General features: G+C 36.8%; 2 protein-coding genes across 3 annotated transcripts; one reads left to right on the forward strand and one right to left on the reverse strand.

The window, feature by feature from the left end:
* The first annotated feature begins 27,071 nt into the window (after positions 1-27,071).
* LOC145093780 (ARM repeat superfamily protein) lies at positions 27,072-34,669 on the forward strand. Of its 2 annotated transcripts, none has more exons than XM_079032024.1 (21): positions 27,072-27,244; positions 27,356-27,423; positions 27,598-27,749; positions 28,114-28,188; positions 28,540-28,655; positions 28,742-28,856; positions 29,069-29,197; positions 29,415-29,462; positions 29,698-29,822; positions 29,923-30,119; positions 30,439-30,731; positions 31,491-31,640; positions 31,870-32,097; positions 32,379-32,528; positions 32,627-32,702; positions 32,808-32,935; positions 33,062-33,262; positions 33,466-33,606; positions 33,678-33,806; positions 33,887-34,096; positions 34,190-34,669. In XM_079032024.1, the coding sequence occupies exons 3-21, from the start codon at positions 27,615-27,617 to the stop codon at positions 34,340-34,342; spliced, it is 2,799 nt and encodes a 932-aa protein (XP_078888150.1). In that variant the 5' UTR covers positions 27,072-27,244; positions 27,356-27,423; positions 27,598-27,614; the 3' UTR covers positions 34,343-34,669. The 2 variants fall into 2 exon arrangements, with proteins under 2 accessions (XP_078888150.1, XP_078888151.1); XM_079032025.1 differs by having other exon boundaries at positions 27,603-27,749.
* A 1,195-nt stretch (positions 34,670-35,864) lies between these two features.
* On the reverse strand, positions 35,865-37,529 carry LOC145093781 (transcription termination factor MTERF8, chloroplastic-like). The gene is made up of 2 exons (XM_079032026.1): positions 37,419-37,529; positions 35,865-37,299 (listed from the first exon to the last, which is right to left on the reverse strand). Exon 2 carries the CDS (start codon positions 37,273-37,275, stop codon positions 36,199-36,201), a length of 1,077 nt encoding a protein of 358 aa, XP_078888152.1. The 5' UTR covers positions 37,276-37,299; positions 37,419-37,529; the 3' UTR covers positions 35,865-36,198.
* Between the last annotated feature and the right edge of the window lie 34,560 nt (positions 37,530-72,089).

A 72,089-nucleotide genomic window follows, 5' to 3' on the forward strand; every position in this document is an offset into this window, starting at 1 on the left:
TTGATAGATCGTGAAGTAGACTTTGAGTTAAAGATAAATCTAGACTAATAATTAGTCGCAATAAATATTAGACTAAAAATTAGTGATAATAATACTAGGTTACGTCAAAGGAAAAGACAATTTCTAGAAGCGAAGCTGTCCGAATTTCGAGTCACCACTTTAAAAAATGAGTGCATAGTTACTTTCATCTTACACATAGATATGAATTATTTAATATAAATTACATGCTACATGTGCATATTATCTGTGTTTCTTGATATCTATGTTGGATGAACAATTTATACATGTTTTACTTGATTTAGACTATGTATGTATTTTATACCTATAAATATGTTTGGTAAAGATGGATAGATGATATAGATGATGAAAGATGAAATAAATGATGAGAGGCCTCGATTTTAAAGCTGATCTAGTCATCTAGTGGAGTATAGATGACGACCACAGACTATTCTAGACAATCCAGTGGAACGATGACAGGCTCGCAACCTGTAGGTGTTTTTGAACTAAGTGTTCACCAGGTGTACTCCATCCCCCTCATGGTTGCCTTAATAAGATATAATATTGAGGAATTCCCTAAGCAGTATTGTCTATCCCAATGATAATTCTTAGGATAGGTCCCTTAAATTAGATACTTTAGGTACATAAAGTGAGGATAGCGGGAATGAGTTGATGAAAATAAAGAATATAATTATTGTGAATTGAAAACCCTACGTGCTCACCAGACTCCCAAGCCTGACCCACTCAGTTTCTTGTAATACAGGTAGCAACACAAGAGCACATGTTTGATGATCAGATGAGAGATCTATGGATTATAGGCCGTTAGAATAATAGATGTTTGTAAGGCATGTACTATTTCTGTTTATGCTTATGTTTTGTATTAACGACGACATCCCAACGTTTTTAGTATAATTAAAATACATTTCTTCGGAAACGCTTTGATAATGTCTTTATCATATTTTTAGGAACAAATTCTGCAATATTATTCTTCAAAAAGATACTCAAATTTTAAAAAAAAAAGCATAAAAAAATTGGTCTTTTATGGCCTACAAATTGGGGATGTCACAACATGCCACAACGAGGAAGAGAAGGGGAACCTTTAAATGTAAAACAACCATCTTTATAAACTAAAATATCACATTTTTCATTATCAAATGAAAATTGAAATCCTTTTTTATATAATGCATGAAATGAAATAATATTCATAGACATCTCCGAAGAGTAACAATAACTAACTAAACTAATCAAAATTCCACTCCTAAGCTTCAGATCAACTCTCCAACCATCGAGACAAACAACGTGCATCTATTCCCCATGATTAGATTCATTTCTCCATGCTTAAGCTTCCTTCTTGTCTTTAGTACCATCATATAAGTACCTGAACTAGATTATGAACCCGTGAGTTAAAAGTAGTAGTATTATGAAGTTCGATCATATAAGTGTTGGATTAGGTGTCTAAGCCCATAACTATAATTGTTATGTACTTGATTTGATTGGAGCATGGTCCTTTTGAGTTGCCTTCACTCATGCAACTTGACAGTATGGCTAGTGTGGAGAGAGAGTAGAATTTATTATTTGAAACAATAAATTGGTACTCAAAATGATTTTATTAATATATTACAAGATTAATATATTATTTGGAAATCATATTATTAATTGGTATTCAATTAGAAATTAATTTGATATTAATTTTGGGATTAAAAAGAATTGATTAATAATGGAGGGGTTGTTTTGCAAATCATTGATAGTTGTGAAACTAGGCTTAGGACTTCATGGAGAGGAGTGGACAAAATTTATGGGTAACTCCATAAGATTTCATCCAAGGGCTCGTTAAGGAGGTCCATGGGTTGCTTTGGGTTAAGGTAAGAATTAGGGTTTCCTTATTCAAGTCCAACTTCAAGACTAAGCAACCTAGCCATATATAAGCCCTCTAAACCCTAGGAATTTCGGCTCTACGCATATGATCTTAACCCTGGCCGAAATTTCCTTGTCTCTCCTTCATCCTTTGTATTGAGTGTTTTATGACTCCATTATAGGTGCAACACTTGGGGCACTAAGCTTTCAAGAGTCAAGGATCTTCAAGGATTGTCTTATTATTACAATATAACAAGTGAGGTAATATTCTAACCCTATTTTCTTTGTGAATTTCAAAAATTGAATGCTAGATCTAGGGTTATTGCTTTGGTGTTCTATTTGCATGTTCAATTAGTGAAAAAATTAGATCCAAAGCAATTAGGGTTGCATTATCACATAGGAATGTAGATATGCTCATAACCCAACAGTGGTATCAGAGCCTAAGATGTTTTTCAATTGAATTGATGCAATTGTGAACTGTACAAAGAACAAGAAAATTGATTTTTTGTTGTCTGGAGGCTGAACTCGACGAGTTCAGTGCCCAACTCGACGAGTTGATTCGTTTGTTGCCTAATTTTTTGATTTTCAGATCAGATTTTGATTAGGATATTTTCCAGAATTCGTTTTTTAAATCCTAAAATTGAATTTTCTGAAAGATAACATGATATCCTTATCAAAATTAGAAGATTTGATTACATTTATGGATTATGATAAGATTACCTTCCTGATTTAAATTTAACCTAGTATTTTGAAAAGTTTTAAAATACACCCTTTTGGTTTTGTAATTTATATTTGAAATTAAAAAGTTTATTTTTTAAAATTTAAATGGGAAGACCTAGAAGATATCTTTATGGACTCCATTAATAATTTAACTAAAAGATTAATTAAAAGACAATTAATAAATCCATAAAATGGTTTAAATTTAAATGAATTAAAAGTTTGATTTATTAAAAGATTAAACCTTAGTGTTTTGAAAGTTTCAAATACACCCTTATACTATATAAAATTAAAAGTCTAATATATTATATATATGTATAAGGTAAGTCAGTCTTATCGTTAGTAGGCCTCATTCACGAAGCTGGTCTATAAGGGGTGTTTAAGGAAGCGGCCTATAAAATGACCACAATTGGGTATCCATTTTTACCCACCGCACTCTTGACTAGTGGGGGGTCGTTAGCCGAACGGGTAGGATAGGACATTAAACTCTCATTAAAAGTATAATGAATATACAAAGTAACTAAACCTTCTATAAATTCCCAATCTTAGCTACTTTAGGAAAATGTGAATTTGATGCTAACCCATGAAATTGCACATTGCACCTTATTGGTCGTTAGTGGAGCATGTGTGGTTAACCAGCACACTAATATGGGACTAATGAAGTATGGTAATGGGTAGATCGTAAATTATTGTTGATCAATGGAGCGTGTGTGGTTAACCAGCACATTGATTAGATGATAAATGACATCGAGAGTACCAAGCTAATTTGCATGGTTATTCACACCTTGTTTGTGATCCTTGGTATCCCAGTCACAAACTTGAAGAACATAACCAAGATTAAACATGCTATTGAAAAGTTCAATGAATCTCAAAAGATCTAGGGATTTAATCTAAAACCTAATTCGTTAAAATTTCGTTTTTCGTGGTGAAATTCGTAAATCATCATTTACCTACCTTCAAATAATTTGCAACTGGATTATGACATCCCTCTTCGAAATTATGAATTATTGTGTTGGGTCCTAGCCTTAATATTTCATTTGGTTGTTATATTAAGGATTTAAATCAACTAACTTGAATTTTCTTCCTTTTACAGATGTCTAGTTTTGACAACTATGGTCTTCCTTAATCCTTTGGAAAAGGCTTTCCTTTTGAAGATGATTTTCCACGTACTATCAAGGTGAAAGATCATTCCCATCTTCGAGCATTGGTGGAACTGGAAATCATACTTCTCTTCCTCCACCTCCTCTAGTGATTCTCCCTGACCCACAATTTCGTCGACTTGAAAATTTCAAGGTCACTTAGGCCCTATTGGCATGAAAACACCAAGATGAAAATTCTATGTGTGCACACATCCTCAAGATGAAGTCACACATTGACAGATTGGGATTGTTGGGTATCGTTTTCCTAAGGGAGCTAGCTATTGACTTGGTTTTTCAATCGCTTCCCGAATCATATAGTGAATTTTTTAAGGACTACTATATGATAGACCACGACGTGACCCTTATAGATCTAACATATTTGATAATTGCTGCTGAAGCAGCAATGCTTTGGTGCACTGGTCAAGCAAATTCATTTGGAAGATCTACCTCCCGAAGTTCCATGGACGTTGATGATGGTAACGATGATAGTCTAGAAATGGTTTCGACTCCTATGGAAGGGAAACCAGCCAAGGTCGAAAATTTTGACCGTAAGAGAAAGGCCAATTCTAAGAAAGTTTCACGTGTCACTCCTGGAGAGTCCATCTGTCTGTATTGCCGATTAAAGGGGTATTGGAAGCGAAACTGCCTAGACTACCTGAGAGATCTTAGATATGGTAAAGTCAAATTGTATGACTCTACTTTAGGTACATCCACTATCTAACTCTATTAAGTTCCTATTTATAGATTCTTATTACATGATGTGTTAATCGCATTTTGATGTTTTTTAGGATCGAAGAAAATGAAGGAAGCTTAAAAGAAGAGTAAGTTGAGTCTGATCGTGAGAAATGGATTTCCATCGCATGGTTCGATGATCAGATTTTTGAGCTGCTGCTAAGGAGTTATGATAGGTTGCTTCGGAATATTTATAAACATAGTCTTCATTTGTATCTGCGTTGTAAGGACAAGTTTTTCCGCATTTTATCAATAAAATAAATTTTTGATGTTATCTTATTTTACATTTCCTTGCAATGGCATTTATGAATATTGGTGTTTATATTTCTATTGTTAGCAATGTTGAAAAATAGATTTGATTCTTATTTATATCGCTTGTGGTAATGTTATAATTTACCAAATGAGGAATGATTCTCATCACCCAAGTTTCAATTGGACAGAAACTTGGAATCCTGCAATTTGAATTATGTGATGTATGAGAATCTTGATCCTTGGAAAATTAGGACTAATTCCTTATTCACATATGTATGTGAGTCAAGTGAAGGATTAAAGGATCTGGTACACATTGATGTGAACTGGTTAGATCCACCATAAAGGACGATAAGTCTATTCATCATGATTTACTGTTGGTTCAGTAAATATGGTTATACTTACAAGATTAAGTGTAATTCTGATACCTTGAAAAGTTTCAGTGTGACAACCGTCAATTTCCGGTCAAGTCAAAGTCAACTAAAGTCAACAAGTCGAACCGGTCAACTCAACTAACCCTTGTGTACTAGGGCTTACGTTATGTAATTACTAAACAACTCGCTATTGTAATAAGGGATCATAAATCGAAAAGTACGTACATCTAGATCTCCTTAACCTAAAACTTTGGTGAGTGACGAGCCAAACCGATAATACAATGTTGCATACTCATCGGGAGTGTGTAAGATCCTTAAGCAAGGCTTAACGGGGTTTACAGACCTTGCATTGCGAAGCCGAACACTCAAAAAGGTCACAAATGAAACCTCTCTCAATCGTTTCCACTCTATCCCTTCTTATCGAAAATCTCTCCCAAATCTCTCTAAGTATGTGATATCTCTCCCAAATATCTCTTTGTATGAGAAATCTCTCCAAGCATGTCAAATCTCTCCTAAATCTCTCCAAGAATGTATAATCTCTCCCAAATATCTCTTTGTATGTGAAATATCTCCAAGAATGTCAAATCTCTCCCAAATCTCTCCAAGAATGTGAAATTTCTCCCAAATATCTCTTTGTATGTGAAATATCTCCAAGAATGTCAAATCTCTCCCAAATCTCTCCAAGAATGTGAAATCTCTCCCAAATATCTCTTTGTATGTGAAATCTCTCCAAGAATGTCAAATCTCTCCCAAATCTCTCCAAGAATGTGAAATCTCTCCTAAATATCTCTTTGTATGTGAAATCTCTCCAAGAATGTCAAATCTCTCCCAAATCTCTCTAAGTATGTGGAATCTCTCTCAAATCTCTCTCAAAATCTCTCTCAACTTTCTATAATCACTCGGGGCATCACGACCCTCGAATTTGGCGAAAACAGCCCAAAAATGGAAGTCTACGCGAAAAACGGACTTAAGGACCCGAAACCCCTCTTAGGACCCGAAAGTCCTCTTAGGAACCGAAACCCTCTTAAGGACCCGAAAGTCCTCTTAAGGGACCGAACCCTTCTGAGCCGAAGGCTGCTGAACCGAACCCGAAAGGTCCCCTCGGGCCCGAACCTCGCATGCCACACCCGAACCCGAACCTTCGGTCCATTTCGGATCATGGTGCCCTCGGTCTAGTTCGCTTCTGACTGCTTCGGACCGAGCCCCTCGCCTTCGCTTCTCGCTTCTGGTTCGCCCCATCTCGCTCCGACTCGGCATCATTAGGGACCAAACCTCGGCCTAGGACCGAGAGGTCTCGCTGGGAAGCCTCTTTTCTCCCGGTTTTCGTCTAAATTTGCGTTTTAGGCCCGTTTTTAATTGTTTTAACACGGGATTTTCACCCAAAACTTTATTTTAACATATAAGGACCCTTAATTATTAATTAATCATGTTTTTAAGGATAAAACCTTATCCAAGAAGAGTGGGTGAAGTACAAGAGGTGGAGTGTTGACTTTCCTCTATTCTATGACACAAGCAACCACTCCCATACCCACTCCATGTCATTATTCCCCATCAGCCCATCCCTAGTCACTTCATAAGTCCTTTCTCATTATTTTCAGCCATTTCCCACGTTCTTAGAGCTGGAACATCCACCCTCTCTCCTCACACTTCATTCATTCTCTCATTTTTCCACCAAGAACCACACTCCAAACTCTCTCATTTTTCTCTCTCAAATTCGAGAACTTCAAGGCATACTCCAAGACTTTTCTCCTTCATTTAGTAAGTATCATCATCTTTCTTATGATTATTACACATCCCCTTACTCAAAATCATAGATTGCTTACACAAACATCATCACATTCTTGTTAGATCTTCGAACCGTCAAGTGATTCTTCAAGTGTTCTTGAGTTGAACACTTCTTCTCTCCATCACCCATCTTCTGAAATCACTCAAGGTGAGTTTATACCCCTACATTTTTATGTTTTCTCAAGATTTTAGGGGGGGGGGGGGGGATACAAGTTAAAACACCAAGAACATAACTAAACTTTTCTAACAGCCTTCATCAGAAAAGTTCAACTCCATTCACGGACTGTTTTGGACAATTTAAACATTTTAGTTTTCAAAACTGTTTTAGTTGCAAGTAGTTCCACTTCTTAGCTTTAAAATGACTACTTGCACATCTCCATACGATTTTTCTACAATTTATGGTGATTTTTACAAAACTGTCTGTCATTTCAAACATCAATCCGGACCAGTTTGTGATTATGGACTTTTTCACACAAGTAAGAGGTCATTAAAAATTATAATAAAAATTATGAACAAACTATACTCATTTTCCAAACTCTCAGAAGTTACAGAACTTGATTTGGACATTTTATGATTTTTCTACAAATTTTCCAATAACAGTTACAGAAAATGTTATTAACAGAAAAACACTATAAATTTCATTTCACCTTGTAACATGTTGAGCAAGGTATACATCATTATGTGATTATGTGTTGTTGCAATATATGACATTTTTGTATTCTTATATAGACATACATCAGAAAACAAATGGATTCTTACCTCCACAAGTATGGTAAATATATAAATGATATTACAAGGCTATATCCATTAAAATACAAACATTGGTAAACTATGACAAGTAAGGCTTATGCTCACTACCCACACAAATATTTATTAAACTATAATAGGTATAGTTTAGGGTTATCTTACATAACAAACACATTATTAAAGCTGTTACAGATACAAAAGAGTTATTACCACTATGAATAATTATGATAAACTATAATAAGTATAGTTAAGCCATTATATCCCCACAAACGAACACGCTAGTTATAATCGGTATAGTTATGGCATATATATATATATATATATATATATATATATATTACAAACAAAGTGATAAACTATAATAGGTATGGTTTATGTTTCATCTACACTAAGAACTTAATTACAAGAAAGGAATTCACCATCACCACCACTTTTGATAAGCTATAATGTGCATAGTTCATGTTCACTACCACTATCACTATTTGATGAACTATGATATGTATAGGTTACATTCACCATCACCACCACTTTTGGTAAACTATAATATGCATAGTTCATGTTCACTAGTCACTATCACTATCCGATGAACTATGATATGTATAGTTTATGTTCACAGTCACTATTACTATTTCGTACACTACACTAGGGTTTGGTTCCGGTTTTTGGATTTAAGTCCACATTCAATTTTCGCATTGTTAGACTTCAACTATAATCGTTGAGCGTATATGCTTGAGTCATATAAGAATTTAGTCTTGATTGGCTTAGAATTGGTGGTGCTCGCCTCATCTCCTGTTCCTCGTTGGGTTGTGGACCTAGGACAGACCCACTATATTCAACGTTTTATCTAACCTAAACCTTATATAACTTATATACGCTGGACGATTATAGGGGAAATCTACGGGTTATTCTAGGGTTCATTAACGCATCATATAGAAATATTCTGTTCATACTTAACTAAGAAAATATTGGATTTTCTGGAAATCAAACTCTATCGATTTTACAAGGAAAATGGTTTCTACTTCAAACAAAACTCTTATGAACTCACCAACTTAATTGTTGACACTTTTTCAAAACTACTTGTATTCTCAGGAAATCAGTGAAACAGGAAAACTTCAGCGCTTTGAGGATGGGACGTTAAACCGTCAACAATTTATTTTGTCATCATAATGTAATTGATTTTGAAACATGTAAACATATACTTTGGTGTAACTTTTTCAATTATATTTATGATGGTTGTATCTACTTTGAGCACTATTATACACGTTGTTGTGATACTGTACATGAAGTCCTCCACCCCCGGACGTTTCCGCCATCCTTGGTTTGGGGGTGTGACATTCAAGGTATAGCAGAATGAATAAGAAGAATCAATTAGGCAGAAAGATAAAAGTTTCTCCAATCTGAAAGGAAAGGAGAGTACTTTAGTATCATGTTTTATGATCATCTTAATGATTTAGGAACCGTGTCACAATTGATCCTCTAAGGAAACCTTAGTGCATTTATATGACTAAGAAGAGGAATCGGAAATTGTTGAAATGGTTAAATCAAGAAGATGAGTCATACTTTGTTTCAAAATTGAGTTTTAGAGTTATACTCTAGTTACTCTAAGTTGTACATTTAGTAACATGTTCTAAGTAGGTTTATAACACCTCATCAAATGTGGAGTAGAGATTTTTTCTTACTTTTGCACATTTGAAATTGGTAGTTGTGATGTTTTGGTTAAAACAAAGACCAACTAAGACCAATTATATGAAGTGTTTTCTTGATAAGAACTCATACTAACTCTTAAATATTTGTTTTTCAAGAAATGTTCCTTGACAAAGAATCATATATGTCAAGAGGTCAATGGGAGTCTTGTCAATCTTGAAAAGTTTCAGGATGACAATCGAGAATAAGCGTATTAGTAATCACTAGCACACGACCTTAGGTTGATAACCTATCGTGTTGACATAATCTTGTTTCTGTGCCCATTCCAGTTAAGTTGTCCATGTATGTGAGTTCTATGAGTTCTCATTTGATCGCATAAGGAAAAGTACTTTGATTAGTGACAGTTCATTGATCTGTATGGGTGATCTACTCAATAACTTGGAAGCACTGGTAGGCCCTTGTGCTGCCAGATGGCAAGAAATTAAGTTAAGCATGTTCGGTCCATGTGAGTTTGAATTTGAATAACCTTATCTTATGATAGTGGTTGGAAATGACAAATTCACATAGATAGGGACACATACACCATAAAATCTTAGTTATAAGAGGTTTCTCTCTACTTCATGAAAATGAGTGTGAGGAAACGCTTCACTAGTAGATTTTACAGGATTGATTAATATCATTAGAGTTAGCAGCTGTGATAATTGTGTTCTCAAATTCGACTATGATTACGGTATCCCTTTTCATAGTTCGAATTGTGAGAAATGGCAAAGAGTTTGAACATTCGAGACTTATTTCTATAAATTTTGAAAGGGTTTAGACACACACATGAGCTATCTAATGAAAGGTGTGTGAGCTTGAAAATTCTAGATGAAGACTTATCAAAGCACCACGTATTAGAAATCTGAACTTTTGTAAGAAAGTCAATAGGTATTAATTTCTAGAAGTCCAACTGATTTCTGAGTACATGTCAAAGCTAATGGGAGCATAGTTGCTATGCTAGCAAGAGTATAGTTGTTATGCTAGTGGGAGCATAATTGTTATGCTAATTGTTGCAAGTCGGAAATGCTGGTTGTAGGAAACAAAAGTTACAAATTTGCAAATTTGCATAGTTTGGAAATTGTTTCGCTATAGTAAGGCTTAAAGAAGAGGACATTAATACTTCATTTTGAATCTAAAAGCTTAGATTGAAATTTTAATGGAACTTAGTGATGAACGTATATGAATGTCATGTTGAAATGTTTCAACATAGGAAATTATATATATGGAAATGTTAAGAGTCTGTTCAAGTATCATGTCTTTATGTAAGACATTATGAATCGTATCCCATATGCTTCGGGTATAGGATCGATTGCATATATTCTCTTGTTCTGATTTTTCCAAATGCCTAGTGCATTAAGAGGGAAAAAGGACTAGAACTGGATATGAATAGAGTTGTTAAACAGCTGTCAAGGACAATATGAGGTTTACCAAAGATTGACATGTTCTGAATAGAGGTAAATCTTGTTCAAAATTGATAGTTATATGGAAATATGGAAATGTTTCCATTATGGGAGTTGGATATTGAGATATATGTGCGAGCTACAAACTTTAATGCAAGAAGGATGTTCAAGGAATGATCTTTGAATGTGAGACTTCATTTCTATGGAGTTGTTTTGTAATCAATCTCCAATGGAATGTTTTGTAATATCATTGGCCAAGTCTCTGTGAATTTGGTGCCTTGACATTATAAAAGGATCATTGCATGTAAGTTTAGACTCTAACAGGATTCTATTAAGAATTTGGTATTCTTACACTTGTATTAAGGACCTGGAGTTGTGAAATGAGCATCATTGAAAATGTGTTCAATTGATCTGTTTCACAAAGAAAGGACCATAGATAAACATAGTGTGCGTGTTTTGTACATGGCATGGCTAATGTTCTAATTCAAGTATTAAGTTGATTGATCGAAACATTATACAATGAATAAAGTCTAATTAATATGGTGATTAAATAATAAGTGTTTTATTTATATTCAAGATTTTTGAGACCATATTGAATTAGGTTATTCTTGTGTTTCACTTCGCATGTTTTACTTCCCGAATAACTAGGTTATTCGAACATCCACAGTCGATCATACTTTTGGAAGTAAGTAGTGAATTAAGACTATCATGAATTTGACTGTAGATTGTCTAAGAGCTTAGACATAGCAAATGTTTGATGTAGTGTTCATGAATACTCCTAAAATAAGAATTTGCGTATTGGATAAACCCACGCTCAAGAATTACTTCATTGATTTTATCACGAGTAATTTTGAGACGATAATATCTTATATTCTTGAAGCGGAGACATATGAGTTGTTGTTTATAAGTCGGTTGTGCATTGATAATACGTAAACGGAGGCTCTAACAAGATTCTATTAAGAATTTGGTATTCTTACACTTGTATTAAGGATTTGGAGTAGTGAAATGAGCATCATTGAAAATGTGTTCAATTGATCTGTTTCACAAAGAAAGGACCATAGATAAACATAGCGTGCATGCTTTGTGCATGGCATGGCTAATGTTCTAATTCAAGTATTAAGTTAATTGATCGAAACATTATACAATGAATAAAGTCTAATTAATATGTTGATTAAATAATAAGTGTTTTATTTATATTCAAGATTTTTGAGACCACATTGAATTAGGTTATTCCTGTGTTTCACTTCACATGTTTTACTTCCCAAATAACTAGGTTATTCGAACATCCACAGTCGATCATACTTTTGGAAGTAAGTAGTGAATTAAGACTGTCATGAATTTGACTGTAGATTGTCTAAGAGCTTAGACATAGCAAATGTTTGTTGCAATGTTCATGAATACTCCTGAAATAAGAATTTGCGTATTGGATAAACCCACGCTCAAGAATTACTTCATGGATTTTATCACGAGTAATTTTGAGACGATAATATCTTATATTCTTGAGACGGAGACATATGAGTTGTTGTTTATAAGTCGGTTGTGCATTGATAATACGTAAACGCATCAGTAACTTGATGTTATAAAACGTATTTTTGTGTGTGATTTGATGAGTAAATAATACAAACATATGAGTCGAAGTATTCGTTCGTTTTACCCTAAATAGGATAAAAGCGATATATGTGGACCCCTCAATGATTTAGTGATGACCCCCTAAGTGCTTGGTCAAGTCTGGACTAATTTGATTTGTTCAATTAGTCATTCGTCATGATTTGGAAATCAAGAAACAAACCTTGGACAAAGAGAATGATTATAATCCATGTCTCATGTCCATACGATATCTTTTAGAACGGTGGGATATTTGATCACTTATCTAAAGGACGCGTCATTGATTAGATCAGAGTTCGAAAACGGCTTTTAAAAACTACAATTGCTGATCAGATTTTGAAGTCATAATTGCAATCATAGTTATTAGACTTATCCAAGTGGGAGACTGTTGGATTAGGTGTCTAAGCCCATAACTATAATTGGTATGTACTTGATTTGATTGGAGCATGGTCCTTTTGGGTTGCTTTCATTCATGCAACTTGACATTTGAAATAATAAATTGGTACTCAAAATGATTTTATTAATATATTACAAGATTAATATATTATTTGGAAATCATATTATTAATTGGTATTCAATCAGAAATTAATTTTGGGATTAACATGAACTGGTTAATAATGGAGGGGCTATTTTGCAAATCATTGATAGTTGTGAAACTAGGCTTAGGACATCATGGAGTGGAGTGGACGAAATTTATGAGTAACTCCATAAGATTTCGTCCAAGGGCTCATTAAGGAGGTCCATGGGTTGCTTTGGACTTAAGGTGAGAATTAGGGTTTCCTTATTCAAGTCCAACTTCAAGACTAAGCAACCTATCCATATATAAACCCTCTAAACCCTAGGAATTTCGGCTCTATGCATATGATCTTAACCCTGGCCGAAATTTCCTTGTCTCTCCTTCATCCTTTGCATTAAGTGTTTGTGACTCCATTAGAGGTGCAACACTTGGGGCACTAAGCTTTCAAGATTCAAGGATATTCAAGGATTGTCTTGTTATTACAATATAACAAGTGAGGTAATATTCTAACCCTATTTTCTTTGTGAATTTCGAAAATTGAATGCTAGATCTAGGGTTATTGCTTTGGTGTTCTATTTGCATGTTCAATTAGTGAAAAACTTAGACCCAAAGAAATTATGGTTGCATTATCACATAGGAATGTATATATGCTCATAACCCAACAATAAGTACCTGAACTGGATCCGGTCTCTTGAAACTTTTCGTTTTTCAAATCCTTCTAGTAGGGGCAGCTTCGTTTCCAATGCCCCTTATTGCCAAGGTAGAAACATATTTTTTTCTTTGGATCACTCACCAATGGAAGTGTTGTATCTCCTTTCCTTTTATTTCCATTTTGGGAAATAGAAGCAACAACTTTTCCTTTTCACTTCGGATTACAACGCTTTCTCTTCTTTTCACCACCATTTTGAATAGTAAGTATTTTAGTTTGAGGTGCAACATGTACTTTCTTTACACCTATTGTAGTTGTGTAGATGAGATTGTAGAGCTCTATCAATCTCTTTTCCATACTATTCAAATGATAACTCATGATGAAATTACCATAAGAACTTGGGAGAGAACCAAGCACAAGATCCACTGCTAGGTTTTATCAAAGACAACATCCATGTTCTTGATTCGATCTATGTAACTCTTCATAAATTGAACATGAGCACATACCAATTAGGGATGAAAGTGGTTCCAAACCCGGACCGGATGGACCCGGACCCGAAAACCCGGAACCGTTTAACGAGATTTCTTAGAACCGGAAACCGGACCAGATTATAGGAACCGGTTCCGGGTACGGTACGGGTAAAGTGGGTCTAGAACCGAAAAACCCGGAAATAGAAAAGTGGGTAAGGTGGAACCGGGTAAATTGGGTTTAGAACCGGAAAACCCGGATTTTTTTTTTTTTGTAATTACCTCAATCGCATAATATTTTAACCGCTATAAAAAAATTAATAAACAAAAAATCACATTTATGTTATTGACCACATTGATTTTTTTAAATAAAAGTAACGTGAATTAATTGTAATATCACAGTTGGTTATATCAATTTGAGACTTGAGACTCTCAAATAAAGCGACCGTTCTTTAACTCACCCAAGCTAGTTTCTTTAATTGTAATATCAAAGTTGGTTATATCAACGTGAATTAATTCCTAATGGTCATTCATCTTTACTTTCTCATAATTGTCTTCAACTTGAGAGTATGTAGTATGTAGTATGTACAGTACGTCAACTCCCTTCTCCAATTTAATTTATGTATTTGACTATTGGATAATTATTTTAAACACCTCCAATCTAATTTATTTTGGGTTGTGTGTTTTCATTTAAGATGTGTGGAAATTCTAAATTGTTAATTATTTATTTATTGGCAAGCACACTAAATTGTCTTTTTGCATCTTTGACTTTCAAGGTTTCAACTTTGAAAATATGAACATAAAAGCAAGAGACAATTTTTTTTTGACATTAGCACTCTTTTAATTTTCATGTTTTGTCAACATCTCACAACTTCTCATTATAAATAGGATTTTCCATCTCTACATTTTCACTTAACTTATTATGCTCTAAGTTGAAGGTTTGAAGTTGTTTTTTCTTTTCAAGAGCATTCATGGAAGCTAACCGCCCAATTCAAGTATGTTTCTTTTTAATTTTATGCAAATATGCATTTGAAGTAATTGACTAATTTACATCTTTATACTTCAATTAGGTTCCGTTTTGAATCTATTAGTTTTATGTCTTTGATACTTCATTTCTTTTACATGCTTTAAATCTACCTTGATTTTTTTACTTAATTTGTTTAGCATTTGAATTTGAAGGAGAGGTCCACATGTTGGCTACATTTTGATATGTTGTGGGTAGTAGAAGATGATGGGGTTGAACGAAGGCAAGCAAAATGTAAGTATTGTTTCGCTACACTTAAAGTCGATCCATCGAGACACGGTACAAGTAGTCTTAATAGACATTGCCGTACGTGTGCCAAAAATCCGAATTATATAGCTAGGTAATAAGTTTTGTGCTTTTAAGTTATTTTGTAACATTTCTTTAATACTAAATATGTTTATTTTTGTTTTGTGTATAGAGATTGAAGATGCGTTAACTCGACAAGATGGTCAAGGAATAAATGTTGTTTTGTTCTTAATTGTTTAAGAATTTTGATTTGAATTGTTTTGAACATCCGTCATTGATTAAAATAAAAGTAATAAAAAAATATATGTTATTCAAATACCAAATTATATAAATTTTGTCACGTGAGGTAAAGACGAAAGATTTTCAATGTGGAATGTGGATGTGCACTGCATTGATTAAAATATCATTCATTTGAGTGTAAAATATGATAAAATGACACCCACATGCACAATACCAAACAAACAAATTTTGATTCAAGTTCAAAAACATTAATTTGAAAGTGAGCATATCAACCAAAACAAACACTTACAAACCAATAATCATTTATCAACAAAAAAAAAACAAAAAGGATATAACTACTCGTTAATATCTATCAGCATTTTTCGATTTCCAATTTGAGTGCATATGGCGTCTTCCAACTCTAATACATACTAGAAAAAAATTAATGTGAAAGTGAGCATATAACCAATGTTTTGTTATTAGATAATAAAATGAATTTGTTTGCTACCTTTAGCTATGTCATCATCTTTAAGAATGTCTTAGATGTTGTCAACAATCGGCTTCTTTGATTTCCTCACCCAATCTTGGGTGCAAACCAAAGCCTCTATTATATGTGCAGACAAGTTTGCTCGGTAGCTATCAATTATGCAACCGCTTGTACTAAAAGCGGACTCGGATGCCACGGTAGATATTTGAATGCCCAAAAGATCTAATAACATAAACATATAATGCTAAATTATACTACATTATAATAAAAAATATAAGCAATTAAAATTATACCTTTTGCCATCCGCGAGACAATTGGGTAACGAGATGTGTTATTTTTCCACCAAACCAGTATATCAAAGTCTTTAACGCCTTGGGTTTGTCCTTCGTTCAAGTATCGTGTTAATTCCGTTTCCTTGGAAGTCGATGATTTCACCGATTGAGCAAAATAATCACCCACAAAGTCGTCATCATCATCAATATGCACGGCATCTTGACTACCACCGGTTTCAAATGGTACATTAGAGTTGGTATTGTAACAATTCAAAGAGTTCTCAAATCTTGTTTCAATATCCTTGATTAAAGACTTATCCTTCCCAGTAATATCTAATTCGGAAAGGGGTTTATTTTCCGGCATCTTGTACTTGATCAATGTTTAAAAAGCATGTCTAAGAAATTTTGTCTTCATTCACGGATCCAAGATAGTCGCAAAGTACATGTAGTCATTCAAAATTTCAAAATCTCCCCAATACTTCTCATATTTATCTATCATATCCTTCCCAATTGCAGAAAATCATTTGTTTTTCGGCCAAACCCGTATATGCTTGTAAATGCAACATACTTCTCCAAAAAACCGATTTGCCAATGGTTTTGAATTCGTCGACACCAATTCTGTTTTGACCTTGAACTTCTCAAGAAAGGAGACCATTGCTCGACAAGTTACAAAATCTTCACTCACGGGGGTTACCACATCTCGTGCAAAGGAACGATCTATCAAAAAAATGTTACAAAAAAAGATTTAATATATCATTTTTGGGGGGCTGTAAATGACTCCGTACATATGCAAATAAGGTGTTTCCAAAGTCTATAACTATTGCCAAACAGTGAACTACAATTTAAAAAAAATCAGCCCAAACGGATTCATAACGAAGTAGATATGACAGTTTAAAGTTAACAAAAAATTCTAAAATAATGTTGTAATAGATTCAAAACAGCTTTGATATATCATTTTTGGAGGGCTGTAAGTGACTCAATACACATGCAAATTAGGTGTTTCCAGAGTCTATAACTATTGCCAAACAGTGAACTAAAATATCAGTCCAAACGGACTCATAACGAAGTAGATATGACGGTTTAAAGTTAACAAAAAATTCTAAAATAATGTTGTAACAGATTCAAAACAGCTTTGATATATCATTTTTGGAGGGCTGTAAGTGACTCAGTACACATGCAAATTAGGTGGTTCTGGAGTCTATAACTATTGCCAAACAGTAAACTACACTTAAAAAAAATCAGCCCAAACGGACTCCGAATGAAGCAAATATGACAGTTTAAATAGGCTAAAAATTCAGCAAGAATGCAGAAAAAAAAATTACCTTCCCTAATGTGAAAGTGTTTTCCTTCATTGTGCAAGTTTGGTAATTTGTTTTTTAGAAACTCTATTGCTTTGCCATTAGAACTTGCATTATCAACCGTACAAGTCATGACACTCTTAATACCCCACCATTAAATACATTTCAACACTTCTTTTCCGATATCTTCCCCCTCTTGACTATCTAATTCTTTAAAGTTGATTATCCGTTTGTGCATCTCCCAATTATCATCAATAAAGTGTGCGGTAATGACAATATAATGCACCCTTTTACTCGGACTTGTCCAACAATCGGTGGTCAAATGAACCGTGTTAAGGGGATTACATAAGAATGTTACCAACTTATTTCTTTCTTGATAATAAAGTGACACTTTTTTTGAAATTGTTGTTTGACAAGGTACAACCACCTTCCCGTTTAGTGTGTTTGTGTATTCAATAAAGGCCTCATTTTCTACAAATTTAAAAGGTAGACCACCCACTACAAACAAATTCAGCATAGCCTTTTTAATTCGTTTGTCGTCATGTTTCCAAGTGCTAACACTACCCTCCCCGGTTGGTTCTTTTTTAAATTGTAATGTTTGTTGGTTTTTCAATTTCTCGGGGTTTTGCTTACAATTCTTTGCATGCTTATTTAAGCTAGACATACCGGTATTATTCTCGTCGGCTTTGAGAGCCCTCTCGCACCATTTGCACTTTCCATGCCGAACTCCATCAATAAAAATCTTCTCAAATGATTTCCAACAATCGGACCTTGTTTTCCCTACTCTTTTTCTCTTTTGTGTTGGTTCCTCATTGATTTCTTGTTGATTGTTGTCAACAAACACCTCATCATCATCAAACTACAATAGATAACAATAAAAACACAATTAAAATACAATAACACGACTTAATAACAAAATAGTTGTTCTTATGCATATATATATATATATATATATATATATATATATATATATATATATAACATAATAGTTGTTCTTATGCTAATATGTTTGTTTCAAAATTGATATTCATATAGCAAATGGAATACATGTCTTGTTTATATATAACTTCATATCTTAATCAAATGGAATACAAAAACAGCAAGTATCCTAATATGCTAATATGTTTGTTTCAAAATTGTTCTTATGCTAATATGTTTGTTTCAAAATTGATATTCATATAGCAAATGGAATACATGTCTTGTTTATATATAACTTCATATCCTAATCAAATGGAATACAAACATTAGACATTACATACTTGATAGAAGTTTTTATTGAAAAGTAATTAAAATAACACAAAAAGTAACAGTTAACACATAACATTCAACATACAATTGACAATACTTTAGAAGAGAAAAGGGCAATAATACACTACTAGTCTTGGAGAAAAAAGAAATAACTAAAAAATAGTTTAGGCACTACAATAACAGGCTAGCAACACATTTGACGGAAGAAATCCTCAAATTATATTAAATAACAAATTAAAGCTATAGGCTAGCAACACATTTGACTGAAGCAAGCCCTGGTTTTTATACTCAATTATCGACTCCAGTTCAAACTTCAAACTACATGGCTTAAGCTTAAGAGTGAAAGTAATAGGCTAATAGCAAACTGATAGTAAAAAACACAAACTTCATAACACATGAAATCAAAATTCTTGACAACTTACTTGTGTAGCTTCATTGCTATCTACCCAGTTATCCACCATTGGTCTTTAATTGATTGTAGGAGATTGATTTGAAGTTCAATTGGGAATAAATGGAAGTTGATGTTTTGATGATTGTCGACTTGAATTTCAATTGAGATGGATTTGAAGCACAAGATGGGAATGTTTTTGTTGATTTCCCTCAATTGTCGTCGATCGTCCACAGAGAAAGCTAAAAAAAACGAGTCACCGATCACAGAGAAGTAGATCGTCGATTCGTCGTCGCCCAAGTACAACACGGGAAAAGAAACCAGTCGTATTCCAGTTCTACAATAAACACGTTTCCTATACCCGGTTCCACATTAAACCTAAACCGGTTCTTTGTCCCACTAAACCCGAAACCAGTCCATTAAACCCGGTTCCGGTTTTTTAAACAAAACCAGTTCAAAAACCCGGATTAACCGGACCCATTGGACCCATACCCGAAATAACCAGAACCCGGATAAGAGTAATTTTGAAACCCAATACCCGGACCATTTAATTATTTTCCGGTTATATCGGTTCCGGTTCCGGTCCGGTTCCAGTTCCGGTTCGGTTTTCCGGTTTTATAACTCATCCCTAATACCAATCCTCCTTCTACGAGTTTGCATGACGTTAGGGTTTTAAAACTTCAAATCGTTAATGCATTGCTCTTTATTGAAACATTTCAACTAATTGCAAGTTCATTTCATACACCCAAATGTTCTCAAAGGTTTTTTTGCTTATCTGAGTACATGGCGACAATCATAATGCAAGACACCTTATTCAAATCATCCACATGTTTAGCATGAGCAACTGTTTCTTCATTAGTAGAATTTTCATCAATTTCGGGAATTAGATCATCGAGCACGTATTCACGATTGTCATACCTGAATGTGATCCTTATATTTCTCATCCAATCGAGATAATTAGCCCCACTGGTGAGCTTCTCTCAATGGAAAATAAAAAAGCAAGAGAAGCTTGAATAAGTGGGAGGAGGATATGGGAAAGGAAGACCATTTATGCCCGACATCTAAAATGAGAGATAAATAGTTTAGTTAGTTAAATAAATCCTTAATTAATTACCCAATCTATATTAAGTCTTCGATCTATATTTTCAATTCGATTTATGAAGAGAGATATTGTAATCATATCACAAATTTATTTTAGGTAGGCAATGCACTTTACCAATTTCAATTTCTATGAAATTTCCTATATGTTTTAGATTCATTGAAACTATTCAATGACATGTTACTATTAGATCTACATATCCTATATTTGTGCATGGGATACCGAAGTCTTACAAATAAGATGTTGAATCAACCATGTAATAACCTGACACTCGATTATGTCATGGGTCTCTAACTAACGTGCCGGTTAACCACACATGCTCCATAAATTGATTATAAGCAATAATGTATATTATTCATGGATTAACAACTATCCACATTTTCCTGAAATAACTAAGAATGTGAATTTTGTTTTTACTACTTTTATATGTTATACTTTTGATAAGACATCGTTCTATGGATCCCTTTCGACAAGCGAAAATCCACCACGCAAAGAAACAGTGAGTGAAAATGACACCCATCCAATGGTCATTTTATAATTCGTTACATTTTACCATTCTTATAGCATGACTCATGAATAGGGCTTAGTCTTGATTCGACTAACGATCATGTATTAAACATGAGATGACACATTTCATTTAATCATATTATACATAATATATATTCTATTATCTATCTATCTATCTATCTATCTATCTATCTATCTATATATATATATATATATATATATATATATATAATGATGTATTTTAAACAATTTAAAATATTTATGATTTAATCACAGTATCTTTAATTAATTTTTAATTAATGAATTTTTTAAATCGATAATTACTAATATAAAAAAAATTAGACTTATTTATCTTCCTAGTTCAGTTATCCAGTTTTAAACAGATTAATACTATAAATTAAACTATAGTAAACCCCAAATTCAAAAAAATAGCTAAAAACTCGAGTCCTAAAAAATTAGGCGGGGCGTGTCGCGCCTACCAGAAGCGCGTCGTGTCAATGCGATTAAACAAGTTTCGACAATTTTTTCAGTTTTAATTTTAGTGCTTATAACTAAAACCTAATTTCTCTGATATCATGCAACAATCCGTTAGATTTAGGCAACATAAGTATTCAATTATATCCCTAAGTGTACATACACCGTGAGATCTAGGTTTTACTATAATGGTAATGTACTTTCAAAACTATGAAAGTAAACTAACAAAAGTGTATAATAACAACCTTGCAAGTATAATAGTATATACTTGAGTCCACTTGAAGATCACGAACACCTGTGTTGCTTCTTGGAAGTTCTGGCGCCCAAAATAGAAATGTCTCTAATGACTCGCACACAGAAGACTAAAGCTAGAAACATTTAGAAAAAATAGAGAAGATAGGTGAAAATCAAATTCCTCGGCCTTTCAGTAGGTTGTATATGGGACGAAAATATAAAAACCTAGAAGGGTCTCTATATAGTTGTGGTGGTAAAAAGATAATGTAACGACCGAAAATACAACCAATTTTAAATTTTTCAAAAACATCTCGATTCCATTAATTCATTACAAAAAGGGTTTTCAATACAAAACATTTAACGTGTTCCCAGAATCACACACTACAAAATCATGAGGAGCGGTACGATCACGCCTTCGCCTTGCCACGATCTCCTGAAGAACCTGAAAAACATGAAACCACAACTGTAAGCCCGAAAGCTTAGTGAGATATCCCCAAAATATCAACCACAAATACCATACACGCATAACATGCCATAACATATCCGATCACAGAACAACCATGAACTTTGGGTCTACTGTGTGACTGGTCTGCCGCACCGGCCTACAGTCCAACTGGTCCACCCTCTGAGTCTATCCACATACATCGAGTCTACAGTGTGATTGGTCCGCCCGCTCCCGGGCCTTCAATCCACCTGGTCCACTCTCTGAGTCTACAGTATGACTGGTCCGCCCGCACCGGGCCTTCAGTCTATCTGGTCCACTCTCCGAGTCTATCCACATACATCGAGTCTACAGTGTGATTGGTCCGCCCGCTCCCGGGCCTTCAATCCACCTGGTCCACTCTCTGAGTCTACAGTATGACTGGTCCGCCCGCACCGGGCCTTCAGTCTATCTGGTCCACTCTCCGAGCCTTCGGCACGTCTGGTCCGCCCTTTCGGGGCCTACAGCCTATCCGGACCGCTCGCTGGGCCTTCGGGACAACCGGTCCGCCCTGGGTATCTTGGCCTACAGCACGCAGCAGGACCTGCCTCAACCCAACTCCAGTCCAAACAACCATGTGCACATATACATACAATCATATAGCAATTCACAGGCAACAAGCAGATCAACAGATCACATAGCATATCATCATCCTAACCAGGATACCGACCTAACAGGTCACTAGCATAGCATCACCCTATCTCTCAGGATACCGACCTCAAACAGGTCTCTATATACCATCCTAGCTCTCAGGATGCCAACATAACATAGCAACAACATAGCAACAACTACCCGGATCTCAATCCGATAAGGGCCGGCCTTGGTGCCTTAGACCCTGTTGATATAGTGAGGATAACTCACCTCGAAACTGCCGACTGAACAGACAACCCGAACTGCCCCGATCACTGATTCGATCTCCACCATTGGACAACCGCCAATGCACTGAACTCAAAACAACAATCAACAATTACCAAAATGCCCCTGGAAACCACCGGTCAACCCTTGGTCAAAGACAAGGTCAAAGTTAACTCCTGACTGACCCTACTCGCCGAGTCAACCCTATGACCCGCCGAGTTCCCATAATCAGAACTTCACTCAATCCGCGACCTAACTCGCCGAGTCACCCCGAGACTCGTCGAGTTCAACAACTCTGAGTCCACTCGCTTACAACTCACCGAGTCATCCCTTGACTCGCCGATTCTCGACTCGACCAGAAAATATTGGGACTCTTCGACAAGACTCGCCGAGTCTAAGGCTATCATCAACCTACTCGCCGAGTTGTTCATACAACTCGCCGAGTTCCAGGCTATCTTCATCCGACTCGCCGAGTTGTTCTTCCAACTCGTCGAGTCCCAGCTCATCTTCAAGCAAATCGTCGAGTTCACCTATGTGACTCGCCGATTACCACAGATCTGAATCCACTCAGAAGCATTCCAGGCCATGCAATTGATCCAAAACATAGATCTAGCCTCATACAACTCATCCATCACGTAAAGTGGCAAACTTTACGTGAATCCAAAGAGATCTAGGCCTTATTCACTTATAACTAGGGTTTGGGACATGCAAGCTTCACTAAACACTCCAACATAGGGACTTTCATGCTCTCTGATTCTTCTCCATTCCAGATCTGAGGTAGCAACCTCAGATCTAACCTCTAGACTTCCAATTACATCCATAGACAAGATCCCACAAACCTCAAAATGAAGAAACAACATACAATCAGTCCAAGAACGAGATATTACCTCTAATGGACGCCCCAACTGCTATAAAATTCGATTCCAAGCAAAGCCCCTTGCCCCAAGCCTTCAATCTCACAAAATTCCTTTAACAAACTCCTCAAATGCTCCAAATACACTCCAATCTTCTTCAATCGCACTTCCTAGGGTTTCTAGACTTCAAAGGGGAATAAAGAGGCTGGGGGAAGGGTATAATGTTCTTTAAATAGGGCTCAACCCCGAGGATTAGGGTTTTCTCCACTCAGCGCCTACTCGCCGAGTCCATCTCACTGACTCGCCGAGTCGGCTACTTAACACGCGACCCAGTCGCGACTCTACTCGCCGAGTCCATCCATAGACTCGCCGAGTCACTCCTTCCCAAATAACACTTTTAGCCCTTCAACTCTACTCTTGCTATTCCGGGATGTTACAGATAACCTTAATTTTAATCAATTAAATATTAAGATTTAATCTTGATTCAAATCATTGTCTTATCTGTTATTTTGATTGATTCTGGAAGCCTCGTAAGATTCCTTTAAAACTGGTCACCCCATAAGGGTTTCACAATGTTCTCATTACTAAACCATTGAACAATTAACATTCAGTCCTTGTACCTCCTGACTAATTCTAATTAATCTCAAATTAATTATTATTAATTTTGATTAGTTTGTAATTAACTTCTAATTAGTTTCTAATTAATTTATTACTTGTAATAAATCAAATAACTAGTTATCTCACTCTATTATTTATTTTCTAACTGTTTTAGCTTTTGAGGGCAACCCAAAAATGACTTTGTTATTATTTTCAAAGTTATATCAATTAGTTATGACATTGGACACCTATTTCCAACAGTATTATGTTCATTAGTGTACAATTTTTAGTGTTTTTATGATTTTTTGTCATCAATAAAAACTAAAGTAAATTACACGAAAGTTCATGTGGTTTAGGGTAATTTGGGACTAACAATAAAAGTAATTTTTTATATCTTCTGGTATAAAAAGCGCTTGATAACCTGAATATTTCAATCAAAAGCGAACTTCATCGGTTTTGCACATGAATCATTTGACTTCGCTTTTAAAGAACACTTGATGAAGACCGTATGTGTTGTAGCAAATGACTTGAATGTGCTTTGAAAAGATCGAGACATCGTAACCAATGTCACTTATTAGGCTGGAGGGTATGAAGCGAGAAAGGGGAGTGGGAAGGCTTCCCTCTCACTGGAACACCATACCGTGGGTGAGGGGAGCAACCCACGGGAAAGAGGTGGGGGAGGGGGTGCCGCACTCTCTCTCCTCATTCTATTGACAGTTTTTTTTTTTTTTTTTTTTTTTTTTTTTTTTTTTTTAATCTTTTTTAATATTTATAAAATTATATACCTCCTAAAAAATATATCAAACTTCATGGTTTTTAATTCCCTACAAAATAAGTATAATATATGTATGAAATATATTTAAAAAAAATAGTGAGAGGAGCTTCAGACCCATTCCTTGGGTTTTAGGTAGAGGTGGGCAAAAGAACCAGTCCAAACCGATCCAAAAAAATGCATATGGACTGAACCAGTCCTGGACCGATCAGTCTTTTTAACAGTCCGGACCACAGTCTTTAATCGATCCTTAAAATTGATATACTTGGCAGTCCAGGCCGGTCCTAAGCCAGTCCACAATTGAGTCGTTCCAAAAATAAACTAGTCCATATTTTGGACAGTTGCCAATCCAAACCGGTCCAACCAGTCCAGAAAATGAAAAACCAAATATTCATGGTAGGTCAATTAAATATCAGGCCTCCAAAATTATTGTTTTATTTCAATTTTTTCATGCGAATAGAGTTCCTTATTTCCCATCTTTTGTAAGAGAAGCGATGTGGGACAAAGTGACAAACACAAACTCCATTCGTCCATGACTACATTCCTTTGTTTTTTTCTTTTTTACTCTAATAACTAATTAAAAAAAAATACTCAACGGCTACAAAGTATAAATGCGATTGCATACTTTTGGCCGATTTGCTTTTTCAAGAACTAATACATTACAAGTTTACAACAGTTAGAATTAAAGCCAACGGCTATAAATGTTTTTTGCTGATTTTTTTTACACTATAAATACTTATTCATATCCAACTATTTTTCTCACCTCAAATTCTATCCCTTACTCAAAATGTCTCTAAATTTACACTACAAAGCTTGAAGTTTCCACATCCGGATAATGTCGGGTACCGAAGAAAGTAGTTCCCGTCCCGTTGGTCGCTCCAGTTTTGATCCGAACCAACCATTTGATGAAATTAGCAAAGAAAATCGTACCGCATTAACACCGATGTTGATGAAGATATTGTCGACACTCAAGAAGCACGAAATGCAAATTTTACAAGTACATTATCTAACATCACTCCCGGCCAAGATTACTCCAACCCCTACCAAGAAGTTCCGTATTCCGACGACAACTACAACTTTTGGAATTTTCCTCCGGATATGACATTCTGATGATATATTTATGTTTTAGAAATTATCACTAATGTTATGAACTTATTTATATTTACTAAGTCTTTTATGCAATGTTATGAACCCAATTTCTCTATGTTTTCTATGTAATATTATGAACTTAATTTTTAAGTTTATATGTTAATGATATGTCGAAGTTATGAAATCTTGGAATTATTACATATGTATTTGATGGATGATGATTTATAATGTTATGAAATGTATCATAAGACAATCGAAGTGAAACAAAAAACTAGAAAAACCGAAACCTGAAAAAATACGAAACCGAATCCGAAAAAAAATCTGAAACTGAACCGAAAAAAAAAGATCGGTATCAGACTAGTTTATAGCAAAACCGATCCATAAAAAGACCGATCCAAGAAAAGGACGGGACTGAAAAAGGACCGACCGATGACCGATCGGAACCGGTCTAAAAAAGACCGCTCCAAAAAAAGACCGATCCAAAAAAAAAAGGATCGACTTAGGACCGGTTCAGGATTGATTTTTGTGCACCTTTAGTTTTATGTGAAGGAAACGATGATGTGGCCCACAAAAAATGAGAGAAACAACACTCCCATATCCTCCGATCTTATGCCGATTAAGTAAAAATTGCAAATGATAAAAGACGATGGATGGATTTTTTTTGTGTATTCAACTTAGTTGATTAACAAAATACAAAATAGGTAAAATGACCAAGAATCCCATCATATGCACACAAAACGGCTCAATTTGAAGGGCTCACAGTTTCAATATAATTGTTCTAGAAAACTTTTTTGACTAAAAAATATAACAAAATAAAAACATGATATAAAAACCTACATATTGAGAAGACATGGTCTACTTTTGTAACCTAGCATTAACTTTAATTAAAAAAAAAGAAGGCGACATTTCTTGAAATCCAGCTTGCAGATGCTGAGATGAGGAAGATAATTGTTAGTTGTGACAATTTCAAATATTAAATTCGTATTCCCCTCCACGTAGGGCACTCAAAATTTATTCCGAAGGAGAAAAAAAGTTGAATAATTTTTTTGGCAGTGGAAGTTAAAAGTGCCGGGGAGGAGGAGATTACAACACTCTTCTTGCCTCCCCACGTCTTTAAAAAAATGTAATATCAGGCGATTAGTTTACATCGACTAATCATAATCTTTCGTTTTCCTTCTGCTTTAGGTAATAAATTCCATCAAGATTCATACCAGTAACGTTCCTTTCAATTTTGATTGCTACCCTTAACGGATTTTTTGATTTATTTATCATCATTTGCTTTCCGTGTTCCTCCAGATCGAGATCAGAAGCTTTCCGATTGTGCGATCAAGTTCGTTGAATGATCTTATAATTCATTTGCATTGGTGGGTATCGTTCAATCGATCCTAAATTCGACTTCAATTTACTTTTCCCCTTCAATTCGGCCGACTTTCTAAATTTAGCAGTCGAATTCACTTCATGATTAGAGCTGTGTGATTCTGATTCACTACATTCCAGCTGCTGAGTTCATCTAGGCTTGACGAGTTCTTATTTTGCAGAAAAGTTCTTGAGAAAAATGGGGGTTATGTCAAGGCGGGTTTTACCCGTCTGTAGCAACCTCTGTATATTCTGCCCTTCAATGCGAGCGAGATCACGACAGCCAGTTAAACGATATAAGAAGCTTCTTGCAGATATATTTCCTCGATCGCAGGTGAATAATTTGACTTGTATGCTATTGATTACTTTATTTGAGTTGAATTTTACTGAATATGTGATTTGATTTGATCTAATCCCTAGTTAACTATCTAGTTTACTGTTATAATGTACCACTTAATCCCACAATAAGTGTTAACCATGATGATCATTCGAGGATAGAAGCAATTTGAGGAAGATATTATATTTCTAATGTATCTATTAGGCATAGAAGGGATCCTCTATAGATTTTCTGCCTAAAATACTCATAATTTAGTGATGCCAACTTGGCTATTATGATAGATGACAATCACGAGCATGATTTTTGTATCTTAATGGTGAATTTTATAATTACTCTAATTATAATCAACTTCAAATTCCAGAATGCTGAGCCAAATGATAGGAAGATTGGGAAGCTTTGTGAATATTCTTGTAAAAACCCTTTACGTATACCAAAGGTAAAGCTTATATCACTCATCTAAACTACCATATTAACGATTCCATGCTCTTTTGACTTTGTTTTTTCAATCTATCTAAATTGTAAGACCCTGTTTCTTTTTTCCATCAAGTGTTGTTTGGATAAATGATGTTTAAAAATATTTGAGAAAATGGCAAGACACTTGAGGAAATGGAAGGAAAAAAGAAATGTGGGCAAATTTGTAAAATGTTAGGACTTAATGAGGAAAGCCTCAATCCTCTGACTTTCTCGATTAAGTCGTTCTTTCTGCATTAAGTCAAAAAGAAACACCTTAAAAGGGCTTATGTTAGTTTATTTATATCTTATGTCATTTGAATAACATTTATTACAGATTACAGATTACCTAGAACAGAAATTTTACAAAGAGATGCGCAACAAAAACTTTATCTCTGTAAAAGCTGTTTCACTTGTTTATGGGAAATTGCCATCTTCATGTAAGGAGCAGATGTAAGTTGAAATGCATTAGTTATCTTCACTTAAAGTTGAATTTTGCATAATAATGTATTCAATCCAAGTTTTTTCAATATCTTCAGGCCACTTTTTGCTAGTAGTTTGTTGGGAATTGTTCGGACACTCTTAGAACAAACTGATAATGATGAAATGCGAATTCTTGCTTGTCAGAATCTTGTCAGCTTCATAAACAATCAGGTAGTTAGAATAGTTCTTTAGGTTAAATGCAAGAAATAGCAACATTCTTTCATGGATTTGTTTATTATAGATTCATACTTCCATTACTTCCTATTACAACATTGCACTTCAAAAAATCTACTCAATTACAACAATACCATTCAATTTTTCAATAACAAAAAGTTGAATGGCATTGTTGTAATTAATGATAATTAACTTCTTAAAAAATACAGGTGGATGGGACTTACATGTTCAACTTAGAAGGCCTCATTCCCAAACTTTGTGAACTTGCTCAAGAAGTTGGAGATGATGAAAGAGCATTAAGGTTGAGGTCATCAGGGCTTCAAGTTTTGGCTTTCATGGTAAACATATGTTTTCTGTGTTATCTTTATCATTTATAATATCGATAATTCTTGACAACTTAGTAATAGAAAAGATCAATCTTTATCATTTTCCTCTTAGTTTCTGTAACTTTTGGAGCTTCACTTAAGGAATTGTGAATACATGGTACTCTCTAATGATATAACCTAAAATACCCTTTGTATAATTTCTAATATTGTTCTTTATTTTGTTTACTAGGTGCGATTTATGGGGGAGCAATCTCATATCTCTATGGACTTTGACAATGTACGTTCTACTTCTTTTTGCTTTTCTTCTATTCTCTATAAACTTTTTTAGGTAGATTTTCAATGATGAGGATGAGGAGGGTATTTACGTCTTGTTTAGAGATCAAGAATGAGTCCATGTCTGATCTTGTTCCACCTTTTTAACAAACGAGACCCACTTGTGCCAACTTTCTTGAAATTTTTTCTATTTTTTTATTTGAATTGATATTCAAAATCTTGTTTTGTTTTAAAAATAGATTGTGTCAGTAACCTTGGAGAATTTTATGGACACACCAAACACTGACCATGAATCATCATCATTAATGGATGTAAACAAGATGATCACAAATGTTGTTAACTTTAAAACGGATGTTCCCATGGGGTAAGTGGGGTTATGTTATTTATGTATACAGATATTAAATTATTATGACTCATTAAAAGATTTATATCAATTATAGTTTTTGTTTTTGAAAATTATACAGGGATGCAAACAAAAACCCCTCTTATTGGTCAAGTGTTTGCTTGCATAATATGGCGAATTTAGCAAAAGAGGCAACAACTGTTAGACGTGTACTTGAACCTCTTTTTCACAATTTTGACACTGAAAAGCATTGGTTCCCTGAAAAAGGGTTGGCTTTTTCTATTTTAAAGTATCTGCAGATGGTGTTGGAGGAATCAGGTAAATGTTGATTCTTATTGTTTTTTGATTCAAGTATATATATATATATATCGATTAGTAATAGGGTTAAATGCAAGAAAAAGCTAGGTCCTTTCATTTATTTCTTCCTATTATAGCATTTTACTATGAAAAAACTATGTAGTTACAGCATTATCATCCACATACAAAACAATTTTTATAGCTATAATTGACTAGATTGTTCAAGTATACATAATAAAATGACTTGATAAGAAAAAAGAAGTATCCTACTTTTTTTTTGCATTTAGCGTGTAGTTTTAACTGTTTTATAGTATTAACATTTTTTCCACTTTGAATTCAGATGACAAATCACATCTACTCTTGTCTATCTTAATCAAGCACCTTGATCACAAAGATGTTATGAAACAACCAGTTATTCAGATGCACATTGTGAATGTTGCTACACAACTTTCACAATATGTAAAGCAGCAGGCATCAGTCCCCATTGTTGGAGCAATAGCTGATCTCATTAAACATTTACGCAAATGTTTGCAGAATTTGTCTGAGCCATCGAGTCCTAGAGTGGGCCCTATTAGCTCTTATATGGATCTTCAATGTGCTTTGGAGAATTGTATCTCAAGTCTCTCACATAAGGTTCTTTATGTCCCTTAGTTATTTGATGCTTTTAGTTGGCTTTTCATATATGCAAGAGTAAATCACAAAAAGGGTCCCTGTGTTTTTTATGATTTTTACTGTGTTTGGTCCAAAATTGTTTTTTTTTTCTCTAAAACCTTGAAATAATGACCAGAATTGATTGAAACCTTAAAATAAAGACCAAAATCGTTAGAGAACGTTGAAATGAGGACCAAAATTGAAAAAGGTTTCAATTTTGGACTAAATAATGTAAAAATCAGAAAGCATAGGGACCATTTTTGTTATTATTGTATATGAAGATAAAGAATATGAGCCATGTGCAGGACCTTGTAGAATTTCAATTCTCATTTCTCAACCAATGCAAGATTCAATAGAATCTAAAACCTAAGTATTATATTAGGGCAAAGTACTTAAAAGCACAATATACTTTCACCATTTTTTTTTCGAATTAGCCACTTAACTATTTTCATTAGTGATTGAATCATTATCTTTTTTTACCCATTTAAAAAAAAAAAACATTTTTTCTGGTTACTCGGTTTTGATAATATAGAAAATCACAACGTACTTTCACCATTTTAATGTTATAATATCATAATCCTAAACCGGGAAAATTTGTTTTTTAAAGAGTAAAAAAAAGTATAATGGTTGAATCACTATAGAAAATAATTGAGTGGCTAAATTAATAAAATAGTGAAAGTACAGATGTTTTTGTGTATTTTTCACTTTAAATTAAATTGTACTTTACTTGATGATTTGTAGGTTGGAGATGTGGGACCCATTCTTGATTTGATGGCTGTAGTGATAGAGAATATTTCAGCAACTCCTACTATAGCTAGAACAAATATGTCTGCTCTTTATCGCACTTCACAAGTTATCAGTTCCATTCCAAACATTGCCTACTACAAAAAGGTAAGGGTATTTTGGTCATTTATTTCAATTCCTTCCATCCATGAAGGAATGAAATCCATTAAACATGGAACCTGAAGGATCGTAATGGAATTGAATTCTGTCGATTTTGGATTTTTGACAACCAAATATGCCATGGAATGGAATCTCATATTCCAATTCCACCGGAATCCACGAAACAAACACCTCTTAAATATGCATCAAATTACATATAATGTTTTAAACTTTTCAGGCATTCCCAGATGCTCTCTTTCACCATTTGATCTTAGCAATGTCACATCCAGATCATGAAACACGAGTTCTTGCACATCAAGTATTCTCCAATGTGCTTATGCCAGCTGTAAGTCAGCCTTCATCAGGTTATAAAGCTGACAAATCTGAAACGATAGATGAAGAAAATCATGCCATGGAATCATCATCTCGTGGTGGAATCACCCATTCTTTGCCTAATGGGAAAACAGTATGATGCAACTTCTCTCTTGAATTCATCATCATACTTCTCTTTTCTGTTTCTTCATTAGTCTTTGGTATGATGGAATCAAGAAAGGAACGGAATGCTTCATTCCAATTGGAATAAAAAAAAACTTAAAACTTGTGTGTTTTGAATGATAGAATGGAATGAAGAACTCATTCCATTCCATTCCATTCATTCATTAATTCCATCCTATCCAACCAAAAGGACTCTTAATGTAGATACTCAATCATTTATGTGATTTTTTCATTTTTTTAAAAATTCTATAGATCTCAAGTTCCTTAAGACTGAGTCGCCATCAAGTGAGCCTTGTGCTATCATCAATCTGGATTCAAGCAACATCTCCCGAAAATACCCCTGCAAATTTCGAGGCAATGGCACAGACATATAGCCTTGCTTTATTGTTTACTGTATCAAAGGTGATGTTTCAATCCTCAATATTCCACCTAATCAACATTTTACACAAAAAAAAAAAATTCAAGAAATCATATATTCATCTCATTTCTTCTTTCTTCAGAATTCAAATCATGTGGCACTAATCCGCTGCTTCCAGTTGGCATTTTCCATTGGAAGCACCTCACTGGATCAACAAGGTAAAGATTAACAATTTGACATTTACATTTTAATCACACCCCTCATTAAAATTCAACTTTTTTCAAATTAATTTTTGGTATAAATTGATTTTTGACTTCTTGAAGGTGGTCTGCAAGCATCCCAGAGAAGATCTCTCTTCACATTGGCATCTTACATGCTTATTATTTCTGCAAAGTCAGGCCATATTTTGGAGCTGATTCCAATAATTAGATCAACATTTACCAAAGAAACGGTTTGTTTTTTCTTATGTTCACTTTTTTTCATAGAATTAGCAACATACTTTTACTCTTTTTATAGAAATAGGTGATGTACTTTATTGTTTAAAATGAAAGTATATTGCTATTTTTTTTTAATGCAGATGGATCCTTATCTTGCAATAGATGAAGAAGATATGAGGCTGCATGTAACTTCAACAAAACATGGTGAAGATAATGGCTATGGATCACAAAGAGATGAAACTGATGCAATGAAAGCACTTTCTGCAATCGAGTTAAAGGATCAAAAGTTGAAGGACACACTTTTGTATCACTTGTTATCAAAGCTTGAAGATTTATCAGAGGTTTGTTTATTGTTCCTTTTGTTAATTTATAGGAATAAATGCAAGAAAAAAACCAACATACTTTCATTTATTTGTGTATTATAGTTATAGACTTATAGCATCATCCTATTTTTACAAGTGATTTAAATTTTAAACCACAAAACATGACACTTAACTATATTTAAAACTGATTAATTATAATCATCATCTTTATATTTCTACAGGAAGATGAATTAAATATGAAGACACAGCTTTCAGAGGGATTCTTCCCTGATGATGAATACCCTTTGGGGGGCCCACTATTTATGGACACACCTATTCCATGTTCTCCAGTTGCCCAAACAGATTTCCAGGCTTTTGATGAGGTAATAATAATTCTTTCTTTCTTTTTTAGACTGAATGAATGTGAGAAAATGACGATTTTACCCTCGTCCAGGTGATGCCTCATGCTGATGAGACAGATGATGATACGTTTCAAGACCAATACGGAAGCCAATCAGCTCGCAAGGATTCTCTCTCCATGAATTCACTTGACATTTTAAGTGTTAATCAGCTTTTGGAATCGGTATGTCTGTCTTTTAATCTTTTTTTGGAAATTAAAAAACAAAAAGATAATGATAATTAAATATTGTGTTTGTTTAACAGGTGCTGGAAACAGCACGTCATGTTGCAAGTTTGCCTGTTTCCTCAACTCCTGTAAGTTATGATCAAGTGAAAGATGAATGTGAGGCTTTAGTAACAGGAAAACAACAGAAAATGTCTGTGCTTCAAAGCTTTAAAAAGCAACAAGATAACAACACAATGTTGATTCTTTCTGGTGAAAATGGCAAACAAGATCAAATTACATCATACAATGTAAGAATCTTGACTTTTTTTTTTTAAGTTTCTGTGTCCCTAAAAGTCTATATTTGATTTTTCTGAATGTTTTTTTTTTGACTTTTTCTATAGAAAATGGAGCTCCCAGAAGATGTTAAATTGTTAACAAATGGGGAGCAAACTGATCAACTTGTTTCTTATACAAAAGTATACAGTCAACAACAGTCTTTCAGGCTTCCACCTTCAAGCCCATATGACAAGTTCTTGAAGGCTGCTGGATGCTAATAAAGTTTCAGTTGTTTTTGGATACATGGATTCACTAATGATTTCTTGTTATAATGTTTTTTTTTCTCATAGTCTTGGTGTTATATAAAAGTTTGATTTTCTTTTTTTGTTCTTTTTCAGAAGTAGAAAAAGAAGGTTTTTTGTTTTGTTGTAGTGTATGTAGTTGTGGGACAAAATGTTGTGTTTTTAGATGACAAAATGTTGGAAGTGAACATTGAATAGTTGTGTTTCTGTTTTTTTTTTCATTTATGTTGAGGTGTGGTTCATATTTGTGTGTTGTGTTTGACAATGGGATTTGCAACTAATTTGATTGATATTATTTTAAAATGTTTTTTTTTTTCAGAATATTTGTTTGCTCGTTATCATACTTTGCATATGTTATTCTTTCATATGTTATCATACCGAAATGGAGTATCATACTTCCAATGGATGCTTATATCAAACCTACAAAAAGATTGAAGACATCCAAGTTAAAAATAGAAGAATTTGTAGTTTTGTCTTCAATTCCATGAAAAATATCATGATTTTCTTGTTTTTTCTTTTAAGTTATTTTGATTGATGTTAAAAAAAAATAGTATAATGACTTATAAAGGTAACATAGTTTAAGCTTTATTCATATTTAGTAGGTTTTATTTTGTCAAAATGATGTAATGTAAATAATCCAAACAAGTTCGATGGTAATATATGGACAAAACGTAAGGGACTATGTGTGAACTAAACCTAAATTGTGTTATCTTTTTAAGTTATTAAACCTTTATACAATAATTTATTCACATCACTAGCAAAACTGTCCAGTCTTTTTGGGACCGGTCTTGCTGTTTGATGAGCATGCGCAGTATTATGTAGTTGATTAGGTAAAGGTTGATAAAGCCAACAATGCTTAGCTAAAATTAGGGTGAGCAACATTTCCAAACTGTCCTGCCCCTGGTTTGGAAGCGGAATGAGTTTAGACCAATAATGAAAACCGATAATAGGATCGGTTACATTATGTTTGTGCCGGTGCCGATTTTCAGTCAAATACCTGGTTGGAATCAATACCTGTTCTTATGCACTTCTGTCTTATTATACACTTGGTACAGTTAGTTTTGATCCCAAATGATTAGAATAATATCAAATCAATCAACAAAATTTAACCCAATATATAAATAAGGTGTTTTATAGTCTAACAAATGAAATACACATAGTAAACTACATGTTGAAAAAAAAAATCATAGCATTCCGACTTGAAAAAGGAGCTAATAGAAATAGGGTTCAGTGGTAACATAGAGACGATCGAAATTGTTAGGTCATAAGGATGCAATTTAAACAATCCAAACAAGTTCAATTGTAATACTAAACAAAAAAATAATAATAATAAAATAAATAAAACTTAAAGAGGCTAAATATAAACAAAGCCTAAACTATGTTACCTACATCTTTAATGTAAACAGTCCAAACAAGTCGATGATAATATGGTGACAAAAAAAACTTAAAAGGACTAAACCTAAACAAAACTTAAACTATTATTACGCTGATTCTATCCTTCATCAAAAAGATCAACTTGGTTACAACAATTTAATAACTCAAATTGAGCATTATGTCAAATGCACAAACAATACAAAGCAAAATACCAATTGTGTTCTAATTTCTAAAAGCCAAGTGATGTGCATCTTTTGAAGCAATTTGGACAATAAAACCTCTCACCCCCAACATTTGCAGAACACTTCAAAAGTTACAAAAAGAACATGCACTCCTATGCTTAAACTAACATAGCGCAATCTCCCAATTCCCAAATCACTATATTTCGTCAATTCCACTTGCGCAAATCTGATGATATTATACATCTAAAATCACTAAAAAAACCTGAATTTCGTGTTTCATTCTTTTGGCACAACCAAATCACCACATTTGTAAGCCAATAACAACTCATCGGCATAATCTCTGTTCTTAGATATGAACTTCTCCAAGAACTCATCTTCAGGCAACCACATCACATTAAGAAACTTCGGTGTCTTCTTCAAAATCTTTTTTGAGGTCAAAATATTTAAAATTTTATACCTGGGAATCACTCGTTCTTCCAAACTAAGCATCAAACAAGTAGGTCGACGAACTAACACAGCCTTATCAAACTTAACTGTATTTAAGAAGAATTCAATCCCAAGATTTAACTTTGATTCAGACACTCTAAACAATCCAGGAGCCCTTTTAAACATATCTGAACATTCGACTTTAGTGAACCCAAATGATTGGAATAATTCAAACTTTCTTTTAATTGTTTCATCACTCATACAGCTCAAAGTATACAGAGCATGAACCAGCATTCTTGAATCGAGTGAGAATCCCATGTCTAACACCTTGGATACAAGATCTTTAAGCTCTGATTCACCCATGATCAACAGTCTTGGTTGTCTTGTTGTAATTGTAACAAGTTGTGACCCAACAATTCCGCATTGTTCTAAGTATTTGATATTAGCAGAGATTCTTGTCACCGGTTGCTTAATATCAGCCCAATTACATCTTGTCAATGTTCGAATCAGATTCTCATTGTCATGATTCATCAGCTCTTTTATGACATCAACACAGGGTTTCAGTCGTTCAAAACGATTAGATAAGTAACCTGGGTTTTTGGAAATGAACTTACTCAGTTCTGAACCAGCGAGACCCAAATTTTGAAAAAACTGAATCCTTGGTTTTAGGGTTTTTTCGGCGTCTGCGAAAAGGATTTGAGGAGATTCGTCTACCCAATTTTGAATATCGGTGTTGTTGAATCCGAGAGACTTCAAGAGTTGAATAACGGATTGTGGGTTGGTCTCGGAGGATGAAAACCGAGTGGATAGTGAGAGGGCTCGTGGTTTGGAAAATCCTAAGGATTCTGTGAGGTAATCAATAATGGAGGATTTAAATGGCGATGGGGATGGAATGGTGTGAAGATAACGAGAGAAGAGAGTCGCCATTTGAGCTCGGAGGTCTTGTACACCCTATTCTCGTGTTTAAAAATGAAGGGAAGCGAAGGGGAAAACAATTAATCAGTTGTGTTCTAGAGTTGAGAAGCAGATGCAAGAAAAAATGGGAGGCATAAAGGAGAAATCGATAATACCAGGTGAAATCGCAAAGCAAATGCAGAAAAAAATCAGAAGCCTTTTTCTGCTTGATTGAGAAGCCGAAGGGTGTTTGGCAAACCTTATTAAAACACTTTGTTAGCTAAATAACCTATTCTACAACTTTATAAATAAAAAAAAATTCAGATAAAAATAATTTATTTAGGTGAAAAAACTCTCCTAAGTCAATTTTTCATAAATTATCTCACACGTACTTATTAGTTTATAAACCAATAAGCTATAAGCTAATAAACACTAAGTTTTTTGTCAGACACTCCGAAGTCGAAAGTTGTGTTCCCTTTATTTGTTGAACGACTGAAGAAATAGGGCCAAGGGCAGAAGCGTCTTTTTCATATGTTTCTCTCCCAAACATCCAAATGAAGTTCTTAACCGGATTGGTGTTTTGGAAAACATATTTACCATTAGTACTTTTTAAACATATCAACATAAGGTTTTTTGGTAATTTAGTAAAAAAGAAAAAACCATGGTGCCCTAATACCATGTTCCGAGTTTCATTAAAGAAAGGAAAAAAAATGAAATGAAATATGAAGAGAAAAGAAAGGAAGTGAAGGGAAAGTAAGTTGCATTTTTCTGTTATCGAGTTCAAAAGAAATGAAAAGATAATTATTTTTCTTTTGTGTTCCGAGTTGAAGGAATAAGAAATGGAAACTAAAAGTGGATAATTATACCATTTTCACGTTTTTACCACAATTTCAAATCTATACCACACGATTTTAATGCCTAAACTTTTTTTTTGCCACATGTAGCATGCCTCTCGACTTCTTTATTTTTTTCACATGATTACTTATACAAGAATCATAGGCAAATCATTAACGCATCACTTATTATTAATCAAACTTCAACTATGTTCATAATTTGCATTACTTTTTCAACCAATACCAATCACAACCAATCATAGTGGAAAAAAAAAGTCAAAAAACCCCAAAATGAATAACTTGTGCATAACCTGATGTCAATGTAAAGGTAATCAAACAGATTCATACTCAACAAATTCCAATGAATGAACTCAAACCAAAAACCAAAAATATAAAGTCAAACTCATAAGCAATCAAAAACTATCATCCTAAGTAAGTCATTTACCAGCATTCATCTTTTTTTCAGCAAACCCTTTTGTTATGTGTCCAGAATAATGGCATCATCTAGAAGAAACAAAAATAGGAAATCATTATATAAGGAGAAAAGAATGAAACCTGATGTAAGCCTTGCATGGACGTTGAACTAATGACAGAGGATGAAGAAGCAATTTTTTTTGTGCATGTTGTTATTGTACGTGAAATTCTTATATAGGGTTCAACGATAGTTTGGTAATCATTAGGTTTCTATGTTTATCATTGATTATCTTCTCTTCAAATCCCTCCAATTTGGGTGGAAGATTAGGAGAGAAAACGTTCCTCTGACTTCCTTTCTTTTCTTCCCAAAACATTCTAAACAAAAAACTCGAGAACACGATTGACTCCTTTCTCGTTGATTCCCTCCTTTTCTCTCCACTTTCCTTGTTAAATGAGACTGGGAATAGGGTGTAACTCTTATTATTACCAGAACGATTGAAAGACACGTTGTGACACCAATCTCCATCAATAACCTTCAACCCTGGCGACTCCACTGCAGGAGGCGAGATAGTCGGCGACTCAACTCCAGTCGCACGACGACAATTCTATCACATGTAAGATTTTTGATTTCCATCACATGTTCGATTTTAAAACCTTAATCTTCAATCATATCAGTTTTTTAACTACAAGAAACGATTCTATTGACCCTCAGGGTTCAATTTCTATATTTTTTTTTATTTCCATCATAGGTTTAATTTTTTGAACTATAAGAAATGGTTACATCACACTTTGTTAGCTGATTGTTTCTCTGTTTGTAACGTCTAGAAAATACTAAGTAGAAATTTTATTTTAACTCAACGAAAAACCATCAATCATTCATTTCAAAACCCATAAAAGTGTGAAAATGTAGTAAAATAGTTATCAAAGCACAAATCATAACTCAACGTGTGGAATGTTGGTGGATGCGATGCAATCACGTCGAGCTTTTCCCCTTGGAATCGGAAGTACCTGAAAACATTTAAACATAAAATCGTAAGCACAAAGCTCAGTGAGTTCCTCGAAGTTCCACATACCATACATACATCAGGCCCCGCCCGATTAACAGGCTTGTCTTTAGCATGTAGTGGGCCCCGTCCAACACATATAGAGGGCCCCGCCTAAACATACATACAAATACATGCAAGAGTCACAAAGACAGGTAACATCCTATAAACATAATCCAATAGGCCGACATTGGTGCCTTCGACCCAAAAATATTGTGAGGAGACTCACCTCAATCCGAAGATAACCAAATCTTACACTCATTGCTGCTACAAAAGCTCCTCACACTGAACATATCCAAAACAATACTAATTAATAGTTAAGGTGATAACCCATAATCAAAGTTCCATCTCATACTCTCTTTCTCTCTCTCTCTCTCTCTCTCTCTAGTATAAAAGACCATTTTATACTTATAAGGCTACACCCCACCCTAACATGACCTAATGCTCAAAAATGATCCATAACACCCTCTGATCCTATGCCATGTGAATGTTTGTATAGATTGGATACATTTCAAGTATAATAAACAACAACAAACTAACTGACAAAAATATAGAACAGGAAAGTAAAGAACACAAAGAATTTCACCAAATTGTCTTTCACCAAGAAAGGGTTTTGTCTTCACCAAGAAGACGGGTTCTCACAAAGACGGTCACCAAGATGATTACAACACCAAGCCGTTCTACATTAGGGTTTCACCCTAATGCTGTATATATATATATATATATATATATATATATATATATATATATATATATATATATATATATATATATACCCACACACACACACACACGAAAATAATCTAGTGAATCCCTTAAATCAAGGGATTGTATCTAATCTACATATAAACAGAACCTTATCACCAAGATATCGGATATGTTATCTATCTATATTTATAGAGTGTAACTACCTAATATACAAAGATATCTTCCTAATATATATATATATATATATATATATATATATATATATGTTATCTTCCTAATATGTATAAATGAGATCTTCCTAATATACAAAGATCACTAAGATCATGGGATCATGTTGACGTTGATCATTCTGGAGCTAACGTTGGCGCTGATGCTGACGTTGGCGTTGGCACTGGCGCTGGTGATCAAAGTGTAATTCTATTTGACTCATCAGATCATAATGTGTGACCTTACAATCTCCCCTTATCTAATGATGTCAAAACTAATCTTTAAAAATTTCTTCAGCTTTAACAAATCCCCCCCCCCCCCCCTGATAAGGTGTATGACTCTTACCAATTTTGGTTATCAGTAGTAGAAGTAGTAAGAGCAACGGAAAAAATCAGTGTATCATGGGTTGCAGCGAACTAACAGATGATAAGGATATGATAGAATGTTGATATCATCTCCCCCTTAGATTTTACTCCCCCTTATATAAGCAACATTTGAGTTTTGCTCCCTTAGATGTATAATCTTCTTTCAAGAGTGTTTGCTATGAATGATCAAATAACAATGTAGCAGAACTAGATTTTTCTCTTCCTTTTATGACAGCATCAATATGTACTGCCTTTTTTTAAGAAGACAACAAATAATCCTTAAAGAAAACATCAAATAAAGTTAGAGGATGAAATATGTGTATCACATTATTGTGTTGTTGCAATAGCAGATCATTTACATAGAGTTGTGTAACAGCCCAGTTTTCAAATAAAAATTTTCATTTAAATAATAATCCATGTTCCTTAATTGTAAATTCCAACCATAAAGTATTTCTCAAAAATCCATTACATCGATTAAATTATCAAAAGATCAGAGTGTCCATAAAAAATGTTGGAGAGTGCATGTTGCGTCATCATGTCGGGCCCTTGCCCTTAGATCCCGAAGTACCTGAACACAACCAACAAAACTGTAAGCTAATGCTTAGTGAGATCCCTATAACATACCACACGTACAATCATATAAGTCCACATACACCATGCATACAAACAAACATGTAAAGAAGCCATGGAAACCCTCCTTGGTCTTACTCCAGATGCCATGGGAACCCCCACATGGTCTTAACCAACTGCCATGGGAACCCCCACATGGTCTTCACACGAGTACATAACATATTGATAGCACTTCCACAAATGATCATTACAGCTAAATAACATGGGTCGGCCTTAGTACCTTCGACCCATTGGTATGGTGAGGAAACTCGCCTCAATCAGCTGAACATGAACGTTGCTTGTCTAATAGTTCGAAATCACATACTAAACAAAATACCATAAACCCTAAATTAGGATTATAACATAGTTTAATTAAAGATTCCAAATACCTAATCCTAATTCCTTCCATAGTGGCCCAAAAGTCTTTCCTTTTCTAATGGGCCTAAGGTGCATGATAAAACTATTAATGGGCCATATGGCCCAATAAGGCCCTACCAAAACAATTATGGCCCAACTCAAAATATCAGCCGAAAACTCTAAATGGGACCAGACCTAACACTGATTAAAGCCCACTATGCCTATAAGCCCACACAAAGCCCAAAATCCAACTGGTGTGCGTACGCCTTACGTACCACTCAGTACGCCCAACGTACTGACTGAGAAGTTGTACGCTGCTGTACGTACAACTTGCTACACACGGCGTACAAAACAGGCTATGCCACCTAAAGCTTGAACACCACCTTCTCCTTCTTGAATGCTCTTTAAAAGGACCACCAACACACTTTTTAAGCTCAAGAATCACATTCATAAGGAAATCTGAGGTTAAGGGACGATATGAGGCTATAGAGGATGGTTAGGGTTTAGTCCCAATGAATTAAGGATGCTTAAATATGTATCAGGTCCGGAAATTAGGGTTTTGACCATCAGTCACGTACTCCCTACGCACCCCATGGTACACCCCACGTGCATGCCAAACCTCCGCGATCATCCATCCTTAGTATGCTAAGTGTACTCCTGGATTACGCCCAATGTACTAAGGGACCATTAAGAAATAATTTTTATTTCAAGGGTATAAAGGGTAATTACCTGATTTGGAGTCTTAAAACTCTCCCCCACCTGAACTAGACTTCGTCCTTGAAGTCCGCAGATGCAAACAGATCTGGATAATGCTCTCGTATCTCATCTTACGGCTCCCATTTCCATTCCGAGCGCTTTTGGGGCTACCATTGCACCTTCACTAGATTCACCTCTTTGTTACGAAGAGCCTTAATCCTCCTATCCAAAACTGCAATGGGCTTCTCAACATAGTTCAGACTCTCATCCACCTGAATTTCGTCCAAAGAAATAACTGCAACCTCGTCTAAAACACACTTCCGAAGTTGAGACACATGAAAGGTGTTATGAATCTGACTCAGCTCATCTAGAAGATCCAGTCGATAAGCAACCTTGTCAACTCAGTTAGAAATCTTGAATGAACCAATAAATCGGGGCCCCAGCTTGCCCCTCTTCCGAAATTAAATGACACCCTTCCAAGATTACACCTTCAACAAAATAAAATCTCCCACCTGGAACTCGAGATCCGAACGATGCCTATCAGCATAACTTTTTTGACAGCTCTGCGCAACTCGCAACCTGTCACACACCTACTGAATCGACTCAGTAGTCTTAAGCACCACATCGGTGATTCCCATGACTCGATGTCCAACCTGTTGGATTAGTGTCTAAGTCCATAACTATTTTGGTATGTACTTGACCCGATGGTGCATGGTCCTTTTGGGTTGCCTTCACCAAAGCAACTTGATAGGATAAATTATGGAGAGAAAGGATTAAATATAATTTATTAATATATTATGGGAATAATATATTAAAGGAGAAATCATATTGTTTAATTAATATTAGTCAAGAATTAATAAGAATTAAGTTTGTGACTAAAAGAGATTAATTAAACTTAAGGGACTGGAATTGTAATTATAAGATAATTGCAATTGGGCTATGGATTGCCTTATATTATAAGGTTGGACGAATTCTATGGGGAAACCCATTGGAAATCGTCCAAGGCCTTTAAGGAAAGGAGTCCATGGGTTGCTTAGGGCTTAAGCATCCAAATTAGAGTTTCCTTGTTAGATAACCCTAATAGCCTCACTATATATTGAACCCTTATGCTCCAAAAACATGGTGAAAAAATTATCTAGGGTTTATAGTCTTGGATAAATTGCATGTACAATAGAGAAACCTAGATCCAAGCATTAGGGTTTGTATGAGCACATAGGATGTTCTTATGGCCAAAACCATCAGTGGTATTAGAGCCTAGATTGGTTTCTATTGTATTGATGCATTATGTAGCTGAAAATTGAAATTTGGCTTACTGTTCGACTTGACTCGGCGAGTTCCAGAGTGTGACTCGGCGAGTCGGAGCGTCAGACAGAGGAAATTTCGGATTTTGTTGCTGTTTTACTTAAGGATAATTACCATATTCGTTTTAAACCTATAAAATACGAATTTTATTAGTTCTTTAAGAATATCCTTGCCAAAACACAAGATAATTACCAATTGATTAGATAATAACTTCCTTATATGATAAAGATTGGATTATTTGTATTAATTGGGTAACTTATTTTGCAAGAAATTTAAATTAGGTCAAATATAGATAATGATGAAATTAATTGTTTAATTTATATTATTTGTTATTTGATCCATGTGTTATGAAAAGTTTCAATTTTCCCCTTTAGGTTTTATAGTTTAAATTTGAACTCAAAGGTTTAGTTTTGAAATTTAAATAGTTGAAACCCTAATGTTTTGAAAAGGTTTCAAAACTTGCCCTCAAGTTTTGGAATTTAAATTTTGATTAAAAGTTTAATGTATATTTAAATTCTAAACCTAAATGTTTTGAAATGTTTCAAAACTTGTCCTCAAGTTTTGGAATTTAAAAGTTGATTAAAAGCTTAATCTAGGAATGTTAAATTCTAAAACCCTAATATTGTTTTGAAAAGTTCAAATCACACCCTTATGGTTTTATTAATTAATTAAGGTGTATAATTAAAAGAGGTTTAATAAATCCATAAAAGTTTTGGTTTACAATTTAATTGAATTAAAAGTATAATTGTTAAATTTGACAACCTAGTATTTTAAAAGTGTAAAATACACCCTATACTATATATAAGATTAAAAGTCTAACATTATATATATGTATGAGTAAAAGTCATTCTTACCGTTACTAAGCCTCATTCACGAAGTTGGTCTATAAGGGGTGTTTAAGGAAATTGCCTATAAAATGGAGATTGAATGGGTATCCACTCTTACCCACCGCACTCTTGACTAGTGGAGGGTCGTTAGCCGAATGGGTAGGATAGGACAAAACCTTCCATTATAAGTATAATGAAGTACAAAAGTAACTAAATGTTTTACAAATTCCCAATCTTAGTTACTTAGGCAAAAGTGAATTGATGCAATTCCATGAAATTACACTTTGTGCCCTTGCGAAGACGTTAGTGGAGCGTGTGTGGTTTACCGGCACACTAAATGGTTCTAAGCAAAGGTAGCAAAGGGTGACTCAATGTTTGTCATAGTTTGGTGGAGCGTGTGTGGTTTACCGGCACATCGAATAAGTGACTGTAACATGTGAGGGCACCATGTAAGTTTGCATGGTTATTCACACCCGCTTTGTGATCCTTGACATCCCAGTCACAAACTAGAGGGGCATATCGAAATTTAAACATGCCATTGAAATGTTCAATGAATCTCAAAGGATCTAGGAATTTTCATAGATTTAAAACTTAAATTTCTTTTTCGTTTTTCGTGGTGGAAATTAGTGAATCGTCATTCACTTACCTTCAAATATTCTACAACTAGATTACGACATCCCTTTTCTAGGTTGTAGCGTATTGTGTTGGGTCCTAGCCTTAGTATCTCATTTGGGTGATTTACTAAGGACTCAATCAATCAACTAACTTGAATTTGTTTTCTCCCGTTTTGTAGATGTCAAAGTACGACAACTATGGTCTTCCCAAATCCCGTGGAACAAGCTTTCCACATGAAGATGATATTCCACGATTCGATCGAGGAACAAGAAATCATGCTTCACTTCCTCCACCTCCTCCAATTATTCTCCCTAACCCACAAGTTCGAAGGCTTGAAAAGTTCAAGCTCACTCAAGCCCTTTTGGCAAGTAAACATGAAGAGGGAAAGTCGGTGTGTGCACATGTCCTAGGGATGAAGTCACACATTGATAGGTTAAGAATGTTGGGATCCGTTGTCTGTGAGGAGATGGCTGTTGATTGAGTTCTTCAGTCACTTCCCAACTCGTATAGTGAGTTCGTAAGAGAGTACTATATGATGAACTGCGACGTGAACCTTATAGATCTCACCTATATGCTTATTGCTGTTGAATCAGCAATGGTTTGGCGCAATAGAAAAGCAAAGTTGATTGGTGAATCTACCTTCAAGACCTCTATGGATATAGACAATGGCAACGAAATACATGCTATGATCGAAAAGTTTGATCATAAGAGAAAGGCAATGTCTGAAGTAGTTCCATGTCCTATTCCAAAAGAGTCAATTTGCTTTTATTTCCAAGAGAAGGGGCATTGGAGACGAAGCTGCCCTATTTACCTAAGAGATCTAAGAGATGGGAGAGTCAAAACATATGGCTCTGCTTTAGGTAAAATCCATTGACTAACTCTTTTAAGCTCCTATTCTAGATTCTTAATACATAATGTGATAAGATTACAATTGATGTTTTGTAGGATCGAAGAAAAGAGAGGAAGCTTAAGGGAAGAAGTGAGCAGAATCTAACCGTGAAGAAATGGATTTCGATCGCATTACTTGAAGATTAGATTCTTGAGCTAGTACTTAGAGTTAGAATTAGATTGCTAACAAAGATGTATTAGCATAGTTTTTCAAAGAATTGCATTGTAAGGACAAATTTTTTCCGCAATAAAATAAAATTTTGACTTTATATTATTTATTTATCCTTGCAATGGCGTGTATGAAAAATTGATGTTTGAATGTTTCTATTATTAGCAATAATGGATTTGATTCTTAATTATGGAAATGTCAAAAATTTACCAAATAAGGAGAGTTTCTCATCGCCCAAGTTTCAATTGGACAGAAACTTGGAATCATGCAACTTGGTTGCACGATGAATGAGAAATTTCATATTTGGAAATTAGACTAACTCATTGACAAAGTGTCAAGTGAAGGACTAGGAGATCGAGTACACAAAGTTGTGTGTTGATCAAGGTCCACCATAAGAGTAACAAAGATATTCGTGATGATTTACTAAAGGTTTAGTAAATATGATTATACTTATAAGATTAAGTGTAATTCTGAATTGATTGAAAAGGTTTAAATCAATAGCATAATGAATAAGAAGAATAAAGTAGGCAGAAAGATAAGAGTTTCTCCATTCTAAGAAGAAGGGAGAGTACCTTTTACGCGTTATGATAGGTCTTAATGATTAAGAACCATATCTCAATTGATCCTCTAAGCGAGTCTTAGTACAATTGTATGTCTAAGAAGAGGAATCAAGAATTAAAGAAATGGTTAAATCAAGAAGTCAAGCATACTTCGTTGCAAAACAAGTCTTAGAGTTAAGATTGTGACATTGAGTGATAAGTATTAAGAAGGTTTATAACATTCATCAAATGAGGAAAGTTGTGATGTCTTGGATAAGACAAAGACCAACTAGGACCTGTTTATGAAGTGTTTTGATAAAAAAACTGCACTAACTCTTGAATATTTGTTTGTCAAGAAATGTTTATTGACAAGAGAATCTTATATGTCGAGGAGTCAGTGAGAGTCTTAATGGTCTTGAAAGGTTTCAAGAACAAATCAAAATAGACCTCATTGATCATCACTAGCACACGAGTTAAGGTTTACAACTTATCGTGTTGACACTATATTGTTTCTGTGTCATTCCAATTGAGTTAATTATGCATGTGAGCCCTATTAGTTCTCATTTGAATGCATAAAAGGCAAGGACCTTGATCAATGAAAAGTACATTGATAGGAAAAGGTGAGCTGCTTAACTACTTGGAAGACATGGTGGGCAGCCGTGCTACCATAAGGCAAGAAATCAAGATTAAGAAAGTTCGGTCCATATGAGTTTGAATTTGTCATAAACTTTGGTTTTGACAAATTCACATGGATAGGAACACACACACCATTAAAATCTAAGTGTCATAAGATTCCCTCCTTCATGAAAGTGACTGTGAGGAAATGCTTTCACTAAGAAAGATTTTAAGAAGATAGTGATTGTGAAATTGAATTCTCGAATTCGATTATGGTTACGGTATCCCTTTCCATGATTCGAATTGTGAGATTTGGCAATTAGTCTGAATTGTTTAGACACACATATGAGCTATCTAAAGGAAAGGTGTATAAGCTTAGATAAAGGATTATCAAAGCATTAGGTATTAGAAACATGAACTTAAGAAATTCAACAAGTATTGTTTTTCTGGAAGTTAAGTTGGTTTCTGAATACATGTCAAAGCTAGTGGGAGCATAAGTGTTATGTTTATAATAATCATCATGATAGTGGGAGCATAAATGTTATGATTGTATGATTATTATGGAAAGTATTGCAAGTTAGCAATATTAATTATAGAAAACAAGAGTTATACTTTGCAAAGTCGCAATAATTGAAAAATTGTTTTGCTATAATTAAGGGAGAGAATATTATGCTTCATTTCAAATCTAAAGGCTTAGGTTGTGGAATGTTAATAATTTAGTCAAGGATACATAGTGTGTTCTCAAATTTCGATTATGATTACGGTATTCCTCTTCATAGTTTGAATGTTGAGAATGTAGCACATAGAATATTATGGCAAAAGATTAATAAAGTATTAAATCTTCATGTAAGACATTATGCATCGTGTCCAATACGCTTCGGGTATGGGATCGATTGCGAATGCTATAATATTTGACCATTCTAAAATTTTCCAAATGTATAGCGCATTTAGAGGGAAGAAGGACAAGAATCGGTTTTGACTAAGATAATTAAACAATTATCAAAGGACAATCCAAAGTTCGCCGAGGATTGGTCACTTGTGAGTAGTTGGGAGTATAGTATTGAATGGACCATATCGACATTATGAATAGATAAGATTCTATTAATAATGAGTTGTCATATGGAAAATATGGAAACGTGTCCATATTGGGAATTGAATATTGAAAATCTATGTCTAGATTAGAGACTTTTATGCAAAAGGATGTTCAAAGGAATGTACTTTGAGTGAGAAACATCATATCTAAGGAATTGTATTGTAACAATCTCCGATAGAGGACTTTGTAATATCGTTGGCAATAGTCTTTGTGATTTTTTGTGCTATGACATTACGAAAGGATCATTGCATAAAATGTTAGAATCTAGCATATTCTATAAGTGGCAAGAATTTGATATTCTTTCACTTATGAAAAAGGATTTGGAGTTGTGAAATGAGTATGATTGGAAATGTGTTCATTTGATCTATTTCACAAAGTAAGAACCATAGGTAAACATTGTGTGCATGATAAGAGCATGAGACAAGTGTAATAATTCAAGTAAGAAGTTGATTACCCGAAACAACAAATAATGAGTAATCGATATGGTGATAAATAAAAGGTATTTTATTTATGCTCAAAGGTTTGAGGCCATATGGGATTAGTATTATTCTTGTGTTTCACTTTGCATGTTTTGACTTCCTGGATAATTTAATTGGTTTAGAACAGTCAAATTATTCGAACGGGCCACAGTCGTTCATATGTTGGAAGTAGGTATGAATAAAGACTGTCATGAATTGGTGTGAGGATTGTCTAAAGAGTATTAGACATAAGCAAATGTTTGCTGCAACGTTCATGAGTGCTTATGAATATGATTTGAGCATTGGATTAAACCCACGCTCACTTGGATCACTCCATGAATTGTATCACAAGTGATTGGTGAGACGATAATATCTTATATTCTTGAAACCAAGATGTGTGAGTTGTATTGTGCAAATCGGTTGCACATTGATAATATGTAAACGCACCAGTAACTTGGTGTCATAAAACATATTGTTGTGTGTGATTTGGTGAGTGAGTGCAAGCGATCATTGAATCAAAGTTTATCCGTTCCTTTTATCCAAAGAAGGATAAAAGCGATATCTTTGGGCCCCTCGATGATTTAGTGATGACAAACGTAAATGCTCGGCCGGGCTAGGGCTAATTTGATTTGTTCAATTAGTCAGTCGTCATAAATCGGAAGTCGAGAAATGGTACAGAGAGAATGATTAGAAATCATGTCTTATACGATATCTAGAATGGAGGAATATATGATCCCTTATCTAAAGGACACACGTATCTGATAGGATCAGAGTTGACATCGGCTTTGGAAAGTTACGATTGCAGATCAGGATCTGAAGTCATATGCAGAATAGTTATTAGACTTATCCAAGTGGGAGACTGTTGGATTAGTGTCTAAGTCCATAACTATTTTGGTATGTACTTGACCCGATGGTGCATGGTCCTTTTGGGTTGCCTTCACCAAAGCAACTTGATAGGATGAATTATGGAGAGAAAGGATTAAATATGATTTATTAATATATTATGGGAATAATATGTTAAAGGAGAAATCATATTGTTTAATTAATATTAGTCAAGAATTAATAAGAATTAAGTTTGTGACTAAAAGAGATTAATTAAACTTAAGGGACTGGAATTGTAATTATAAGATAATTGCAATTGGGCTATGGATTGCCTTATATTATAATATTGGAAGAATTCTATGGGGAAACCCATTGGAAATCATCCAAGGCCTTTAAGGAAAGGAGTCCATGGGTTGCTTAGGGCTTAAGCATCCACATTAGGGTTTCCTTGTTAGATAACCCTAATAACCTCACTATATATAGAACCCTTATGCTCCAAAAACGTGGTAAAAAAATTATCTAGGGTTTCCACACGTTTTTGAGAGCCTCCTTCTCTTCTCTTTTTCATCCTCTTGCTCTTGGTGTTTGTGAACCATTAGAGGAGTGACATTTGTGACTCTAAGCTTTCTAAAGTCATTACAAGGAGGATTTGAGATTGTTATTGCTACATAACAATCAAGGTATGATCTAAACCCTAATTATATGTTATATTGGTTATCATATGCTAGATCTAGGGTTTATAGTCTTGGATAAATTGCATGTACAATAGAGAAACCTAGATCCAAGCATTAGGGTTTGTATGAGCACATAGGATGTTCTTATGACCAAAACTATCACAACCTCACCCCAACAAACTGGAGTTCTACGCCTCCGACCATACAACATCTCAAACGGGGGTCGATCAATACTATCATGATAATTGTTGTTGTATGAAAACTATGATAGTGGAAGATAAGTATCGCAACTCCCTCTGAAATTCAATACGCAAGCCTGAAGCATATCCTCGAGCATCTGAATCATCCGCTCACTCTGACCATCGGTCTGGGGTGGTAAGAGGTACTGAAATACAACTGAGTACCCAACTCTTCATGAAACTTTCTCTAGAACCTGGAGGTGAATCGAACATCGTGATCCAAGACCACAAATACCAGGACTCCATGCCTGACCACCACCTCCCGCACATAAATATCTGCTAATTTCTCAACAGAGATACTCTCAGAAATTGGAATAAAATGCATACTCTTGGTCAATCTATCCACAATAACCCAAATGGAGTCCACACCCTGAGCCATCTTAGGCAAGGGATGAACCTTGACATGGGGACTCTGATGCTCGACTTTGACCTTCCTGAAGGTTAAACATTGTTCAACAAACCATGCAACCTCCCGCTTCATGCAGGGCAACTAATAACTCAACCTCAAGTCTCAATACATCTTTGTGGCCCCTTATGGATAGAAAACCTGGATTTGTGCGCCTCCTCAAATATCTTTTGTCTTGCACCTTCGAACATCGGTACCCAAACTTTGCCACACTGAGTCAGAAAACCACAACTGTCTCGAACAAATAGTGGAATCTACCCCCGAATCCGCTCAACCTTCCAATTCTCCTTCTTCAGTCCCTCCACCTGAGCTTCCTTGATCATATCCAATAGAGGTGAAATCACCATCATCCTCAGGAAAACATATCGAATCAGATCACTTGCCGCCTTACGGCTCAAGGCATCGGCCACCACATTGGCCTTCCTGGGATGGTACAAAATCTCGCAATCATAATCTTTTACTACATCAAGCCATCTCCTATGTCACATATTTGGATTCTGTTGGTCCATAAAATACCTCAAAATCTTGTGATCAGTGAAAATGGTGCATCATACACCATATAAATAGTGCCTCTAAACTTGAGGGCAAACACCACCGCTCCTAATTTTAAGGCATAAGTGGGGTAATTCGCCTCATGAGGCTTCGACTGCCTCAAAGCATAAGCAATCACATGCTCCCTCTACATCAGACCACTCCTAATTCCAAAGTAGAAGCATCACAATACACTATAAAGTCATCCAATCCCTCGGGTAGTGCTAGAATCAAGGCCTCACATAATTTATGTCTCATGGCTTCGAATGTCATCTGCTGATCTCGTACCACCGCAAGGTCATGCTTTTCTTGGTCAAATAGGTCAAGGGTATAGTGATCTTGGATAAATCCTGAATAAATCTCTGATAATATCCTGCAATTCCTAAGAAACTCTGGATCTCAGATGCATTCTTTGGAACCTTCTAACGCATCATCGCCTCGATTTTGGCTGGATCAACCAAAATACCTTCCTGATTAATGATGTGACCCAAAATTGCACCTCCCGCAACCAAAAATTACATTTGGAGAATTTGGCATACAAAATCTCCATCCTCAAGGTCTCTAACACCTCCCTCAAATGTTGCTCGTACTACTCCTTGTTCTTAGAATAGACCAAGATATCATCAATGAAGACAATCACAGACCGATCCAACGTCGATCTACAAACCCGGTTCATGAGATCCATGAACGATACTGGAGCATTGGTGAGCCTGAATGGCATCACCACGAACTCATATTGACCATAGCAAGTTCTGAAAGCTGTCTTCGGTATATCCTCATCCCTAACCCTCATCTGATGATGCCCTAACCGAAGATCAATCTTGGAAAACGAAGATGCACCCTGAAGCTGATCGAACAAATCATCAATCCTTGGAAGCGGATAACGGTTCTTCGTTGTTAGCTTGTTCAGCTCCCAATAATCAATACACATCATGTGTAACCCATCCTTCTTTTTCACACACAGGATCGGTGCTTCCCCACATCGAACTACTCAGATGAATGAACCCTTGGTCCAACAGCTCTTGAAGTTGCGTAGAAAACTATTGCATATCAGGCAGAGCTAGGTTGTATGGTGAATTGGCTACTGGAGCCGCACCTGACACTAAATAAATACGGAACTCCATTTGCCTCTTATGAGGCACCCCAGGCAGTTATTCTCAAAATACGTTAGGAAAATCACACACAATCGGAACAGGATTCAACTCTGACGTGGTCTCAACCCTCGCGTCCGAACATAAGCCAAAAACCCGACGCAACCCTGCTGAAGGAGTTTCCTAGCTCTCGCAGTCGAGCAGAGGGCTGGCCCGCATGAAGCTCTCTCCCCATGAATGACCAGTTCTCCCCACTTAGGGTTCAAACCCTCACTAGTTGGCGCTCATAGTCTATCATGGCACCATTGGGCCCCAACCAATCCATCCTAATGATCACCTTTCGTCCTCACAACGGAATCGAAACCAAGCCGATATGAAACCACTCTCCGAACACATTCAGGATACTCCTCCAATATATCCCCGCAGCACTTATGATGCAATCATTTGCAATCTGCACCTCAAGTGGGGAATCCAAGGTCCCCGGAGCATCCCAAAACAATCCATTTGAGCGTAAGAGATACGAATTATCAGGTGACCCCCGAATCAAAAAGAACATGAGCTGACAAACCATTGACCAAGAAGGTCCTTATACAAGATCATAAATAGCACAAGTATAACAATAAAATAAACAAGACAGAAAATAAATTACATACCAGTTACGACGTCTGGCACTACTCTGGCCTCCTCCGTAGTCAACTGAAATGTGCGGCTTTTCACCGAAGGAGTCTCCACCTTAACCGGGCGGCCATCAGTGATCCTCATGTTGGTGGGCGCAGGCACCGCCACTGTTCCTCCTCCTCCCGACAACCTCGGACAACCAGACTTTTTATGACCAGTCTAGTTGCAGTGGAGACAAATCAATCCCTTCTTGGGGCAATCCCTGCTCAGGTGGCCCAAGTGGCCACATGTATAACATACTGGACCTGTCACTCGACAAGCTCCGTTGTGTGACCTCCCGCACTTGGAACATCGGCCACGACCCAACTGGCCTCTTCTGGAATTATTGGATGTCTTAGGCTTCTTAGCCTGACCCACAACCGTCTGTACCTGCTCCAACTTCCGCTTCGTGTGGAGCTCTAACTCAATCTCCCATTCTCGTGCCTTCTCCACCACGTCATTCATGGTCTTGCACCCCGAAAAACTCACAAACTCTCGAATGTCATCTCTCAGCATGGAATGATATCTGGTCTTCTTCATCTCCACGTCCGTAGCGTACTATGGAATCAATAAAGCTCGCTCCCGAAACTTGGCGGTGATCTCTGCCACAGTCTCAGTAGTCTGCTGTAAATCCTGGAACTCGCTCACCAATCGCTGCACCTCGATAGACAGTGCAAACTACTGATCAAATCTCCTCACAAACTCCTACCAAGTCATCTTAGCCACACCTGCTGACCCCACCTCGTGGGTAACCTCCTCCCACCAGTCTCGAGCTCGATCCCTCAACATACAAGATGTGAACCCTACCTTTGTCGCCTCAAGGAAAAAACTTGTGCGCTGGGCATTCTCCATGTTTGCCACCCAACCTCGACTCGTGATGGGGTCCCTAACCCAAAAGAACTCAGGCGCACTACACGCCTTAAACTCCCGGAACGAGGGAGCTCGGGCTCTAATCTGGCCTGCAACAATCTCGGCTCGAAAAGACCTGAGCCGCTCCTCGTTGATCTCCATAATACCCACCTTGACGGTCCCAAAAATCATCGGGGCAGCATCAAGAATACCACGTGTCACCTCGGTTGTGATAAGATCGCGCGGCCTCTCATCAATGGGCTCTACACCTGAGCCCGACCCAGATCCCGATCCTGATCCTAAATTACCCTAATTAGAAAATGGGTTAAGAATCATGACTATGGTACTAAATTCAAATCCAATTCCTAAGTTCAAGGTCCCCATAATTCACCTTAACCTTAATGGGCTAAATCCTTCTTGGTCCAAACATAATGATGGGGCCTAAGGCCCAAAGGTCCAACTTATAACACTTAAGGCTCACAAAAGTCCGTTCAAAAACTCCCTTAGCCCAAAACAGTATTCTGGTGACCCAAAATACAGCCTTAAACTCCTAGGGTCCAAGATGGAGCCCAATACCAAAAGCCCTAAACAACTGCAGCCTACTACTGAGTACGCAGGGGCGTATATAACTTGTACGCTAAGCATACATGCTTAAGGGCTTGTATGCAGTGTGTATAAGCTTGTACGCCCAACATATTCACCTTGTTTGGCCAACTTCATTTTTTGCTCTTAATTGGTTAAAACATTAGCGCAAAACTCAAATCTGACATGTTTAAGGTGTTTTATCACGTAAAGTTGCCAACTTTACAGGCATACATGGCTTAATAAGGTTCTAGAGCTCAAAAGAGCTTAATGAATGACTTAATACTTGCGTGGGGGGTCACAAACACCAAAACGTTTGCAACTTTAAGATTAAGGAGCCTACCAATTGACCATATCTACAAGATTTAGCATATTAAATGGTCTTAACTCTTCAAGACCACTCAAAACGGACCAAAAGGACCATAACAAGCTAAAGAAGTAGATCTAAGCAAAACATAGGCAAGGTATGAAATTTTATACCTCCAAAAGCTTCCTAAGATGAAGTAGATTTGGATCTTGAAGCTCAACCACGTCCAAGGCTTGCACATCAAGTTCTTCTTCTTGCAAACACACCAAAAAGGCCACCAAAGTCACTTTAAAGCTCAAAAATCATACTCACTAGCAATCTAGGGTTTTAGGGACGATAATAAGTAGTAGAGGCTGATAAGGGTGAGGATCCAAGAGTCATAAGTAAGCTTAAATAGGGTTCATGCTCTAAAATTAGGTTTTTACTTCTAGCCATGTACGCTTCACGTACGAGCTCGTATGCCATGCGTACATGGTTCAAGCCTTCGATCACATCCGCCCTTGTACGCTAAGCATTCATATATGTATGCCCACTTAAAAAAGTAACACCTGGATTCGAGTGTTATAACTCTCCCCCACTTGAATTAGACTTCATGCTCGAAGTCCATTGATATAATAAATGTGGGTGATGCTCTCTCATCTCGTCCTCTGGCTCCCATGTCCACTCAGAGCCCATCCGGTGTTGCCATTGCACCTTCACTAGATTCACCACCTTGTCTCGAAGAGTTTTAGTTTTCCAGCCTAGAACTACAATGGGCTTCTCCATATAGTTCAGTCGGTCATCCACCTGAATATCCTCTAACGAGATCACTGCCAAATCATCGACAACACATTTACGTAGCTGAGACACGTGGAAAGTGTTATGGATCATATTAAGCTCATCAAGAAGATCTAGCCAGTATGTAACGCTGCCAACACAGGCAGCATATCACACCCCAAAACCAAGAACGGCGGAAACGTTCTAGGGCGGAGGACGTCATGTAAAGTATCACAACACAGTAAAAGTAAATAAGCAAACAACATCATCCATTGCATTAAATATATAATTTTAATACAAGCGTGTTTTGAACAGTTATAGACACCAAAATATAATGTGAATCAAAATAATAAGATGAGTCTTGGATGCGCTCCATATTCTCAAAAGCTGGCCTCGGTACCTGTCTACTGATGACCTGAGAATACAAGTTATTTTGAAAGAGTTTATCAGCATTAAGCTGGTGAGTTCATAAGTATTTTAGTGTCGGTGTTTGTTATCAAAACGTTTGAACATGTCTCAAGTGTAAGTTTGTAAAATGTATGTAAGTGTTTGTAAGTGCTTGTAAAAGTTTGAATCTCTCAGAAAAACCTATATTTTCTATTAAAGTAGCCTTCTACCAAGGCTTAACTGTTTTGTATGCTCGTTTGTTGTAAAAGTGTGTAATTTCCCAAGTGTAACTATCATTTAACAAAATATAGTTTGTACATTAAAGTTTAAGTGAAATAATCACTAAATAAATGTAATGGGTAATTTATTGTAGTACCGTAGTGTTTTATTATAGGAACTACTGCTGTACTAACTACCTTAAACCGGATTTATATTAGGGTATCATGTGATAAATTGCACCATACTATAGACTGGTAATAACGACAACGTATAGTCGAAAAATAAGGTATGACGTTTGGCACCCGTAGACCTGTCGGTCCGGCTGTAGCAAGCAGCAAGGTGTAGGATAGTCAATCCAGTATAGATCTATACGCAAACTCACGCTCTCCCTTCAAAAGATTCTGGCTACAACTCGGGTCATGACATTTAAGGCATGCTCCCATACAGTGGATCACAATTGTTAACGTATTCATGTATATGTAATGTAATGTTACTTGTTCTAGTATCGTTGTATATGTTCTCGTCCTAGTATAGTTGTATATGTACTCTTAGTAATAAGTATTGACTCATGAATGAACTGACTCATTGATCTAGAAATTGTAGTAGTATGATCCTGTGTTACGCCGATGGTAACTTACTAATGATGTGACTAATACGCATGAATATGGAAGTACTTTTATGTCTATATATGTACATTTGATATATAATTAATATTGAAACGACCTTCGGACGGCTACCCGAAATCCCACTAGACCACATCCAAATCGAGAAAAAGGAAATAGGGCGGATGGCCTTCCTAAGCCCTTTAAACATTGCTTATATATCTATACATATATGGGCATGCAATTTATAAGAAATATAACAAAGTTTAAATAAAAGTATTTGATAAGTAAAAGAGTTTGTAAAGCCGTTTGAAGTAAAACAATTTGAACAGTAATAAAATCATTGGTTTTGTGTTATTAATCACATGTGATTGATGTAATAACTAAAAGTATTTAACTTGTATTCCCCCCCCCCATAAAAGCATTTAAAACATTAAAAGTATTTCAAAGGTTAATTAAAGGGGTATGAACTCACTTGTGGTGAGTGGATTGGATTGAAGTGTCGGATACCGTGTTAGGTGGCAAACGGAGACTTGTTCACACACACGAGCCTAGTTATCATATAATGAACATATATATAACTAATTAGCCAAATAATAACTAATGAAATAAGTTGGGACACTCTAGAACATGAAAACACTTTGTATAAGTGTTATAGGTCCTAATGGTTGCCTCTAGGTTGTTGTGGGACAAGGCTAAAGGGGTTTAATGCTTCCAAGGACCTTGTATAGGTGTTTACTCCTCAATAAAATCAACACAAGGAGTTTACGGTCGTAAACCCTTGAGTTTACGGCCGTGAACTCTTAACTTGGTGGTACATGGTGTTTTGAAGTGCTATATGATTTCTAGAATAAGTTCTACTTGGTGGTTTAGTTCTTTGGGTAGTTTAGGGCATAGAAACACTCCCTTGAGGAGTTTACGGCCCCAAGGCCAATTCCCTTAGAGTTTACAGCCGTAAACTCTCATGGGATGGGTATTTTTATTCTTTCAAGCCCCAAGCACAAGTAGGATAATTTCTAGGCATTTGTTTAAGGCTAATGAGGACCCTAGGCACACTTTGATGCCCTTGTTTGGAGTTTACGGCCTATGAGTATTCCTTGGCCGTAAACTCACTTTGAGGGGTGCTCTTGATGTTTTAAAGCCCACAATTTAGCTAGGAATAAATGGGGGTTAATGTCTAAAGCTTTAGGAGTGGTTAGGGCACATTTTGGCCCTTGAATTTGGAGTTCACGGTCCAAGAAGTTCTTGGGCCGTGAACACCCTAAGCTTGTTGTTTTTGATTGTTTTCTAGCCTCAAATTTACATATTTGCAAGTCTAAGCTAGTTACTTATCAAGGGAATGGGACTAGATAGCCTTTAAGCTTCATTTTGGAGTTTACTCCCCAAGAACGTTCTTGGGCGGTAAACTCCCGAATCTCACGTATTTGACATGTAATCTATGTTATTAAGCATATAATAAGCATTATAAAACAACTAGAGAAGTGTACTCACGATTTGGGATGAAAACCCGAAGATCCGTGAGAGAGAAAATGGCTTTTCTCTAGTTGGAAATGTGAATAATGAATGAATTTGGTTCAGAGATCTATTTATAGTCCTGAGATATTTTTGACTGAAAATATTTTTATTCCTGAAATGATTTCTAATATAACAGAGTGTTGGAATAATAGTGTTGCACAAAACCATAGTGCATCCACTCTCCTGATATTTACTGAAGTGTAAACCTTGGATTACTCCAACTTATATGAAAATTCTGAAAATTGAGTATGACTGTTATAACTTCTATTGAAGTGATATTGTTTGTACATAATGGAAATTTCGGGTTGTCACATCATCCCCCCGTTAGAAGGAATTTCGTCCCGAAATTAGAATTTAAGCAATTAAGGAGTTACAAATAACTAAGCGAAAAGATGAGGGTATTTCAGTTTCATCTGATCCTCGCGTTCCCAAGTGAATTCCGGTCCTCGCTTGGCGTTCCAGCGGACCTTCACGATCGGGATACGGCTTTGCTTCGTCTGCTTGACCTCACGGTCCATGATCTCTACTGGTTCTTCCACGAAGTTGAGGCTCTCTTTGATCTCGATCTCGTCGAGTGGGATTACAAGAGTCTCTTCGGACAGACACTTTTTCAAGTTAGATACATGGAATGTAGAATGTATGTTACGAAGGGCGTCGGGTAGGTTGAGTTTGTAAGCCACGGGGCCGACTCTTGCGAGAATCTCGAAAGGCCCTATGTACCTTGGATTAAGCTTCCCACGCTTACCGAAGCGTATCAAGCCTTTCCAGGGTGAGACTTTAAGAAGGACTCGGTCTCCCACCTGGAATTCCAAAGGTTTTCTTCGCTTATCAGCGTAGCTCTTTTGCCGGTCTCTAGAGGCTTTCAATCGTTCATGAATTTGAACGATCTTCTTTGTCGTTTCCCGAACGATCTCCGGACCCGTGAGAGTGCTTTCGGGAACTCGTCCCTTAGCTAATTGGGTATCACCCACCTCAGCCCAGCACAGAGGGGATCTGCACTTTCGGCCATAGAGGGCCTCGAATGGTGCTGCCTTTATGCTCGTGTGATAACTGTTGTTGTAGGAAAATTCGACGAGGGGTAAATGGGTATCCCAAGCTCTTCCAAAGTTGATTACACAAGCACGCAACACATCTTCTAAGGTCTGGATTGTTCTCTCACTTTGTCTGTCGGTCTGTGGATGGTAGGCTGTGCTCATGTCCAGCCTTGTTCCTAGGGAGTGTTGTAGCGATTGCCAGAATCTGGAGGTGAACCTACTATCTCTATCGGAGATAATGGATATAGGTACACCATGTAGTCGTATAATCTCCCTATGTAGGTTCTCATAAGTTTCTCCATCTTGTCCGTTTCTTTGATAGGCAGGAAGTGTGCAGACTTGGTCAATCTATCGACAATGACCCATATGGTATCAAGTCCACCCGTTGTCTTGGGCAACTTGGTTATGAAATCCATAGTGATCCGCTCCCACTTCCATTCTGGAATCTCTGGTTGTTGCAGTAAACCGGAGGGCTTCTGGTACTCGACCTTAACCTTTGCGCAAGTAAGGCATTTACTTACGAAGGTAGCAATCTATGATTTCATATTAGGCCACCAGTATAACTTTTTAAGATCCAGATACATCTTATCTGAACCTGGGTGGACGGAATACCGAGTGTTGTGCGCCTCGGTCATGACCAAGTCTCGGAAACCACCATGTTTCGGTGTCCAGATCCGGTTCATGAAAAATAAGGCTCCGTCACCCTTGGCTTCTAAATTCTTGTCCATTCCCCTAAGGGATTCACTCGTCACATTTTCAAGTTTCATGGCTTCCAGTTGGGCCGCCTGAATTTGCTTAGACAAGTGTGAATGGATGGTTATTGACAATGACTTGACTCTGTGACCAGAATATTCCTTCCGACTTAGGGCGTCGGCTACTACGTTGGATTTACCCAAATGATAACGAATATCACATTCGTAATCACTGAGTAGCTCGACCCACCGTCGTTGTCTCATGTTAAGCTCCTTCTGATCGAAAATGTGTTGCAAACTCTTGTGGTCGGTAAAGATAGTGCTTTTCGTTCCGTACAAGTAATGTCTCCAGATCTTTAGAGCAAACACCACTGCTCCTAGTTCAAGATCGTGGGTCGTGTAGTTAACTTCGTGTGTCTTCAACTATCTCGAGGTGTAGGCGATGACCTTACCTTGCTGCATCAGAACACACCCGAGCCCTTGGTTCGATGCATCGCAATAGACTACGAAGTCTTCTATTCCTTCAGGGAGGGATAGTATTGGTGCGGTGCATAAGGCTCGCTTGAGCGTTTGGAACGCTCTCTCCTGTTTCTCTTCCCAGTCGAAGGCCACGCCTTTCTGGGTCAGTGTTGTAAGAGGTTTCGCAATTCGGGAGAAGTTCTGTATGAATCTGCGGTAGTAGCCAGCGAGGCCTAGAAATTGACGAATTTCTGTAGGTGTCTTCGGTGCTGACCAGTTCTCAATGGCTTTAATTTTGGATGGGTCCACGTAGATTCCCTCTTCGCTTACCACGTGTCCTAAGAATTCGACCCTTCAGATCCAAAATTCACATTTAGAGAACTTCGCATATAGTTTCTCTATTCGTAAGGTTCCTAGAACTTGTCGCAGGTGATCGCCATGCTCTTCCTTACTTCGGGAGTAGATCAGGATGTCGTCAATGAAAACGATGACGAACTGATCCAAGTAAGGTCTACATACTCTATTCATTAGATCCATGAAGACTACGGGCACATTGGTCAATCCGAATGGCATCACCACGAACTCATAGTGTCCGTAACGAGTTCGGAAGGTTGTCTTCGGCACATCCTCTTCTAGTACTCATAACTGGTGATATCCGGATCTCAGATCAATTTTGGAAAAATAGTTTGCCCCTTGCAGTTGGTCAAATAGATCGTCTATGCGAGGCAGAGGGTAACGATTCTTGACCGTCAGTTTGTTGAGTTCTCTGTAGTCGATACACATACGGAATGATCCGTCTTTCTTCTTAACGAACAAGACCGGTGCTCCCCAAGGTGAGAAACTTGGTCTTATAAAGCCCTTGCTAAGCAGTTCGTTAAGTTGACCAGAGAGTTCCTGCATCTCAGCTGGTGCTAAACGGTAGGGCGACTTGGCTACCGGGATAGCTCCTGGGACTAAGTCGATTTTGAACTCGACCTGTCGTTGCGGAGGTAATCCAGGTAGCTCTTCTGGGAAAATGTCGGAGAAGTCGCTCACTACTGGGATGTTCTTGATGGGTTTTGAGCATTCTAACACTTCCTAAGTGTACATGCAACCCTAATAACCTTGAATCTATGTTTTCTCTATATACATACAAAATTCTTTTTCAAGGTTATATCCTAACTAGCATGGCATGGGGATTACATAAAATATAAAACTAGTAGAAATACATACCTTGTTGTTGCTTGGATTCCTTCAAGACTTTGTGAGCCTAGCACCCCAAATGTTGTGCCTCAAATGCTTCACACAACACCACAAAACTTGGAATAACTTGAGAGAATACTTCTTGCACTCAAAATCGGTTATGCCCTCTCTAGTAACCTTACTAGCTCCGATTTCACTAGCCAAAGGGTCCCTTTTATAGTGGTGTCACAATTAGGGTTTTCACATGAATACTCTTAATTGTCATGACTCTTCATTTCTCACGACCCATGGGTTTGTAACTCCCATGGACTATCCATGGAGCTCCAAATGGTTACATCCATAACCCATAGACCATGGATCATTAATCCACCATAAAAGAATTGATGATTGTCATAATCAACCCTTATATATTTAATTAGTCTCACTTTGATCACCAAATTAATACTAGATTAATACTTGATCAAATACTAATTAAATAATACTATTATTAATATATTAGAACTTATAATATATTAATAATCATAAGTACCATATTCTCTCATTTAGTCTATCCAAGTATTGCAATGCCATGCAACCCAAATGGACCATGCCGGGTCGGGTCAAGTACATACCAAATAAAGTTATGGACTTAGACACTATATCCAACAGTTCTTTAGTTCTTTCGTCTCGAGGCTCGTATCGACGACGTGAGCAAGGAATGCATGGTATTCTTTACGCAGATACTTCTGTGCTTAAATACTTGATATAATACGAAGACTCGCACCGGGTTTGTCGCCGTAGACGATAAGAGTTTCGTTAGATGGAAGGTTTAGACGGACTGCTTTCTCGAAGCACATGATGTCGGCGCAATGAAGACTTAACCAATCCATGCCGATGATAACGTCGAAGCTTTTAATTGAGACCGACATAAGGTCGATTGGGAATGAATGGTTATCTAGAGTTAGGGTACAACCTAAGTATATGCTATTCGTACTTTCTGTTTTTCCATTAGCCATTTCTACTGTGAATAGTTCCTTAAGTGTGTGTGGTGGTTGTTTAAGCATGCAAGCAAATTTAAGGTTCACGAAGCTTCGCTCCGCTCCACTATCGAATAGAATGCATGTATAGGAGTTATCGAGGAGGAACGTACCATTCACCACTGTCGGGTCAGCAACTGCTTCCCCATGGCCTATCGCTAGTACCCTCCCTGCTCCTCCAACATTCTTCGCTTTGGGGCAATCCCTCTTATAGTGGCCTGTTTCACCACATCCATAACAGGTCGGACTCGCGCCAGCGCCGGGGACTTGGGCGATCGGTCTCGCCGGAGATTTACAGAAATGGACTGTGTGTCCTTTCCTGTGGCAGTTAGAGCACTGCATTTCATGGCAGGAGCCATTGTGGTGGTAGTTGCATTTGTTGCACTTGGGCAAACTTCCAGCATACTGTCCCACCGGAGTAGTAGCAGCAGCAGCAGGGGTTATTACGGCATGCACTGCCACAATTTGCTGCTTTTTGGCAGCTCGTTTCGTCTTCTTCCTTTCCTCCCAGAGTTTCCGCTTTGTGTCAGCGGGTTTGGAGGGTTCTGAGACGGCTAGGGTTGTTGTGGTTGCAGGGGTTTTGACTCCATGGTCAATGAGTCGTTGTGCCAATCGTTTGGCACTGTCGAAGGTAGCAGGGTTTGATGATAGGACATTCCCTTGATACGGAGGCACTAGCCCCCATATGTACCTTTCGATCTTTTTCCCTTTAGTGGGAACCATATTGGGGCAGAGGGCCACCAGTTCGCTGAACTTGGCGGTATAGGAGACTACGTCGGAGCCCTTCATGGTTAGGCTCCACAGCTCCTGCTCCAATTTCTGGATATCGCCCCTCGGGCAGTATTCCTCACTCATGAGGTCCTTCATGGTTTCCCAACCCATGTCATTCGCCACCACGAGAGTTAGTGCCTTAACATGGCCGTTCCACCATGTCGGGGCCTTTCCTTCAAAGGTGCATGCGACATATTTGACTTTGCTTGCAGCAGGGCATGAACATATTTCGAAGACTGATTCAGTCTTCTCGAACCATTGCGAGAGGGCAATGACTCCGCCGGTCCCATGAAAGGACTTCGGCTTGCAGTTGGTGAGATCCTTGTAGGAGCACTCTCTCGAGCGCACAGGGGTTTCAACCGGAATTGATTCAACAGGGCACCTCTGCTGGCATCTGAAGAGTGATACTGAGCCATGGCAGTTGCCACTGCTGCAGCTACGGCAGCATTCAGGGCGGCAGTATCGATGACCGGAGGCGGAGGAGGCGGTGGAGGTGCAGGGTTATTCCGGGGAGATTTGCGAGGATGCATCTTTCAGCTATAAGTTTATAAAGATATGAAAAGTGGTAAGAATCAATTTATAAGTAAGGTGAGAGTGACACATGGACTAACTAACCATAGCCCCACAGTTTGAATGAGTGTTTGAGATCACAACAAAGAATATTAGTAGGAAAACACAAGTATACAGATTTTTCCCACAGATTAGATAGACGTCAATAATACTGGTATTATCGATGTAATAAGTTCAGGGAAAATCGACCTAACAGTAGGTATTACATCATACCATACGGAAAAGTTTGATAGTTCTTAGATTCCTAACTAGAGTACTGAAAGTTAGGAATATTTACAGACAAGTGCTACTTAGAGCACAGATGTTAAAGGCTATTCCTTAACCAAAAGACAGAGATGTACTAGACATCATCTAACGACGATGGGAATTCCTCGGACGAGCCCTGAGGTCTGACACTTGACGAAACACTTCTTGAAGGTGTTGCTCCTGAGCCCTCTGGCGGGCTCGAAGTTCCAAGGCTTCAGCTCGGGAGGCAGGCAGCTGTTGCTGCAGGGTTTCATTGGTTCTCCGGGTCCGTTCCATGTCTTCTTCAAGACGGCGGATGCGGACTGTGTTGACACCAGAGTTGGCATCAATCTCAATGACCCGGTCGATGGCTGCTCGACCTTGCTCAACATTACGAGCTATTCTGCGGATAATGACGGGCAGAGCTCGGTCAGCAGAACCACCTTCGCTGACGTTGTAAAAGCTTCGGTCCCCAAATTAAGGTAAGGGTTGACCCTGTTCATCACTCTAGCGATTCAAGTTGGTTGCCCACAAGGGTGTAGGACCTGGAAAAGCTGGTCGGGGGTTGTTGTTCGGGGCTTGACCTACTAGCGGTAGGTTGTTGACTTCAGGCTCGGAGTCGGATCCATCAGAAAAGCCTTCTGCGAGGTGATCATCCAAAGGGATTGGATGCTCATCTTCGGGCTCTTCTTCGATCCACCCTGCATTGCCTTCATTTGGAAAGTACGGGTTGCCGTGATGGAATCCAGCCATTTAAATCTACGCGAGAAAAGAGGTATAAGAATGTAGTATATATGTAGCTAGTAGTACAAAATACACCTATAGTATTTTAAGTTTAGGTTCTACTGATCTTCTTGTGGTATTGTTGGTAAGTTTTTAGACTTGTTAACATATCACAACCATTCTAGGGCACATGCTAATCACTCCTCGAACCAGCATAGTTGATCAGGCTATGCCATTCCCAGAACTGACCATACATCCCCGAGCTCACTTGTGATATTTAACAATCGTAAAACTTTTGTTCTTGTCATTGTGACACCGATTTTAGTATGAATGCAGACTAGTATACTTAATTAAATATTTTAATATTTAAAGTATAGAATCTTGGTCAGAGTGCTTAAATCCCTAATGGGTTTATAGTTTAGTATATCTTTTATGGGTTGATATACTTAAATCACTATAAACAATGCTCTGATACCAATCTGTCACACCCCAAAACCAAGAACGGCGGAAACGTTCAGGGGCGGAGGACGTCATGTAAAGTATCACAACACAGTAAAAGTAAATAAGCAAACAACATCATCCATTGCATTAAATATATAATTTTAATACAAGCGTGTTCTGAACAGTTATAGACACCAAAATATAATGTGAATCAAAATAATAAGATGAGTCTTGGATGCGCTCCATCTTCTCAAAAGCTGGCCTCGGTACCTGTCTATTGATGACCTGAGAATACAAGTTATTTTGAAAGAGTTTATCAGCATTAAGCTGGTGAGTTCATAAGTATTTTAGTGTCGGTGTTTGTTATCAAAACGTTTGAACATGTCTCAAGTGTAAGTTTGTAAAATGTATGTAAGTGTTTGTAAGTGCTTGTAAAAGTTTGAATCTCTCAGAAAAACCTATATTTTCTATTAAAGTAGCCTTCTACCAAGGCTTAACTGTTTTGTATGCTCGTTTGTTGTAAAAGTGTGTAATTTCCCAAGTGTAACTATCATTTAACAAAATATAGTTTGTACATTAAAGTTTAAGTGAAATAATCACTAAATAAATGTAATGGGTAATTTATTGTAGTACCGTAGTGTTGTATTATAGGAACTACTGCTGTACTAACTACCTTAAACCGGATTTATATTAGGGTATCATGTGATAAATTGCACCATACTATAGACTGGTAATAACGACAACGTATAGTCGAAAAATAAGGTATGACGTTTGGCACCCGCAGACCTGCCGGTCCGGCTGTAGCTAGCATCAAGGTGTAGGATAGTCAATCCAGTATATATCTATACGCAAACTCACGCTCTCCCTTCAAGAGATTCTGGCAACAACTCGGGTCATGACATTTAAGGCATGCTCCCATACAGTGGATCACAATTGTTAATGTATTCATGTATATGTAATGTAATGTTACTTGTTCTAGTATCGTTGTATATGTTCTCGTCCTAGTATAGTTGTATATGTACTCTTAGTAATAAGTATTGACTCATGAATGAACTGACTCATTGATCTAGAAATTGTAGTAGTATGATCTTGTGTTACCCCGATGGTAACTTACTAATGATGTGACTAATACGCATGAATATGGAAGTACTTTTATGTCTATATATGTACATTTGATATATAATTAATATTGAAACGACCTTCGGACGGCTACCCGAAATCCCACTAGACCACATCCAAATCGAGAAAAAGGAAATAGGGCGGATGGCCTTCCTAAGCCCTTTAAACATTGCTTATATATCTATACATATATGGGCATGCAATTTATAAGAAATATAACAAAGTTTAAATAAAAGTATTTGATAAGTAAAAGAGTTTGTAAAGCAGTTTGAAGTAAAACAGTTTGAACAGTAATAAAATCATTGGTTTTGTAGTTATTAATCACATGTGATTGATGTAATAACTATAAGTATTTAACTTGTATTCCCCCCCATAAAATCATTTAAAACATTAAAAGTATTTCAAAGGTTAATTAAAGGGGTATGAACTCACTTGTGGTGAGTGGATTGGATTGAAGTGTCAGATACCGTGCTAGGTGGCAAACGGAGACTTGTTCACACGCACGAGCCTAGTTACCATATAATGAGCATATATATAACTAATTAGACAAATAATAACTAATGAAATAAGTTGGGACACTCTAGAACATGAAAACACTTTGTATAAGTGTTATAGGTCCTAATGATTGCCTCTAGGTTGTTGTGGGAAAAGGCTAAAGGGGTTTAATGCTTCCAAGGACCTTGTATAAGTGTTTACTCCTCAATAAACTCCACACAAGGAGTTTACGGTCGTAAACCCTTGAGTTTACGGTCATAAACCCTTGAGTTTACGGTCGTAAACCCTTGAGTTTACGGACGTGAACTCTTAACTTGGTGGTACATGGTGTTTTGAAGTGCTATATGATTTCTAGAATAAGTTCTACTTAGTGGTTTAGTTCTTTGGGTAGTTTAGGGCATAAAAACACTCCCTTGAGGATTTTACGGCCCAAGGCCAATTCCCTTAGAGTTTACGGCCGTAAACTCTCATGGGATGGGTATTTTTATTCTTTCAAGCCCCAAGCACAAGTAGGATAATTTCTAGGCATTTGTTTAAGGCTAATGAGGACCCTAGGCACACTTTGGTGCCCTTGTTTGGAGTTTACGGCCTATGAGTATTCCTTGGCCGTAAACTCACTTTGAGGGGTGCTCTTGATGTTTTAAAGTCCACAATTTAGCTAGGAATAAATGGGGGTTAATGTCTAAAGCTTTAGGAGTGGTTAGGGCACATTTTGGCCCTTGAATTTGGAGTTCACGGTCCAAGAAGTTCTTGGGCCGTGAACACCCTAATCTTGGTGTTTTTGATTGTTTTCTAGCTTAAAATTTACATATTTGCAAGTCTAAGCTAGTTACTTATCAAGGGAATGGGACTAGATAGCCTTTAAGCTTCATTTTGGAGTTTACTCCCTAAGAACGTTCTTGGGCGGTAAACTCCCGAATCTCACGTATTTGACATGTAATCTATGTTATTAAGCATATAATAAGCATTATTAAACAACTAGAGAAGTGTACTCACGATTTGGGATGAAAACCCGAAGATCCGTGAGAGAGAAAATGGCTTTTCTCTAGTTGGAAATGTGAATAATGAATGAATTTGGTTCAGAGATCTATTTATAGTCCTGAGATATTTTTGACTGAAAATATTTTTATTCCTAAAATGATTTCTAATATAACAGAGTGTTGGAATAACAGTGTTGCACAAAACCATAGTGCATCCACTCTCCTGATATTTACTGAAGTGTAAACCCTGGATTACTCCAACTTATACGAAAAGTCTGAAAATTGACTATGACTGTTATAACTTCTATTGAAGTGATATTGTTTGTATAGAATGGAAATTTCGGGTTGTCACATAGCAATCCTAAATGGACCAATAAATCGGGGACCCAACTTTCCCCTATTCCGGAATCAGATGACACCTTTCTAAGGTGACACCTTCAGCAACGCATAGTCTCCCGCCTGAAACTCAAGGTCTGAATGACATCGGTCCGTGTAACTCTTCTGGCGACTCTGTGCGACCCGCAACCTATCATACACCTGCTGAATCAGCTCGGTGGTCTTAAGCACTACCTCAGTGCTTTCCATGACCCGATGTCGAACCTCTCCCCAAAAAAGCGGAGTTCTACACCTCCTTCCATACAACATCTAGAATGGTGATCGGTTAATACTAGCATGATAACTGTTAATGTAGGAGAACTCTGCCAGCGGGTGGTAAGTATCCCAAGTCCCTAAAAAATCCAACACACAATCCCTAAGCATATCCTCGAGCGTCTGAATCGTCCGCTAGCTCTGATCGTAGGTCTGGGGATGGTATGTCGTACTGAAATGCAATTGAGTGCCTAACTCTTCATGGAACTTCCTCCAAAATCTGGAGGTGAAACGAACATTGAGATTAGAGACCACAGATTTGTCATCCCATACCTAACTACCACCTCTCGAACATAGATATCCGCTAACTTTTCTGAAGATTTACTCTCGGCGGTCGGAATAAAATGTGCACTCTTGGTCAATTTGTCCACAATGACCCGAATAGAGTCAACTCTCCACGTTGTCCTGGGCAAATTGGTGATGAATTCCATAGTAATATCATCCCATTTCCACATGGGGATGGGTAACGGCTGCACGTTGTCGTGAGGTCTCTGATGTTCAACTTTTACCTTCCTACAAGTCAAACACCGCTCGACAAACCAAGCAACTTCCTTCTTCATGCAGGGTCACCAATAACTCAACCTCAAATCTTAGTACATATTCGTGGCCCCCGGGTGGATAGAAAACCTTGATTTATGCCCCTCCTCCAAAATCATATGTCCTACCCCACCTGATCCTGAAACCCAAACCCTACCACACTGGGTTAGTAACCCCCGATTGTCTCTAACAAACAAAGGAATTTTCCCTCTAATCCGCTCATTTTTTCAATTTTCCTTTATCAATCCTGCTAGCTAAGCTTTATTGATCAAATCCATCAAGGGTGAGATAACATTCATCCTTAAGAAAATATCTCGGATCGATGAGCACACCACCTTACGGCTCAAAGCATCGACCACCACATTGGCCTTCTCGGGGTGATACAAAATATCGCGGTCATAGTATTTTACCACTTTACTACCTCTATTGCCTCATATTCATCAAATACTTCAAAATCTTGTGGTCGGTGTAAATGGTGCATCGAACTCCGTATAAATAGTGCCTCTAGATTTTGAGGGCAAACAGTACCGCCCCCAATTGCAAATCATGTGTGGGGTAATTCGCCTCGTGAGGCTTCAACTGCCTCGATGCGTAAGCAATCGCATGCCCTCTCTGCATAAGGACAGCTCCTAATCCCAAAATTGAAGCGTCTCAGTAAACCACAAAATCATCTAATCCCTTGGGTAACGCAAGAATCGAGGCCTCGTACAATCTCTGCCTCAGAGTCTCGAAGGCCAACTGCTAATCCAGACCCCACCGAAAGGTCATGTTCTTCCTTGTTAGGCGGGTCAAAGGCATTGCAATCTTGGAGAAATCCTGAATAAATCTTTGATAATACCCCGCAAGACCCATGAAACTCTGAATCTTAGATGTGTTCTTTGGATCTTCCCGACACATCACCACCTCAATCTTGGTCGGGACGACCAAGATACCACCCTAGTTGATGATGTGCCCCAAAAACTTCACCTCATGCAACCAAAACTCACATTCAGAGAATTTAGCATAAATAATCTCCTTCCTTAAGGTCTCCAACACCTCTCACAAATGTTGCTCATGCTTCTCTTTGGTCTTGGAGTAGACCAGAATATCATCAATGAAGACAATCACAGACCGATCCATCAACGGTCTGCAAACCCGATTTATGAGACCCATGAACGCTGCTGGTGCATTGGTAAACCCGGAAGGCATCACCACGAACTTTTAATGACCATAACGAGTTCTAAAGGTTGTCTTTTGTAACGCCCGTAGATTAGGGCTAGTCAATTTAAGGACAATAAGCATCAAAAATGACTTTTTGATGGAAGATTATTTTGAAGGAATAATCTTAACTAAGTTGTAGTATATGTTACAAGGATTCCGTACATATAAAGAACGCTGAAATCCGAGTTATAACGAAGAAGTTATGACATGTCGAAGTTTCGCGACAGAACCGGCACGACACTACGCGACGTAAAAAGTGAATTTACGTTAGAGCGATATTTAGCCTTAGTGATCTAAATAAAAGTCGTAGAATACGTTAAACCGTGAGCGTACATAAAAATAACGTCCAAATCTGACTTCGTATGAGGAAGTTATGATTTTTCTAAGTTCCGACTTAGCGGTATGCAACCCGAATACTCTATTTGAGATCGAGCGGTTTTTAGCCGAAACAATCTAAACGAGAATCGAAGATCTCATTGATAGTAGTGAAACAATAAAAAGATAGGCAAAAACGGACGTCGGATGAAGAAGTTATGAATTTATAACGGAGTTTTCCTGTCCCGGCCTACTAAAATAATATAATAAAAAATAAAGTCAAAATTAGCCGACGGAGTCTAAACAAAAGTTGTAGAGCATAGTCTCACCTACGCTTTGATATAAAGAATGTCGAAAACGGAGTTCGTATGAGGAAGATGTGAATTTTTGAAGTTTATTAAATAATAAAGTATTTAATTTAATTATAAAATCCGATATTATCCAAGGAGGGAGTCACCGGGCTTATCCAGGTTATGCCAGCGTAAGCTAAGATTACGTCCAGCGTAACCTAAGATTATGCCCAGCGTAATTTAGGTTTCATCCCCCTATAAAAGGAAGTCGAGGGCAGCCGAGTTCTTTGCTCATTTCTTCCGTTTCTCTCGCGTTTTTGCATCGTTTTTCGTACAAGAAATATCTCAAAGCCCCGGTATCATTCCCGAGCCCCGAAGAAAGTCCCGAGGCCCCAAAGATCCTGAGAAGTGAAATTCCCGAGCCGAAGCTCTGCTCGCGAGGAGCCCGGTTTTTGTGAAGATCTTCCAGATCTACCGAAGAATACTACTTTTACAAGCCGTAGTTTTGTCCGATCATCTTCTAATCAAGTGGGTGTATAGTTACTTTCTTCTAACACATAAATATAAAGTATTAGCTATGAAATACGTGCTATGTGTTATATATTATTTGTCTATTTGAGATGGACTTGGAATTGATGTTTTTATATGGGTGTTAAATGATTTAAACTGTGTTTGTATTTATATCTACAAAAATGTTGGGTAGAACATGGGTAGAATGGAATAGTTGGTGACGATGCGACTTCGTGCCTATTGAGTAAGACTTGGTGACGATGTG

This window comes from Lactuca serriola, chromosome 3 (assembly GCF_051521515.1).
Source record: "Lactuca serriola cultivar US96UC23 chromosome 3, Lser_US96UC23_V15, whole genome shotgun sequence".
Classification (NCBI taxonomy): Eukaryota; Viridiplantae; Streptophyta; class Magnoliopsida; order Asterales; family Asteraceae; genus Lactuca; species Lactuca serriola.

Coding starts and splice junctions, on each gene's coding strand:
- LOC145093780 (XM_079032024.1), top strand. CDS start 27,615: ATGGGGGTTATGTCAAGGCGGGTTTTACCCGTCTGTAGCAACCTCTGT. Junction 29,198..29,414: donor TTCAAGTTTTGGCTTTCATG/GTAAACATATGT, acceptor TTTGTTTACTAG/GTGCGATTTATGGGGGAGCA. Junction 33,607..33,677: donor ATTTCCAGGCTTTTGATGAG/GTAATAATAATT, acceptor ACCCTCGTCCAG/GTGATGCCTCATGCTGATGA.
- LOC145093781 (XM_079032026.1), bottom strand. CDS start 37,275: ATGGCGACTCTCTTCTCTCGTTATCTTCACACCATTCCATCCCCATCG.